Here is a 60948-nt window from a genome sequence, read left to right as displayed (position 1 = left end):
CAGTAGTTTACACGGTAGAACGAAAAACCTGTTTGAAATGTTAGCAACTGTAAGCACGCTGGAATCCCGAAAATTATAGGTATTTTTTTTATTGAGCTTTACACTGAAATTGAAATTTAACTGAATGAAACAATTGTCTGAATGTTTTGACGGAATACGAATGTCTTTTCGTTTCAGTTTTTGAGTAAGCACTGAGCAAAAAATTCCTTTTTGGTAATCACTAAATTACTGCTGACGCTATACACAGCCGACATTTAGGTTTAAAAATTACAAAATTTAGCCTACATTTAGGCGTTATAGCTTAATATGAAACGAAATTATGTTATGATCATTATTTTAAAGTCGATAAAGTTTTATTATACAATTTTATGATAAAAGTAGTAGCAATATATAAGCAAGGCGTTGCCAGACCGCTTTGTTTTACAATGCAAAGAGTTTTTAATATACATTTTAATTTAACAATTTTCTTTTGCATTATTTATATTATTTGTGAATTTTTCAAGTCATTTTCCATACATTTTCCATTTCTCCTCCAGGTTCCATAGATCCTTCATTGGCTCCTTAAAGGGTTCCTCAGAAAGGGCAGCAGATCGCACCTAAATTTGGTGCGTCATAACAAATACCATCCTCGGTGCACAATAGAAACCCTCCAGAGCGAGTATTTAAAAGTGAGTATAAGTTATCCTCAGTCACCTCGAGAGTATCGCGCAGCCAATAGAATACATCTTCGCCGAATTCCGGATAGGTGGGAATGTTCTACGAATAAAAATAAAATTCTTTATTCAGAAGAAATTTTTTTAAATAAAGCTAAAGCTAAAACAATGAATTGGAAAGCCGTTGATGATTATAAAATTTTGCTGAGCCGACAAATAACAACTATATATTTGATTCACGTACACATACACTTTAGCACAGTCATGAAAAATTTTTGATGTTTTTGTCGCCAAATTACAAAGTAAGAAACTAACTTAAATTTTGCAGACATAATAAGACAACAAAAGCATTTCTTAATTTAATCATACATACATATGTGTTATAAATATACTCAAATGGTATATGAAGAACAGAGAAATCTAATATGCATATAAAAAGTGTGTAGAATTGAAGTTAGAAAATCAAGTTGCCTAATTTGCATTTGTCACACGCGTCAATGAATAAGTGTTTCTCAGCCAGCTAGATATAGCTCGCTTCTGAAGTTGATTTAATTAAACAAACGTGATAAATCACAGACTTAAATTGCTCTATGAAATGCTGCAGGCGTAGATTAGTTAAGGAATGAGCAAGTGATTAATTCGAAAATGGCGTATAGACATTCTAAGCACCAACCCACCTGCATACCTGTAAATATTCCACATACACGTACATAAATACAAATATATTTTATGTGTGTCTTCCTAGGTTTGGATTATTGAAGTCGTGTTGCTGAAATGCGCATCCATATTACATACTTATATCTACATATACAAATACATCCACCCTTTCACAGGCATCCATTGGCCGGAGAAGGCTTCGCTCACGCATGGTTATGAATATTTATGAGATCATATGTTGTTGGAGGCGACAAGTACAACAAATCAACTGCTAAAGGTAATGCCTACTTATTGGGTGCGGAAGTGGCGCAAATCACGTTAGTTAAACGCATAAATCGTCTACGCACCATCTACTCGAACCCTATAGTTAATTGCGTTTAGTTACGTATACGGCATGGCGCACCAAAGTTTCAGTGTAATAGATGTTAGGCATGTAGTGCTAATAAATATATGAGTACATGTTTATACGCAATCGTAGTGTCCTTTATTTGCAGTTTCATATTCATTAGAGACACTGCGGCCGAATGTTGTGGAAAGTTATTTTTACTAATTTATTTTCATTGTACAGAGTTTAAATATCTAGATTTTTCCGGTTACATTTCGACTAAATGTGAAGAGCTACATTATGAAAAATTGAGAACATTTTTATTAAAATAAATAAATTTGATAAATGAAATGGAAAAAGGTTGACCATGCCGTCCCCTAGTCCACAAATACTGAATAAAAGGAACTCTTCCTTTAAGGTTTATTGTGTCTGTTTCGAGTATTGTCTCAGCTGTCGGCTAGTATCGGGGCTTATTAACTAGGTATCGAATATGAGGAAATCAGCTTTAATATTCACTTTTTCCAAAACATTCTTCACTAATCCCCGAAGAAGGCTATTTATTTTAGGCGGTTGGCACTTATATAGACAAATATAAATTGTTAAAATTTGAACTAGTAATAGTATCCGGTTCATAAAATAATACTGAACACCTCTTTTTAACGGGGTATTCTAATCTACTATTTTGAAAAATTCGATTTTTTTCATATATTTAAAGTTTAGACCCTTAAGAACATATCCTGAAAAGGATTTTTAAAAATTAAAATTAAAACTATTCTAAGAGCTACAGTTACTTTAGTGACGCAGTACCTAGCCCGGTTCGGCCGTATCGAATTTTTTAAACGCGTTTTTCTCGAAACTACCTTTTTTCCACACGGTACCGGCATTATCTCAAGTTCTATAGAACCGATTTACTTGAAATTTTGTTTGAACCTTCTTTATATAATGATTTATCGTTCTTATAAGCATCGTGTCAAAATTTTGTTTTTAATATTTTAAAAAAATTCAGGAATTTCAAAAAAAAGCGTAAAAAATGATTTTTATTTTCAGGCAGTCGCCATTTTTCAAACAAATTTTTTCGTATTCCCTGAGGTAGGGACTATAACAGCATCCTTACTGATTAAGAATTTCTTTTGATTTTTTTTCAGACCACCAGGAGAGTCAGATGTCAGATGGGCCATTTTTTTTACACTCATCTCTCTATTAATATTGAATCACTTCTTTTATTGACACTTTAAAAATTGTCACCATATATGAGGATGCGCCAGGTTTCAAAGATGAATTTTTTACACCTGGTTCCATCTCCTTATGTTTTATACATATTATATATATTCTATATATGAGGCAATTTGATGTCAGTTTTCATCATTGGTTCTCAATTTTCTCAACTAAATCTTCCGTAATGAGTTACTCAAACATGTCTTCGAATATTATCCGTGCATGTCCCCATTGGTAGCACTTTAAAAAGGTATGGTTTACCGCTTCATCTCTTTAAATATATGCAGAATTTTCTGTTTTCCCTATGGGGTACAGATATTTTCGGAAATACCCCTCGCCGGAGAGCATCTGTATTAAAGAGTAGTCTACCTCGTCGTGTTTACTACTGTGCCAGAGCAAAAAATTGTTATCTATGTTTCAAAATTTTCTAAATGTTAATTTATTCTTCAAAATCTACATCGTCTCCCTCCCCCTTCTTGTTGACAGTTTGTCCGGCCGGAAGGATGTCGGAGTGTACCACACCTCGATAATCGAAGAAAACTGTCATTATAATCTTGATTTTTGAACTACTTTGACGTGGTTTTTTCGGCTTCGGCTCACCTTTGCCCTGCTATTTGGCCGATTGTTCGTCTGTTTCCAAGACTCATCGCCTGTAATAATACATTTCAAGATATGCTGTTAGTCAGAAAGCATAGTGATTTTACAACCAATCGTGCTCTCACTTTTATTAGGCCCAAATAATCTTTCAAAATGGTTTTCACTGGTCCTTCCGATATTCCGACGATACCAGCGAGATCTCTGACTTTTAACCGTCGATTTTTAAGCACAAATTCACGTGTTGATCACCACTTGATGTTGATGGCCGTCCTGGACGTGGTTTCTTGTCAACGCGTTCTCGATCCTCTTTTAATGACTTACCCTTTATATAATTCAAAATAATGATTATTTTAATATGACATTTGGCATAGATGTCACTGAAAGTCATACAGAAATAGAAACAATATTTCGACTAATGAGTTCTCGTACAAAATTGAAATTAAAAAGCCTTAGTATTGTCTTTTGGTCAAATATAAATTTCGTCCTCTTCCATAATCCTTTGCAATTAGATCTATTGGAATGAAGACATTTATCTCTAGGACTGCTGATTCGGAAAAAAACGATACGCCAAGGCGACTCTCAGAGCTGCTTTTCTTAGTGCTTTAGCGTGTAATTTCCGTTTATGTTTCTTGTTTAATGAGTCGATCCACATTCGCTGCCATATAACATTACTGAATGTGGTGTGTCCATAAACAGTTTTCTTCTATTTGCAAGCAGTACGTTATTTTCCATAAGTCTTGATAGCGACATGGTTATATTCGCTGACACTTTAGCAGCATGCCCACTACGTTCATTTGTTATCCATTCTTACACCGAGATATTTTAGGGTTTTCGTTCTTTTGAACTGAATATGTAATTTGTTTCCAAAAAAAATATCTCGATATATTTCATACGATTTATGTGAGCCTTTGAATTAATTCTTCCGAAATTAATAGGTCACCACATGCTTTGAATATAATTGATTTTCCTGTGAACCTAAATCCATAAAATGTACAGTAAGTCAAAACAAACAACACTCATCTCCGTGTCCTTAATATTTATTCGCTGTGCACGTGTTCTTAAGTGTTGTCACTGAGAACAAAAGTGAAGAATAACAAATCATTAATACAAAATTCGCGCTCATTTAACAGTCAAAGGCGCACAAACAAACGAGGCAGGTAAGTGGCTGCTGAACGGTAGCTGGGGATTGCAGAGAATTAAATTCAATTAAGAGTAACTATGAGATGAGCACTGCCGCACAAAGGCAGCGAAGCAGCGCAGACAGGAAAGCGAAGAGGATGTAAACGAGGCAGACGTTGCCATGCCACACACACAAACATACCCATACTCACACACAGGCACAGTTGCATAGGTAGCGAGGAGCGCTGAATAATTTCTCAATTTAATGGCAACCTGCTATGCGACGCTTGACGGCAAGCAATAAAACAGTAAGCCTTGCTAAAGCAGAGAGTGGTCGCGTAGGAAGAAGGAGGCAGTGTGCGGGATGGCTGAAGCTTGCATTTTCGCCTTCAAATGTACGACGAAGCGGAGGCAGCACTGAAGCTGGCGTATCATTAACTACGGAAGCGCGATGACAATAGTAACAATAACAACAGCATCAAAATCACAGGGCCATACTTACACACATATATGTGTGTACGTGTTGCGTGTGCATGTAGATATCGAGCGGAAGCGGAATTTCTCAATGTCTGCGTAATTTGATACATTTCCGGCGCTGTAGCAATGGAGAAGCTGCCGATGACGTCGAGATGACAATAATGACGGTGAGCAAAATGAAAAGATATCAAGTGCCGAAATGAGCTTTTGCGGCGCGGTGAAGGGCCTTCCGCAACTACCGAAGGCGCCAATGTGCTGCAGCATGAAGCCATCACCAGGAGGATGATGATGTTGCCACAAATGAAGCAGATACGCAGAGAATGTGGAGTAACTGCTGATGCCATGAAAAACACGAAAACGCCGATGTCACCGAGTGCTGGTGCCGCAGGAATGCTGGAATTCAAGAAAGCAACTGCTGACACATTGCGCGCGCGAACTCATCAAAGTGTGAATATACACATCTATAGTATATCTAGTTATAAGTATGTGTGCGTGGATGCATGATTGCTCGAGCAGCAAATGATTGCCGGTAAATGGTTTGCCTAGACACGGCGGGTACTGGGGCAGCACCACTCAAGTGGCCCGGTGTGTAAGTGTGTAAAGCGTCGCAAACAACTCACGGCAAATAACTCAAGTAGTAAGTAAAGCTGATTATATGAAATTCTTAAATGAACAGGTTGCGAGTAATACCTCGGTAGCTATGTAGGTACATATATATGTAAGTACGCTGTGGTCTCTTTAACTGCTTGACGACGCTGAGTTGACATTTAATTTCAACGCTTGTCCATTTGCGAAAGCTTAACGACGACGGCAAGTGCACAAAGGTCATCAGCAAGGCAAGCATTACAATGAAACTCGCAATCATACATACATACCTACACACATACGTACATATCTGAAGAGCAGGAGGTCATGCTGATTATAATGACAATTTACCGACACGACTTCATTCATAAAGTTAACAGTTCAATATAACTGGAGTGTAATGTAATGAGCGAAAACGATATGTGTTGCAAGTAAATTTGATGGCGCTCTTGGGAAATAGCTCACGACTGTTCAATCTCGATCATGAAATGTGTCGCACAACAAATCGCTTGCCTTCCTTCAGTTTATTTATACATACATATATATATCTTTAATGTTATAACAGACATATGTATGTGCATGGAGCATATACTACGAGTGTCACTGATGGCGTTCAATCAAAATGCGGAAATTATTCGCTACAGTTAATCGTGACACGTAGCCACTCAGCTGAACTCATTTCGAATGCGGAAATTAGCCGACGACATTTGAGCTTGTCATACACATACATACATACATATATACACATAGGTATTTAAAATATTTTTTTTTTTTATAATACGAGTATTAGAGTAATCCGTACTTGTAGAATTAATCCACTTTTTGCAACAAAATCTCATTAACATGTGCACCGACCTCCAGAGTTTGGCCGTAAATTCGTGGAAAGCTGATACACAGTTCAAAGTTTTTTAAAAATCAAGAAAGCATCAAAAAAACATCTGTCGATTGCTACGAATCATACGTACGCAGTGAACTTCAGGCAAGCTATGAACATTTTCACTGACTCGTTCCCCATGAATGACGTCCTTGGAGGCAAACCACCACCGGTAGCAGAAGAAGAGCTCGAGTTGCCTCTAGAGTGACTCTTGTACCACTTCATTCTTCATTCTCTACAAGAAAAAACTTCTACCTATTCAGAATCCACCCGACATACAGAATTTATGTCCTGGGTACAACGAGTGACCGAGTATGTGTGTTTCGTCATCTAAAATGCAAAAACCGAATCATTAAAAAAATCAAAAATCGCTGTCAGATATAATAACCAATATATAACCACTTTATAATCAAAACTCTAATTTTGTTTAAATTTGAGTGGTTTCTATTTTATTGTTTTTCCTTAGCCCGTAAGCTTAAGAAAAGTGATGTAACGTTATTTTGCATTTTGACTTTCTTATTTTAACTTTCTCTAATTTTGGTCCCTGTTAAATGATGGGTTGCGGAATCTGAAGAACAATCCTGAAAATCTGCGGCTTTTTCGGAACATATAGTGAAAATAAATGTCAGCAGAGGAGAGAACGGCATTGTTCAGGGCTATCTCTAGTCCAAACCACACCTAGAAGTCTTCTTAAAAAGTTAGTTTGAAATTGGTCAAGTGGCTTAAGAGGTCCAATATTCGACATAAAATAAGAGGGTGCTCTTTTCTTCAATATTACTCGTAATAGTATAGTAATGTAGTACTTCAATGACGAATCTTCACCCTAACTTACTTATCGCTCTTTCTATCATAGAATTCAAATACAAAGCCCTTTCGTCACATCGGGCTTGGAGACTTTTACAATATTTGGGATTAACAGTATTAACGACGACCCTCGTTCAAGTAAGATTTATTATTTTATACAAAGGACTCTCTATTCACTTGATATATTCCACTTGGCTTCTGTTTACCTAATGTATAAGCAAGCATAACTTTTCTCTTCATCAAGTTGCACAGTTTTTGCTCATAAACACAACGTTACCGGGAATCATTTTGGCCAAAGAAATTTTTTTGTTATTTTTGTACATTTTTTTAGCCATTATTGCCAACGATAAACACTTTATTGCATTTTAATTAAGTTCATTTCTGCTTGAGTGTGAAATTTACGTGCAAAGTGGAGAAATTTATGAGAACGTGAGCACACATACACAAACACTTACATTGTTGTGCCGCAAATTTGCTTGCGTGTTTGCAAAAGCTCAAGTACAGAGGTACATAGCTTTCAAAATATTTAAGTATGTTAATGGAAGCTTGCATTATGGTTTTCCAACTGATAACGTCCAATTTGCTTTTTTTAAAGTCTGACACTTTTTAAGTGTTAATTAGATCGCTGTTATCATTTCATTCTGCTAAAGGTACATTTAAAAGCAGCACATGGGCAAATAAGCAATTAATTTATCAAGAGAGAATTCTTTAATAATTTCATTAAATGTCACAAAAACTTAAACACTGCAAGAAATATTTTTCAAGAAATATGGGTAATTCCGAGAAATAAAAAAAATATGGAACCTACATTTCGACATTTGCCATCGATTTTAATTTAGTTTGTATTTGAAACGTTTAATATTTTTAAGAGATTTGTTTTTGATAGTTGGTAACTGTGTAACAGAATTTTCCAAATTGAAGACATTCCAAAAAAAAATTTTGAAAATTTCTTCCACTTTAAATTTGTATTTCATCGAATCACCAATATAAATTGGCTTTCTTGTGAATTTCAAAGAATCGATTTTTTGATTTGCATATATATGTATATATATACAATTTGGGAATATTATACGAAGTTAAAAGCAAGCTTCAAATGTATTAGCAGACAACTGCAACCAAGCAGCAATCAAGGCACGTATCGCATATCGGCCAGGAGCGTCTTGGAAATCAGGGCATGAAGGGAGAGTGTCGCTAGAAGTAAGTGATTTCACTTCCTCTGGGTCACCAAAGATTCGATAGCAACAAGATGGTGGATGAGATTGCCAAAAATGGTCATCGGACAACATGACCGACATAGCTAAGCCCAGGCGCTGTCTTTACTGGAACAGGTGTCGATAGTGAGGCCGCAGAACCTATTGAAATTCAATCTTGAAGGTTGACTACTTCTTATGAACTACGTAACGGCACTCCATTTGGCATCGCTAAGGACGAAAACTGATCTCTGCGTGGCTAAGGAGCCTCTATTTTTGAGTGTATATTTTTTTCCAAAAGAATTTTTTTCTTAGAAGCCACCATTTTAGCAAAACTTAAAATTTATTCAGTGCATTTTGATCCAGGCACACCTACAGTAACAACAAAACTGTTTCGTTTTTAGTTTTGAGAAAAAATTACGGAGCAAAATCTATATTTTTTCAGAGGTTCTACTGGAATGTACCTTACATTCTGTAAGCGTACATTATACTTGTATATTAATTTTCTTATATTTTTTATGTAATATTTTTTTCTGTTTCCTACTTGTCTACCAAACTCACCAATTTTATTTGTTTCATTTCATGCCAACTTTATTCGAATAATTTCCAAGCAATCACATGCAATCAAACAATTAAACAAGCAGCAATAATAACAAAAAGGCAGCGTACTTTATCAAATATTATTGACACAGTCAACAAAGCAGCAAAAGAGAACTCATAAAAACTCTTTTCAAATAATTCCTACACACAGACACACACCCCCACCTATAGTACGAAGCACATTTATGCATTTTTATTTTCCTCCACCAGCTCCCGGCTGCATTTTTGCAGTCATGAAATAACCAACAACTACTCACTTCCGCTTGTCAATCAAGTAACTTCTCTATTTGCGATTTTATGCCATTTGCCAACTTTCAAATTAGACTTTCGCTCTGTTTTGTTTGACATTTCTGGCATTTCATTTCGTTTTTTCTCTCGCTTTTTCGTTGTGTGCCGCTGCTGCATAAAAGTTTCAATTAAGTTGAGTCATTTTCATAATTAGTTGGTAAACTGCGCTTCGGCACAAAGGTCATTTGGCACGGCGGCGTGCAGCCGGGCTTTGTTCTGCTTCCTCTTCCCCGACTCTTTTATGGACTGGCTTGAGTGGCAAGTGACCAACGGTGCTATGTGACATGTCTGCTGCAATTGCAGGTCGGCCAAAGTCGCCGGATATATACAAGTATGTATGTATGTATGCGAGTATTTGCCTATTAGATATATGAATGTGCGAATAGTTTTTTACCTTTTCGAGAGCAAAATTCGTTAATATTTTAATTACGACTGCGAAAGTAAACGCTCAGGACAATTTTGTGTGCAAACTTTAGCTTGGAGTACCCTCGAAAAGTATATTCGAGTGTTAGACAACAATTTTGGTGAATAAAGCAGCAAATGCTTACTGCGTTTTGATTTGAAAATCTCTTAAAAATGCATTTAAAAAAAATATAAGTAGAAAAAAAATATTTTTGAAGAGATTTTAATTTTTTTTCAAGCTTAAGTGATGATTTTTGCTCTAGCACTAGCGAATAATCAAAACTAGTTTACTGGCATAAGGCTGAGTGCATTGTGGTGAGAGGAGTAGGAATGTAATAAAAGTGGGGAGTTTAAGTAAAGCAATTGTGGGTATTTAAGGGGTGTTATTGGCTCACGAATAAGGAATATAAAAATCATCCGCATCCGGTAATATAGTCACTTAGAGCTTCTGTTGAGTACATGCTCAGATAAATTTCAATTCGAATAATGAACACAAAATAAAAGTTTAAATGTAAGTTTTATGCTCTTACACTCTAAGCAAATATAAGCCATCGTCTTCATATTTACATTTTGTTTAAATTAAAATAAGGACACCCCTAGTAGACCAATTAAGCTTAGCTTTGAATTTACGAAAATGAAAACAATAAAAATAATACAAGAACAAGCAAGGAAGGGCTAAGTTCGGGTGTCACCGAACATTTTATACTCTCGCACGATAAAGTGATAATCGAGATTTCATTATCAGTCATTTACATATTTTTCAAATACCGTATTTGTGTAAAGTTTTAAGCCGCTATCATCATTGGTTCCTAATGTATATAGTATTATACAGAGAAGGCATCAGATGGAATTCAAAATAGCTGAAATTTCTCAAGCGTTTTTGAGAATACAATTTTTTTTTGGGATGCGTGTTTGTCTAATTATTTTAAATATCTCACTTCTCAGAAATAAAACCGATTGCCTGTACGGACACTTGACTTGCGGAAAATTGCGACGGCGAAATAGCGAAAAAAAAGGAAACGCGTGCGATCTCGATTGCGGTCAAATAACAATTCATTTCTTTATTTCAGCAACTAGATGACTTAGCCTAAATCTTAAAGCTAACGGGAAAAAACAGTTGGAATGTTAGTATGTATGTATGTACAAAAAGGAGGTAAGTATAATTCATTTCGTTAACTTAAAGTAATAGATTAAGGTAAGTATATTTAATATTATTAGGGTAAGTACAATGAAAGTATAATTCGAATATAACATGCATTTCAAAAAAAGTAATTAATTCTAATTTCATATTTTATTTTCATTTTAAATTGAACATATATTCGTATAAGTCGCTTGACGCAACACCGGCCACCTTGACAGGATCAGGATCGTTCAACATCCATGGGCAGTAGTGCAAGTTTATGAATTGGGCGCTTAATGGTGCCCGCCTTGGTTGCCACGTCTGCCACTCGTACCTTACCGTCTTGGCCTTCGACGGTTGCGCCGACGCGGCCGATTACCCACTGCTGCGGCGGCACGTTGTCTTCGTGAACGAGGACGAGATCGCCTGGCTGCAGGTTGCGTTTGGGGTGGAGCCATTTGTTGCGCTCCTGAAGGCTCGTTAGATATATTTTGGACCACTGTTGCCAAAACTGTTGCTTGAGACAGCAAACAAGTTGCCATCTCTCGCAGCAACGAATTGGGTCCGTTGGTACTTGTGCTGGGGGCAGTGCTCGCAGGGGACAACCGATTAAAAGGTGTGCTGGAGTTAGTGCTTCTCCGTCGTTGGGGTCCTGGCTCAACGGTGTTAGGGGACGCGAGTTCAAAATGGCCTCCACTTCGGCCAGTAGCGTTGAGAGCTCTTCCGTCGTTAGCAGGGCGTTGCCGAGTGCGCGAACGATTAGATGCTTGGCGGACTTCACGGCCGCCTCCCATAATCCGCCGAAGTGCGGCGCCAGCGGTGGTATAAAGCCGAAGCTGAATCCTTCTTCGGCTGCGAACCCCATTAGTTCTGGCGCTTGCGCTAGGAACGCCTCCTTCAGCTCGCGCAGCTTGCGGTCGGCGCCGACAAAGTTGGTCGCGTTGTCGCTGAATATTTTCTGTGGCATCCCTCGGCGACCAATGAACCTTTTGAGGGCGAAAATAAAAGAATTAGTAGATAGGTCCGAGACGAGTTCCAAATGTACTGCTTTTGAAGTGAAGCAAACGAAAACTGCTATATAAGTCTTTACGGGTGGTCGACCACGTATTTTTAACGTTGTATATATGGGACCACAAAAATCTACGCCACATATCAGAAAGGGTCGTAACGCTCGAAGTCGTTCAACTGGCAAATTTCCCATTATTTGGGTTTGCAACTTCGGCTTGTAATGAAAACAGTGTGTACAATTTCTTACGGTTCTACTGCAAGCTTCTCTGGCATTAATTAGCCATATGCGTTCTCGAAGAAGGGCAACCAGCGCTTTTGCCCCAGCGTGGTGATTTCGAAAGTGCAGGAACCGTAAGTAAGTGATAACGAAATGCGAATTTTTATTCAGTAATAATGGGAATTTGGCATCGTATCGGAGAGGTGCATTTAATAGGCGACCTCCTACTCGGATTAATTTAAAAGAAAGCGACGTATCCGAGTACTCATGCAAGAACGTGTTTAGTTTTTGCAAGTTGGCGGGTAGCGTCATGCCTTTAGTTAGTTTTTGGATTTCGCTCGCAAACTCAGAATGTTGAATCACCTGGACAATTTTCAAAAAACTGAAGTTTAATTCGTCTGCCGTCAGAGCTCTTCCCACAGTAGGCGTTTTTGGTCGTCTGATCCATCATAATAAATATGCGACCACACGAAACAACTTTTGATGAGAAGAGAATTTTTCAATCAGCTCCATTATAGTGTTATCGTTCACATTTGCAGACAATGCGAAAGCGTTTTTCTTCTTCTCTAAGGCTTCGTTTTCTGGGGAGAGCTGGAAGTGAGCGTTAATTGGCCATAAAGCGGGGTCTTCTAGGAGGAACTGTGGACCGCCAAACCATATCGAATTATTCAATTCGTCCACGTTACAACCCCGAGACACTTGATCCGCAGGATTTTGTTTCGTTGGCACATGTCGCCAATGTACTTTGTCAGTCAATTCTTGGATTTCGGACACTCTATTTGCGACAAAGGTTTGTAATGAAGATGGATGTGTTTTTACCCAGTGCAATACAATTTCAGAGTCTGTCCAAAATGTAATTTTCTCAAATCGTCGACTCAACATTGGTGCAACTCGTGACCATAATTTGGCAAGAAGATGTGCTGCCGAGAGCTCAAGACGCGGAAGAGACTTGGTCTTCAGCGGAGCCACTCTAGGCTTTGCAGTAAGCAGCATACATTTGACACCACTAGCAGATTGGCTTCGTATGTATATGCAGCATCCATACGCTCTTATTGAAGCGTCGGAGAAGCCATGGATTTGGCATATAGCAGTCGACTCTAGGTTAACATACCGATGAATGCTAATTGACGAGAGCTGCAGTAGGTTGGCTTTGAAATTCTGCCAGCTAGTGACGAGTCGAATCCAAAGCTCTTGCAATAAGATTTTTGCTTTGGTAACTAGTGGGGCTAATAATCCAAGAGGATCGAAAAGGCGAGCAGAGATTGACAATATGTTCCGTTTAGTGGCTCGCAGATCATTAAAGTTGGCATCCAAAACAAATCGAAACAAATCCTCTTTCGGCAACCAATGGATTCCTAGTGTTTTAGTTGAATTTTTGTCATTGAAGCTTAATGACTTTTCAGTGCAATCACTGTCGAAAAATTTAGAGTGGTTCGAAAACTACTTCGTTAAGGTGAATCCTGCCGAGTTTAATATTTTAATTACTTCACTTCTTATAAGATCTAGACACTCAAAATTTTCAGATCCTGTTAATAAGTCATCAACATAAAAGTCTCTTTTAATGGCCAATGAACCGAGTGGGTATTTAGTTGTATTAGCATCGCTGAGCATTTGTAAACACCGTGTTGCGAGAAATGGTGCAGGCGCAGTGCCATAAGTAACGGTGTTAAGTCGAAAAATTTGAATATGCTCTGAGAGGATGCTTTCTCCACACAATAAGCTGACAATTTCTGTCTTTTTCGTGCACCATTATTTGGCGGTACATTTTAGTAATGTCTGCCGTTAAAGCGTACTTGTGTAGACGAAAGCGAAGAAGAGTTGAGTACAATTCTTTTTGGATGGTTGGGCCTACCATCAAAAGTTCATTTAATGAAATTTGAGATGAAGTACGACTCGAAGCGTCAAAAACAACACGTAATTTGGTTGTTGTGCTTTCGGGTCTTAAAACGCATTGATGCGGAATGAAGTAGTGTAGCTCACTCGGGATCTTATTGTTCGTTGATCTCATGTGACCCAATGCTCTATATTCATTCATAAAGTCCAGATACATTTTGCGAAGTTCTGGATCTTTTAATGTCCTTCTCTCCAGGGCCTGAAATCGCCGAACTGCGGTTTCATATGAGTGACCGAGTAACTTACGGTCAGCTTTAAAGGGCATTCTAACTTGAAGCCGTCCTGAAGGCAATACTTGAGTTGTTTTCACGAAAAATTTTTCACACTCTTTTTGCTCTTGTGTGAATTTGATGCCAGTTTCTGAAGGTAATTCTTCTAAAGCCCAAAACTTTTGGACCACCGAATTAATTGACGTTAAGTCATCTTCAGATTGGCATAATGTGCTAGTTGCAGAAGGAGGAGGACTTAGATTGCTGGCATATTTGCCAGACACAACCCACCCTAAAAGGGTTTTCTGTAGCGTTGGTTGATTAGGACCACTTTTAATTTGGCCAACCGCTAACAAATCGAAAAAGGTTTCTGCACCCAATAATATATCAATCTTTTTTGATTTATGGAATTCTGGATCCGCCAATTTAATATTGTGCGGAATTTTCCAGCCATTAACATTTATGTTATGGTCTGGATGATTAGCCGAAATGCAACGCATTATCCAGAATTCCGCCGAAAACTCGTAATTATTTACCCGCGACTTAACAAACGCGCTTAATTTTGTCCCCACTTTCGTATTGGAATTTCCAATTCCTATTATGTTTAACGTTTTGTGTTGGCGACGAATCCGCAACTTTTGTGCCAAGTCCTCCGTCATAAAGTTGACTTGGGAGCCTGAGTCCAGTAACGCTCTCGCAGGCAGGTATTCACCATAACTGGTCCTCACTTGAATAGCAGCTGTCGCCAACATTACCCGATCCGGCATACTCGCTGTATGCATGGCATGTGTGGTTGATGGTTGCGGATGAGATGCAGCGGGGAAGGAAACCGGGTACAATGTGTGATGCGATCGGTTGCATACACGACATCGATCCGCTCTGCGCTTGGATACAGTATGCCCCTTACGCAAGCAATTTATGCATAAGGGCAACGATTTCACAAACTCGAACCTCTGTTGTACCGGAAGCGCCTTGAAAGTGGGGCAGGCAGTTAAAGGATGTTCCTTTGACTTGCATTTTTGACAAGTTGGCTGCTTTGCCTCTGCAGAAACTAAAGCTGATTTTGTCCTGTCCATGTGTGGCTGTTTCATGTGGCTCATGCTGGTTGTGGCTCCGGATTTCGTCCTCGAACAAGATGCTCCTTCCGCTGCTAACTGCTGAAATCTTCTATTTAAAGTTGCTTCGCAATCCTTCCATAATGGTAAGTGATCGTAGTCAAGTTGCTCTTCCCACTTGGATCGGGTGGCAGAGTCAACCTTTGTCATAACTATATGTATTATAATGGCGTTTGTTATTTGCTTCTCATCGCCCAGAGATAGCAAAGAGTCATAAACAGCAGACACTTCATCAATCATTGATCGCAATGAAGGCGCGGATGGCTTTGGGATGGTTGGCAGCTCAAAAAGTTTAGATATTGTATTGAAAAATATCAAGCACTTATTATCGTAAACTTTTTTGAGACTTGCCAACGCTTTCGGATAATTTTCATCCGACATCTGAAACGCTTTAACTGTCCCCAGAGCCTCTCCAGATAGACAATTTACCAAATGGTTAAATTTTTCTATATCTGGGATATTTGGGTCATTATGAACCAAGCCCTCAAACAAACTCATAAAATTTTTAAATTCTAAATATTCCTCCTTGAATTTCGGCAAATTAATTTTATTGAACCTTGAGCTGTGAGAAGCCACGAAAGATGTTTCGAAAATTGACGTTCTATTTTTGGCTAAAATATTTTTAATTATTGATTTCGTTTCAACAATTATGTCCTCTAACTCCCCTCGGGCCATGTCGTCTTCATCAATCTCTTCAATTTTAGATTGGCATTTCATTAGCTTTTCGCTATGTGAATTTAATATGTCGAGCCGACATTCCAATTCAATTGGATCTAACGACATGGTTTTTTCTAAAAGGCCCGTCTTTATTCGCAAAATACTATTTTTGCCACCGTCCTTTGACGCTTTAATGACTTTAAGTCGATTAACTCCTTACTTGGAGAGGTTGGCGATAGTTGGCTTTGGCTTGCTCATTTTGCGTGTTTAAATTGAATTTCCGAAAAAAAAACTACAAAGGTTGGCAACAGATATATTAAAAATCGATAACGAAAACGAAAAAATATATATATATCGATTCCCAAATATACGAAAGCCAAACCAATAGCAATAGAGGTTGGCAACAAATATATTTGGAATCGGTTACGAAAACGAGAAAGAATAACATCGATTCCCAAGTATACGAAAGCCAAACCGATGAGTTATGCAAAATGAGCACTAGCACAGTCGAAAATTTAACGCGAAAAAATATTGTCCAATAATTAAATTTGCGAAAACCCGAGGTAATATGCGAAAAAACTGACCGAATTAAAATTTTAAAATTATGCGATTTAAAAAAGGTCGTACCTTAATGTAGGCAAATCCGCAATCCCAAAATCCCTTCACATTCACTTCAATATATGTATATAATATGTATATGTATATGTATAATATATAATATATGTAGAAAATGATATATGTATATATATGTATAAATATGCGTGTAATGTGAAAAGGGAGAGCCAAAAACTGAAAGTGTGCGTTTGCAGTTTTATTATTATTGTTTTTTGTTTGCACCACTTTCAATAATTCGCACTCGTTACCTGGTGCGTCGGCTGTTTGCCGGCGCTTACGTCCCTTTGGCACAGGATGCAGCGGCAGCTCATTCCCACGACGACTTAAGCAGCAGCGGATGGACGAGGAATTATAGGAACAGCGGAGCGATGACAGCAGCAGCGACGTGATGGCAACGATGTAGTTATAGCAGCAACGACGGGATAGCAGCAGCGGAACGACGACAGCAGCAGCGACGGGATGACAGCAGCGGAGTTATAACAGCAGCGACGTGATGACAGCAGCGGCGGAATGGCAGCAGCGGATTGACGGCAGCAGCGACGTGATGGCAGCAGCAGATTGTCGGCAGCAGCGACGTGATGGCAGCAACGGAGCTATAAGAGCAGCGGCTTGGCACCAGCAGCAACGGGATGGCAGCAACGGTGATGACGATGGCAGCGGCTTAATACCAGCAGCAACGGGATGGCAGCAACGGGATGGCAGCAACGGTTTCAAGAACAACGGTTTTAGAAAGTGTTTTTTTTTTTTTTTAATTATAACGGTTTCTTCACCATGCGGCACTTTAAACAGTTTTTTTTTTTTTTTTAAACTGTAAAACAATTTTTTTTTTTTTTTAAACTGTAATGCAATTATTATTTTACTTTTTTAGGGCAAAAACGTTTCGAGCTTTTATTTGCGCCCACCACTGTACCGCATGAAAAATTCACCTTGCACTGTTCCACCTTTTCTTCTTAATTTTTCACTGGTTTGGGTATTAGGTGAAATTGTCACACGAACTTTTAGCAACTCACACGATGTATTTATATTACTGTATGTATATATGTATGTGCACGCACTCCACAATAACTCCTTCTTTCTCTATTTTTTTTTTGTTTTTTGCTCTTTTAGGCTGAGGTAAGTTATATGGGTAAGTTGTTATATAGCACTCCACTTTACGTATGTACGAGTATGTATATTTTTGTTACACGTTTTCACTGCACTATCTTTCTATTTCTTTTCCAGATTTCACTGAATTTAGTTCATTACTGTACGAAATAATTTAACATTTTTTTATTGTTCATTGCAACGTTTTGCTTTTTTGTAATTGGTTGTTTTTGGCACTTTCACTAAACCGTGAACACCGAAGATCCGAAAACCGAAAAGGGTACCTTTGGCAATTGGTTACGACAAATATTTTGTGCACTTATTTATTCATTATGTATGTATGTTTTTAAATTAAATTTTTGACTCACGCACTTAGTCCCTGCTCGGGCGCCATGAAATTTCTCAAGCGTTTTTGAGAATACAATTTTTTTTTGGGATGCGTGTTTGTCTAATTATATTAAATATCTCACTTCTCAGAAATAAAACCGATTGCCTGTACCTACATACATGGAATATTTAAGTGTTCCGAAAATTGCGACGACGAGAAAATAGAAACGCGTGCGAGTTCGAAAGCGGTCTAATTACAATTCATTTCTTTATTTCAGCAACTAGATGACTTAGCCTAAATCTTAAATCTAACGGGAAAAAACAGTTGGAATGTTAGTATGTATGTATGTACAAAAAGGAGGTAAGTATAATTCATTTCGTTAACTTAAAGTAATAGATTAAGGTAAGTATATTTAATATTATTAGGGTAAGTACAATGAAAGTATAATTCGAATATAACATGCATTTCAAAAAAAGTAATTAATTCTAATTTCATATTTTATTTTCATTTTAAATTGAACATATATTCGTATAAGTCGCTTGACGCAACAATAGCGATATATTGGAAGAAGGCGTGGTTGTGAACTGATTTCACCCATATTTTGTACATATCATCAGGGTGTTAAGAAAATATTACATACCGAATTTCATTGAAATCGGTTAAGTAGTTCCCGAGATATGGTTTTTGGTCCATAAGTGGGCGACGCCACGCCCATTTTAAATTAAAAAAAAAAGCCTGGGTGCAGCTTCCTTCTGCCATTTCTTCCGTAAAATTTAGTGTTTCTGACGTTTTTTGTTAGTCGATTAACGCACTTTTAGTGATTTTCGACATAACCTTTGTATGGGAGGTGGGCGAGGTTATTATCCGATTTCTACCATTTTTGAACAGTATAAGGAAATGCCTGAAGGGAACGACTCTATAGAATTTGGTTGACATAGCTATAATAGTTTCCGAGATAAGTACAAAAAACTTAGTAGGGGGCGGGGCCACGCCCACTTTTCCAAAAAAATTACGTCCAAATATGCCCCTCCCTAATGCGATCCTTTGTGCCAAATTTCACTTTAATATCTTTATTTATGGCTTAGTTATGACACTTTATAGGTTTTCGGTTTCCGCCATTTTGTGGGCGTGGCAGGGTGCCGATTTTGCCCTTCTTCGAACTTAACCTTCTTATGGAGCCGAGAAATACGTGCACCAAGTTTCATCATGATATCTCAATTTTTACTCAAGTTACAGCTTGCACGGACGGACAGACAGACATCCGGATTTCAACTCTACTCGTCACCCTGATCACTTTGGTATATATAACCCTATATCTGACTCTTTTAGTTTTAGGACTTACAAACAACCGTTATGTGAACAAAACTATAATACTCTCCTTAGCAACTTTGTTGCGAGAGTATAAAAATAGTGTTCTTAAGCTTGCTTATACTCCAACCACAACATCGGCGAAGTGGAAATTTATCAACTTGACATATTAATTACCAGAAGTGTCACAAAAAATCGCTGACTAAAGACAATTAAAAATTTTCACAAGCTCTATCATACCAAAAAAGGAAGAAGCAGCGTTTACAGTCAAAGCAACAATATCAACAGACTTTACTTAATATTTTATTTGTATTTTGCTATTTATTTATATGTAGGTTGTATGAGCGCTCACTGCATTCAACTTGGCAACAGTTATAAAGGCAACAACCACAGCAAGCACTTCTTATGAGAATTTATCGCACAGCATAAATGACGCAAGAGCATCAGAAAACGTTATCAACATCAGGAAATAATAAAAATTGCTGCAGTTGCTCGCTGGCATCCATAAATTCACAAAGGACGAGTAGCTGCGAGTGTTCGTGCACTTGCTGTGTTGTAATCATTGTTGGCAACAGTTAGGTAATGATAAATACCAGCGCTATAAGGCACAAATGCCGACATATCACAGTGAGAGAAGCAACAAGAACCGTTGCTTGAGTAGCTGAGAAGAATATCTGCCCTCTCTTTGATTTCTGAGTAATGGTTGCAGCAGAAATGACTAAGAGTTTATGCTTTGAATGCTGAATTCGGTAATATATTTTATATTTCAAAAATATATACTAGTTGCCTTGGCACACTTTCTCAATGTATACTATGTACATATGTGGAAATATTTTTGTGACGGTATTCTCCAGTATTAGATTTTTTTTTGATTTTTTGGAGTTGATTTAATCATTTAATTAATTTTGTGCTGCTGTCGTATTTGCTTATTGTTTGAGATGTAAAACAACGAAAAAATAGACGATCTCACAGAGATTCCAGCAAAAAGCCTCAGTATCTCAGCAGTGGAAGCAAATGTCAGAAAACAAAAATTCCTTCAAGATGTGGCAAGTATCGATCCGAAGAATTAAATGAATTTTAAAATTTTGTTTTATGGGATATAGGCGATGCTGCAGGCCGATTTCGTCCATATTCACTATATAATATAATAAGAATATTAGAGGAATGCCACATACCCAATTTGGTTGAAATAGGTCTGAAGGGTCTCGAAATATGTGTTTTCATTGAAAAGTGGGCGGTGCCACACCCATCGTGAAGTTTGGACCATTGAAGCCTTGTCAACCATTATTTGTCGCGCTTTTACTATATGGGGAGTGAGAGGGGTTACCATCCGATTTCATTTATTTTGGCATTGTCGGTAGGAATTCTTATAATATTTGTGCTGAGCAAATTTGGTGGTTTTAGCTTTAGTGATTTAGGAGATAGAACCATTAAACCTATTTTAGGGTGGAGCCACAACCACTTTTCAAAATTTTTTGCCCCCAGGTGCCCTTGCTACAGTGATAGCATGTACCAAATCAGAGTTTTATATCTTAATTACAGCTTGAGCGGACGGAGAGACAAACAGTCACCCGTATCTCAAACCATCTTGATCACATATATATGTACTTATATCTATCTTGCTTGGTTCTGGATAGTACATACAACCGTTAGGTGAACAAAACTACAAAATATTGCAAGAATATAAAAAAAATATATTATGAACATATTAAATGTTCTCTGATTTTTCTTGTTTCTCAAGTCTAACATTTATGCGACATTTATTACCAACAACAACAAAAGTCGTGAGCAAATAATATGCGTCAACAATTTATTTACAGTTTCACACTTCCTGAAGCCACAAGCAAAAAACCGCGCGAAGGAAAACACAAACAAACACATATAAATGCGTATGTATTTAGAAGAAACCCTAGGCGATGTTTAGATCAGACCCAGCCACAAAAGTAGAGAGTGTTTCCAATAAAAGTGGTTCCAAACATAACTATTTAATTAAATTATGTTTTTAATATAACTGCTTGAACTGAAAAATCAGCCATACATATTAAATACAGTGTACTATAGTATCGTGCCCCAATAACTAATAATTTCCGAATCCCGAATAAAATTTCTAAACTCCGAAATTTCAAAATTTATAAATTCGAACTTACCGTGATCTTGAAATTTAGAAAGGCTTGTTGTTTTGTGATAGGGAATTCCACATTACTTGACATTTTTGACTTCCAAAATTTTCAAAGTCTTACTATCCACTGGTATCAGTTGTAAAACCTTATTTTTTCCTTGGCTAATGTAACCTAAACAAACAATATCTGCGGCCATATAACAACAACAAAAATATCACCGAAAAAACAATACCACAAGATGATTAAGTAATTTAATCTAATACAAGCTGCTTACCAGTCAAGTGTACAAAGCACATATATGTACACACCACATACACATATACCCATAGACCTACTGCACCCCATTGAAGTTCGCAGCAAGGCCTTCAAACACTTAACAATTGTACGCCTTGCAAATTAGTTTTTAAACCTTTTCTCCCTGCCATGTCGCTTGGTTGCAGTGCAACAGCGCAAGCGGCGAAAGTGTAGCATGTGCTACATGCCTCAAATTCCTGGCATATTTCCCACTTAATGTGTTCATTCGCTCAACTAACGCGGACGCATTGCTACGAGCAGCGTCGGCCCTCAAACCATTGCTCCTCTGCCACTCACTGCTCTGTTTGTTGCTGTTGTTATTGGTGTTGCTATGTTGTTATTGCTATTTGCTCAGCCAGCTTAGCTCGAATGTTGCAAGTACGTAACGAGAATTTCAAGCAATTCGCATTTTTCTTCAACAGTTTCATATTTGTCTTGCTAAGTGTGTTGGTGTTGTTTTACTGTTCCTGTTTAATTTTTCCGCATTTTTTCTTGGTTACTGGCCTGGTAAGAACACTCTACGCCGTTCTATGTGCATTTTTCTTGTTAACCGCTTCAGCAAATATTTTTTTTCTGCTAGGGAATTATGGTAAACAAAACAGTGGGGTCAGAGCAAAACTTTTTTTATGTTAGATGTTGTAGATATAAATACTCAAGCTGTTTATATTTTTTTAATTTAACACATAGAATTCGTTCACTGATTTGAAGTTCAAGGATTTCTTGAATTCTTGTTAAGGTTTTCGAGGAGGGGTACAACATCCTCAGTGTTACAAGTCATGGATGAAATCGAATTACAACTTAACTCAACTCTACTGCACTTTCCTTATGTTTTCTGTACTCTACTCATAAGGCCTTACACTAAGACAAAGGTCTAACGTTTCGAGTAAAAATATAAAATTGTTAAAGAAACTCGACAATATAGTTCTACTTAATATTACACTCTCAACCAAATTCGCCATGGACCCTTATATGCATATATATCACCCGCTCAAGTGATCAGCCCATATGCTTGTTAACTCTCTCCATGGTAAAAATTTTCTTCGCATTCGAGCTTCGCACTAACTAAGTCAAACAATTAAGGGAAAATAACAATTTTCAAACTGTTCCTTTCAAAATCTTCAGTCGGCTCTTGAGTTCACTGTCAATTTGAGCGAAATGAAAAATGTGTCTCGTTAAGGCGCAATTTTTCATTCACACGCGTAAAAAATCACAAAAACGGTAATGGCGGCACGTATGTACCAAAAATATCAAAAGCAACCGTTCACACCTTAACCTGAGAAAAAAAAGCAGAACCAGCAAAAAAGAGCTAAAAATGTGTGAGTGAAGCCATCGACGGGTGAGTGAGGTGGGGAGCAGAGGAAATAAAATTATTTCAGGCATTACAAATATACACATATACATTCGTATGCACGCGCCAGCACGCAGCAGCAAAAATCAAATCCCAAATATCCTAAATGAAAAGCACCGAAATGGGTTGCATGGGAAAATTTATAAAGATTAAAAATGCAGAAGAGCAACAAATACTCGACAGCTTACGAAGACAGCCGGCTAAAGGGATGAATGCCTCGCCGACTAAGCGTTAAATGGAGTAAAGATGTAGAAGACGCACTTAAGTGCCACACACTCTAATACATATTTTGAAAGCGAACTCTGCTGGGAACCGGAACCACCGAAGGTGTAAATGCATGCAGACACACGACGCTGGGCGGTGTGTGTGTTGGCGCGTCAGTCTACCAATCTGACGGTGTGCCAATGCTTTTTAGCGAAATTGAAAAGCTATTGCCAGACATTGAAGTGTGCGCCACGGTGAAAGAGCCCGTGGCTGGCGGTACGAGTAATCAGTTATGCAACATTGATTTTCGCCAACATTGGTCGCTTCGCTACACAAGCTTTACTCAACCGAGTCGTTGGCTATAATGTGCACTTACTTTTGCTGCATTGAGCGAATTTGCATGTGCCTGAGTGAAAAATATGGTTTTGAGGTTATGTTGATGCCTGATAAGGTAATTCGGAGATGTGAGCACTTTTTTAATAATTTATTAACAAATAGAACGATAGATAAATAGAGCACCGTTCCAAACAACGGTAAATTGTTCACTTGCAACATCCACAGTTATTTTTAAAACTCTGAATCTATGATTCTTAAGTATTTTTATATAAAATATGTAAAGTTAAGCTATGTTTTTTCGAAATATAGCACATTGTCGTATAATTTTCCAAAAAGAGGCAAAAGTAAGATAATATAACACACGGCAAGCGCTTTTATAATCTTGAACAAAACAGAACCAAAAAAGTTAACAAGATTACCATCATTCAAAAAAATTACCATCTTTCAAAATTTTCGTGCCAAACAAAATTGAAACTCCATATCAGCATTTTTAAGCGATTCCGATTTTTTTCACCAGCTTTTTCGACGAAGTACTGTTTCAGCAGGCTCGAAGCGCCTATATGAATGTTCTTGAGAAACTCCTCGATTGCACAAAAATGTATTTTGTTTTTGTTCTCTTTCTTCAAAGTAGACATACATACTGATACTATACATACATATGTATATAGAGTCTTTTCTTTTTTGAAATTATTATTCTTACCGTTGGCTGTCTTGTGCAATTCATTTGGGGATTTTTTCGAAGACTACCAACGCCGCAAGTACATTGTTGGAGCACACCGGCAAACCTACTTATATTAGACACGCACACAACCACATCGTAGCGTTCGCACACCGAGTGTGAGACGATAGTGGGCGATGTGGCAAAACAATCTTACGCAAGAGTAGCCAAGAACAAAAAGAAACGAAGGCAAGTAGTCCACACACAGGCTTGGAGGAGGAAATATCGAGAATAAAGCAGATGAAGAGAAATCAGAGCAGAAGTCGATTTAGTACGAAGGTGAGAAAGAGGCACAAAGAGGCAACACCTAAGCGCGACAATGCCTAACGCCCAGCGTGTTGATACTAAGAATTGACGCCTTAAAGTTCGCTTCATGCTGCCGCCGACAGACTATTGCGCTGCGCTGACGGCATTTTTCCTATAGCTTCCATGCACATACACACATACCCATACATTCCTGCCTCTTATTTTAAATGATAGCACTTTCATTGACTGAGCGCTCTGCTCACATCACTTCTATTGTTAATGAAGCATAACGTCTCCAGTGCTCAGTTGCCTTCGGTGAGTGATGAAGCGTGGCGATAAGGATTGACGGCGGAAAACAACACCGCTGCCGTGGCTTAAGCAAATGCAACTGGTAATCAGCCTAATGCAGTCGCGTCGCCTCTTAAAAGATTTCAATAGGATGTTGTATATATATACACATATGTATGTGTGTTTGACGGAATAGCTAAGTAAGCGCTTTTTTAAGAAAGTATATTATACATTAAAGGCTGATACTTCTAGGCTACATTTTCTATTTTTAGCAGCAGCTTCAGAATTTTTTTCGAAAAGTGTCGAGGGGGATGCGGTGCAAATAATACGTGAAGGTACTATATGGAAGTATCTATTTTTAGCATCAAACTGCTTTGTGGCATTAATAATATGAGTTTATAATTTTTTTAAGCTTTGCTTAGGAGAAAGTATGAACTAATAGCCTTCAATAATATTAGGTATAGTATGTACTGTTAGCTTTTCATAAACTACTTTGGAGGCTTGAGCTATCTATTTCTAATGAAACACAGATTTTGCCCTTCAAATTGTCGTCGTATAGAAATAATGTTGATATGTGACGTCATACGTAAATTACATTTTATACTAGTTTCACATTTTTTTTATTATACATACTCAGCACGTTTGGGCTCACGAGTGACATTTGTTGTTTACAGTAGCTTAAAACATTCATCTTAGCTAAAAAATGTAATTAAATCGTGAACATGTTCGCGAAATTATTTTTTACAACATTTTGACTCGAATTGACTGAGCAACATTGCAACTTCTCTCATTTTTTGGCGATGAAGCCACAACCAGAACCAGTGTTTATCTTGCGCAACTGATATTGCAGGCTCCTCATGTGATCTATGAATGATCATTTGATTATACAAAAAAGTTGTTCACGTTGGATCCCACGAAATTTGTTAATCGTTCAAAAAAGGTGCGTGTAGATTTGGTGGAGATAAATGTTAAGGAATGTGATAGCGGTGCTTCGAGACACGTCTTTGACATTGTGATAGGTGATGATTCGTGATAAAACGCGAGAACAGCAGTCGATTGTATTGGTGTTTCCAGATGAGCCGAATCCAACAAAAGTTGTTCACGCACGAAGCAGACAGATCAATCTTCAACACTACAAAGCGAACTCTCACACATCGACTCAAACAATTGCATTTCAGAGCAAAAGTCTATTCTATGACTCATCACCCACCACGTAGTCTTGACATGGCCCCAAATGACTTCTTTTTATTCGCGTACGTAGCAAATAAACTAAAAGGTTAGCGTTTTTGGGTAGGGAGCACTTCAATCAGTATCAAAACAACTGCGACAATTAGTTCAACCTCATTCAAAAATGTATTGATCTAAATGGAGAATATTTTGAAAAATAATAAAGCGAGTTTCGATGATAAATAACTCTTAAAGTTGAGGCCACTGACTCCGAATTTCTGTTGTAAATTTTAATCATTTCGACTCGTTGTTGGATTGTATATCTTTCCATGATAAAATGGCAAATCTTACTGAAGAGAATGTCAAAAGAGTGAGAGAAATATAGGGTTGTTGTTGTCCTTATCGGCCTACTTTTATAGCGTCCCTATTGAAAGCCCCTTTATTTGTTTTTGTTCTCTAATCCCGAAATATAAAAGACAAACACCATAAAAGACAGTTTTTCAAATAAAGAAATGTTCCGTTCACGACTATATGCGATGTCGACAATTCTAATTAAATGTTTCTCTTTCACTTTAATGAACATAAAAGAACTATACTTCCACAAAGTATTGATTACTTGAAGCTCATTTTAACTTAGAACACAACTGAGAGTAATAATCAGCTCTTTTAGCAGACTTTCCTGTAAACTTTAATTAAACTTTAATAACAGAGTACCTTCTGTTTGTTTTCTTACAATATTTCCCTGAAAGCAACATCTCCTGTGAAAAAAATAAACAAATAAATTTTGTTTCTTTGCTAAATTCATATGCAAACTTTCGCCCATATTTCTTAATTAACTTTATTGAACGAAATCACAAGGCTCCTTTCAATAAAGCACACGCTACATTCAGCCCTACGGCATTCTAAATTAAATTTATTTCCTCCCTTATCTGCTCTTTATCCAATAAGTTTTGCTTTTCTTTTCGAATCTTTCATTGTGTGAATTTTTATTTAAATTATTTGTTGCAACTTTCTTCAGAAGAGCAATTATTTTGCGAATATTTGCTACAATTACAAAGCAAACTGATTGCTATCTAAGTGAATTATTTATTTGCAGCTTTGCAGCAGCGCTAACTACATCCCACTCCCTACTGCTGTGATAATAACGGCATTTTATTGTTTCTGCTATTTTCCTCGTTTGCTACAACAAATTTTCGAGAGCTTAAGTGGTGGCGCTGGTAAAAATTCATTGTAAGAAGTCATTGTGGATTGTCGTTTATTATATTTTACACCAAACAGATTACAGTGACTTTAAATGTGCAACCGTGCTCTACCCTGGAAGGCCAGCAAATCAACCGAAACTCTGCAATCAAGAGCTTTAAAACTCCACTTTACAACACTGACCACTGCGAAGTCTGACACTTTCGTTATGAGCGCTCTCTTTCGCCGTTTAAGCGTGTATGCGTATGTATATGAGGCCTATGGGAGTTTCGCCCGCTAAATGTAAAAAATATTTAAATTTTAGGTCAAGTGTGAATTTTATGAAAGCAACGGGAAATTAAAGTGCTCCCACACCAGCGTGTTGCTTTGGCAAATTCACGCACATTTTTTATGACATTTTGGTTGCACTTTTTCTCTTGCTTTCGTACTGCGCTTGACCACGCTCGCCGTACAATATTTTATGTGTCTAGCCTTTTATGACTCTACCCAAGCGCTCGCTGCCCAATAACTTTATGATGGCCGAAGGATGTGGAGATATCCTTTTTGCTAATTCTGTCCTCACTTCCCGCCCCTTGCCTGGTTTAGTTTGCCACCGATTCCTGTCTGCACCCTTGGGCGGCCGCTCCTTCGGCGATGTTGTCATACAACTTGTATAACTTGTAGCTACATCATGTAAATTTTGTGCGTCAATGCTTTAGGCTTGTGTGCTTGTGTGTGTGTGTGAGTGTGTTTTGCGTCAGGCGCCTTTGCTTATCTGCACGTGTCTCCGGGAGACAGAGCCGCATGCCAGCCGCTGAGTGAAATTGTATCCTTACGTTAAGCGTCTTGCTCGTGGCGACATTTCTGGGGCGAACTCACTGTATGTACGTAGGTGTATGTGTGTGTGTGTGTCAGCCTGGTTGATTTGGTATTCTGTGTGTAATCCAAGGCGCATACGCCCACGACAATGTTTGACACAACACAGCCAGCAACAAATGTACATAAGTATGTTAACGCAACAACTACACAAATAGTACGTACAAATACGTGCACATGTGTGTGTGTTAGTGTGTTATTCGAGAATTGGTCAAAGATTAGTTTTGAAGAAAGCATTTTATTTTAGAAAACTGTCGTAGAAAGTGTCAACACACATGCATGCATATATACTAACAGAAGAAAGTAAATTGCTTTTTCGTGCATATCACTCTCACACACATACACGTGCAGAGAAGCATGCGTGTGAAGCAGTTGAAAAGGTGTTGCATAAATTTCGTTTTTTGCGCACAACATTTAGGCGCATAATGGTCAATTTTCTAAATTGACAAGCAAATTGCCTCCGTTTTATGGTCAGCGGCAGTGTTGAAAACCAATATACATTTCTTAGAAGGAATACAAATTTCATGGAGGAATATTTTGCATTTTAAGAGGGATTTCTTCATACACTTCTGCTTAAATTTTAAATTATTTGTATCTTATGTTTCGTTAACCAAGAAAAAATTTAGTTCAGGAAAGTTGAAAAAAAGTCACAGCTTTTACAAAAATGAGTGAAAATAATGAAGAAATTCGCTATATTTTGAATTTTTTTTATAAAAAAGGGCTTGGGTGGCATAGCCACAAAATCAAAATTGTGGAGTTTACGGAGACGATGCTGTATCAGCTCGAGTAGCACAACAATATCGTTGAAAAAGTCGATGAAATTATGGAAAAGATTGACCAGGACCGTCCCAGCAGTCATGACATCGCTAAGGGACTTAACATTCATCATCAAACGGTTTTGAACCATTTAAAATAACTTGGCTACAAAAAGAAGCTCGACGTTTGGGTACCAAATGAATTGTCTGGGAAAAATTTAATGGGCCGAATTCTGAAGCAAATGGTAACAGGAGACGAAAATCGGATCCAATACGACAATAAGTTGCGAAAAAGATCATGGTCCAAGCGTGATGAAGCTTAACAAATGGTCGCAAAGCCAGGATTGACGTCTCGAAAGGTTATGCTGAGTGTTTGGTAGGATTGGAAAGTAATCACCCGCTATGAGCTGCTCCAGCTGTCAACAACTGATGAGATGGAAGCAAGTAATCGACTGAAGAAAGGGCTTCGTCCTCAATCGGGACAACGCTAGACCACACACATCTTTGATGACTCGCCAAAGACTGGGAGAGCTTGGCTGCGAAGCTTAGCCCCGACCTTGCACCATTGGACTACCATTTGTTTCGGTCAATGCAGAACTCCCGCCGAGAAACCAGAAAAGTTTTACACTGATGGAATAATGTCTCTAGCGACAATATGGCAATAAGTAGTCGACCAAAATGGTATATATTTAGTTCATTAAAGTTCAATATAAATATACCAACATTTTTTTCGACTTCCAATATTAATATATAAATATATCCAACGTATTCAAAAAAATATAAAAGCCAAACCTATAATAGGAAAACAAGAAATATCCATTTACTACTTTCCCAATTATTTTCGTAAATATTTTTGACTGTGAATTTTCGTTACCCTTCACTTACTAGTGGCGCCTAAAGCCAAAGCGGGCTGCTGTCACATTATGCCTTTGTGAGCGAAAAACTTCGTAGACTTAGTAAAGTTTCGGCACTATTTTCGCAGACAGTTTGAAATGTGTCAGTGATTTATTAACTTCAACTGATTACACTTATAGTTAGTACTTTTTAGTAAAATTTTCCAACTGTGCGCAATTGAATAATATACAAAACTTTGCTGCTTTTCAAACTATTCAAGTCATTCAATAATCCCTACCTCTGTCTACGATAAAAGCCTTTAGCAGTGTGTGTTATTGAAATCAACCATTTTGTTACTTCATGCAAATTTTAATATTTGTTTCCTGCCTCTCAGGTCTGCCTCTTATACAAAAGCGACCGTGGATGCTTATTTGCGAGTGCTTTAGTGCATTCAATTGGCACAATAAATTACGTATACGCCAGGGGGCACCAAAGTAACCATCTTTCTTGTACAAATTTGTAGTGGAACAGAATGACTTACATAAGTACGACTGTCAAAGGTATTAATGTACATATATGCAAAGTGGTGAAGCTGGACAATGAATTTTATGCGTAATATTTTATATCAGGCAAGAAACTTGTTCTACTTACCTCGAATTCCAGCAATTGTGTCGGACTCAGCAAAGCACTGGGTTGCAAAAATAGACGTGGTTCGACACTGCGGCCGGTGGCATTGTTATCTGTGGAGTTAAAACGACTCACTGCCTTAGCCAGATTGTAGCGAATGAATGCGGCGCGTTCTACAAAAAATAAATATAGATTTGATTTAATCAACAGAAAATATATATGTTAACTGAATTACAAATCAATGTTTTTAGGAAAATCGTTTCAGTTTTTAGTTACGGAGATATTCCTCAATTTTATCACGATAATTCACATATTTGCCAATAGAAGCGCTATAAAGTCAACAGTAAGTTCAAAGATCATTCATTAGTTATATGGTGCCAATGGAATTATTGATCCGATTCAACCCATATTTGACATACAGACATACTATTATCGGAAAGTGACTTTCACCGAATTGCAATAGTATATCTCACAGAGTAAATTAGCAACAAGCAGTGGGGTGGTCATATTAGATTTATGGGACCTTGAACACATATGATCCGATTTTGACAAATTTTAGATATAAACTCTTTGTACAAAAGTGGGAGAATTATTCGTATGGGAAGTAGGCGTGGCTGTAGTCCTATTGGGCCTGTTTGCACAATGTAACATAAGATCGTCAAGATAATGGCATGTACCGAAATTGGTTGAAATTGTACAAGTAGGTCAGTGCATTTTGACCTAGGCTTCTATAAAGCCCTTTTGTGTCACATTTTAAATAGTTTTTACAAATTTTTTATTATTATAGCTTGAATAGTTTTGTAGTACATTAAACATTAACTTACAAGAGTACAAAAGGGCACAGGGGAGCAAGACGATCCCTCTCAAAATTTTAATGAAATTCTTTGAATTGGCTTAAATCGTGGTTTAAACGAAACGTTTTTTCTGAAAAGGTATCATTTTAAACTTTATTATGGTTTTCTTATAATAACTAGGAATAGCAAAAAATCTTCTTCCATTCTTGAGGCACGCCGTCAAACTACTAACAACTTTTATTTTTGGACACTCAAAGTCTCTCAAGCATATTTTGACCTAAAAACTGCCAAGAAAGTACGAATCTTTGCTACAAATCACTTTCTTCTCTTGACTGCGCACCCCAATAGGGCGTGTGTGCGAACTCAGAAGCAAAGCTATGAAGATGTATATAAATATTTTAATGACTGCACAAAACGTGTTGAAATATGTGGCAATTTGCTCGTGTAATGATGCCAAGAGTGAACTTGAGTAAAAATATAAATTCTCTTCGTGCTTGAAAATGAAAAAGAAGAAGAAGAAGCACACAAGAGAAAGAAGAAACCATCAACTTGTTGAGTTGCGGTTGTTGTTGCTGCTGTTGTTGACGCTGACAAAACATGTGCAACATGAGCAATAAACATGCGTGGCAAAAATAATAGTTGCACTTTGCCACACTTGCCACACATGCTGACAACAACGTGACGACCGCAACGACACACGACTGACAGGCGACAGATGACATTGTAACTGTAGCTACACTCTACCAACAACACTTGCATATGAATACATATGGCACACTAAACAAAAGTTGTTCATCGACAGTGCTTGTGTTTGTGGTTGTTGTTGGAGTGTTTGCGCCATAACCACGAAGAGTTGACATACGCGCTTCACATCTAGCTATGTGTGCGCGAAAGCAAGTCAAATGTGTGGGGCGTGTCATTTTGCTGACGGCAGTGACATAAAATCTGAAGATGTGATGCCGGTGCCGCTGCCACCGCACGAAGCGGGATTGCACTTGAATGTTGCAAAAGTGAGACATCAAGAAGCGCCGTGCGACGGGAGGGTTTTGGGTGAAAAGAAGCACGCGCTTCCTGCCGTTATAATTTTGTTAGCATGAACAAGCACGTATGTGTGTGTGTGTGCGACCCGCCATCAAACAGCCGTAAAAGCAGCGGCGCGAGCGAAAGTGTTGGCAAGCATGAAACTTGTTGTTGTTGCCGAAGTGATTGAGTTGAAATGTGCACGAGCGCAGGGAAGGCGCTGCAAGATCGCGCATCGTTAGCATCTTCGCTTGTCTACTGCCCGCGCTGCTGTAGTGGCTGCGATACGCACAATGGCATCTCAAGTGTGACAGCTCGCATAACGGTTTGATGTGACAATTCAGTTTTCACTAATGACTTTAACATTAACGGTACATTTTCAGCAGCAAAGCGGCGCGCATAATTTTCGCCGCTCAAGTTGATTTTATTACGCGCTGAAATTGTTGAGAAACCGTTATACAACTTAACTGATTTAAAAGCTTGCTACAAGTGGTGAGGAAACTGCTCGCCGTGCACGCTGAAGTGTCGACACTCGAAATTTATGCAAAAACAGTTGCTATTCAAGCGAAAATAAAATATTTGTATTTCAGCGAAGAATCTTTTAAATTACTAAGTACATTGAAGAGCGTGTCATATTCTTTTTTGGAGACTGGAAAATGCAATTCCTCAATTGTGTTGGTAGTTGCTGTTTTTGACTGTAGGCAGAGTGAAGTCCGCTATAAAACACAAGGGGACATAACGGCAAGCCAAGAGTTGCGTACTTCTCCAGCGTCAGAGAGCTGCGCCTCCGTAGAAACTTTTAGCATTTTTGATAGATAAACCTTCTGCTTCGACGTCAACTACGACGTTGATAGACATCTAAAGCTCCATTTATTTTATTATTTTAGTTTCGTATTCTGCTTAGCTGAAACAATTTTAATTATTTTTTGGGTATTTGTTGAAGTAAAGAAAGAGCGACGAAGTGAGAGGATGTATAGAATCCTTACTTCTACCATCGGCCACATTGGAATTGCACGAAACTGTAAGGCTGGTGAGCTTGCTAGGACAAATGCTTAGTCTTAATAACTGCGAAATGTAAACGTGTAGGAGTTCGTTGGCGTCTTGTGGTTCACTACTGGACTGTGGGGCCTCAGATCAGCTCTGCAAGCATTGGTCAGATACCAACAGTTCTGCATTTGCAATGTGTTTCTGACCCAGAGTAAATCGTAGGAGGTCTAGTGAACTCTTCGCTTTTTGGCCACATTTAAATTGTTGTAGGAATTCTAACTGAAAGCTCTCCGATCAGGATGGTAACCGTCCAAAAATATAGCGAAAGGCTTCCCAATAATACAAATTAGTGAGCAGTTTCCAATAAAAGACCGTCTTCTTCGTTCATTAGATCCATAAAAACCGGCAAAATTCCTTCAGGTGCTGGCAAAACTTTACAGAAAAATGAAAGCCTGTTACTGTTAGACATCCACTACCCTATGAAATCGTGAAAAATACCATCAAATTTGGTATCTTCTTGACTTATATTTAAATCCATAAACATAGACTTAGTTTTATTGCTATATTTTAGTTCGCGACAGCTTAAATTATATTAAAAACGTCTTTAAGTGAAATATGTGATATTAACCCGACCGAAGAGGCTAAATTTAACTTATTGAATTGATGTGGAAAACGTCAACCAGGGGGTCGTAATTCATTACAATAGGTTTATGAGGCTTAGGCCAATTTCGTTCTAATTCAGCGCTAAGCCACATAAAAGGTTTATATATATTTTTTTAACCCAGACAAGATACAATTGATATGGCAAAATGTTCTCAAGGCTTCATCAAGGTGACTCACTTAAAGGGTGATCCATTTTGAGGTTCCCTACTAATTTAAAGAAAAAACATGCCGCGGCTACATCTCTGATGGCCCATTCCTTGAATCAAAATTTCGATGGCTCGTTCGAGCATTTTGACTGGCAACTGGAGATTGGCACGGAACAAAACCGTATAGACTTTACACTTTACACATTCCCACAGGAAAAAGTCTGTCAGTGTGATATCATACGACCTTGGTGACTAATCGACTTTCCCAAAACGTTAAATTATCTGCTCACTGAAGAGTTCTCTCAATAAATCCATTCATTGATGCCATGTGTGGCAAGTGGTGCCGTCTTGTTGAAACCAAATGTCGCCGAGATAACGAGCTACAATTTCAGGCATCAAATAGTCGGCTATCAACATGTTACAAGAGTAGAAAAATCTTAACATTGTTACTATAAGACGAATAGTCATCACGAGAATGCTTTTTCACGACACAATCGGCTTCCCAAATTTATGTAGAAACTAAGAACATTGTTAACAACCATTTTCAAATAATTAGTTTTTAAAGAAATGCTCCACATTTGAGCGATTACACGCTTCACTGATACCACAGCACAAATGTAATGAAAAGCCTTTTCTTCTGCTTCTCGTTGGGTGGCAATACAAATACTTTCTGCTCAATGAAATCAATTATTGCAGATTTTTTTTATTTCTAATGACATAATTTTTTCATTACAAGAGAAAGGAAAATAATTAGAGCAAACCAGAAATTGATGATATAAATGCAAATATTTAATTAATTTAAACCGTAATCTGCGAAATATTTCATTAATTCCTCACGCATTTTTTCTCAACACACACTAACGCTTTCTCGAAATTTGTCCATCACCTACTCTCACCATGCAATCGTTGACTCAACGCAAAACAAATTCCATAAATATTTAATCGCAATAAATCATTTCAAAATCACTTCTAAATCACTTAATTGGATTAACTGAATGCCATCGAATCAGCGGCGCTTACCTGCCAGGGGCACCGCATCAATGACGGCTTGACCTCGCAGCCCAGCCCCGTCATTCTCTGCTATCGGTATTTTAGCTGGTGTAGCTGGCGACGCGACGAATACGAGTAGAGCGAATGGAAAGAAATACCGCAAGGGTAATGCAGATGGTATGGCAACCTTGGTGAACATTTCGGTTGTTGTTAGCTGCATAAAAGAAAAAAAACACAAAATGTGAGCAATTTTTTGTTTTATTTAAGTCGATCGTTTAGAATTAAGCGGATTTAAGCATTTTATAATGAAATCGTAATGCTAAAACAATTGCCTTATAATTAAGAAATTTCATATAGAAATCTAGTGCATGTTTATAAGTATGTGTTTCTGCAATCAAATACTGATTGAATTTAATTGCGTAAAAGCTGCTGAGCTTTGCTGGCATTTTTCAATTAATTTTTTATAATAATTGAAAAACATTTCTACCAATATTAGTATTATTATTAAAAAAAATGGAGCTGCGCAACAACGCTTCCGGGTGTCAAGCACTGAGCTCCTTGACGTTCGCATTATCCTCGACAGTTAAAGTGGCGTCTACAAGTGCTACTCTTCAGAAATTACAGCTAATCGAACGAGCAGACTGGCATTGTTATGCCAACAACAATCACTGCCTGCCAACAACGGTGTTCGCAACGTGGAAATTGCCTGCAAACGTAGCCGTTCCACGTAAACTCAGTCAATCTTCGAGCTGCGCATTTGTTCCCGTGCAATGAAAGCGTTCGTTTCTCAAGTAATCAGCAACGTCGAAACGTCAATGCAACTTGATTTGCTTTCACTAAGTGATTGTAAGGATTAAACGCTTTTTGCTACCTTGCAGTCGTTGTTGTTGTTCGTTTGCATGCGTTTCGTGGATGCAATGCAACATTGTACGCAATTTGAAACTGTGAAATCGTCAATGTACGTGAGCTCGGTTTGAATTAAAGGGTTTGAAAATTGAGAGGAGTTGAAGTTTGAATGTGAGAGGTAGAGGTAGAGGTACAGAGAACAAAAGCCAGTGCGTACAGCAGGACTACGTGTGACACAATATGGGAGCGCATGTTGTTATGTAAATAACATTGTAGTCCGTGAATTATATTAAATTAAATTAAATTGTAATAAATTATAAAAATAATTAAATTATATTAAAAGAGTGCATACACATATAAATCATATGATTAAAGAAGGGACTCTCACAATGAAATCAATCCATGGAGAACTCTGTTCCTGAAAACTCTGCTCTAGACTATTTTCCTTGTTCTGTCCCTAAAATTAGCTATTAGTTATTTTCAGAAATTCCATAAATGTAAGAGACAATTGCATAGCTGTTTATAATTAAATGAATACCGAAGCAGTTCACTAGCAAAACAACATATTTATGTTATATATATGTAAATATATTTATACGCACTGAGGTATTTGGGTAAATCTACGAAGTAGAAAAGTAGCAGGAAATTGTAAATAAAAACTTAAATAGTTAATTATGCATAACTATTTATTTTGTCGCCTCCAAAGTAATCTCCTCCAGATGTAATACCCTTATGCCAACGATATTTCCAGTCCTCAAAACATTTTCCATGAGCGCTATCTGGGATGGCCTTCAGCTCCTTCAGCGATTTTTGCTCTATATGTATCTTCGATCGACTGAAAACGGGTTTCACGGAGCGCCAATTTCAGTTTGGGAAACAAGAATAAATCACATGGAGCCAAATCTGGAGAATACGGTGGTTGAGCGATGATATTCATTGCATTTTTGGCTTTTGGTAATTACGGTATTCTTTTTGAACAGTTCAGCTTTTCGGTACGAGTCACCAACATCAATCGAATGAACTCGCTTTGAGATGTCGAGCTCACTTGCCATCTCTTTAATATTTGCCTGAGCCCTGAGTTTGGGCTTGCCCTCCAGCACCATATCCTTAACTTTTTTAATATTTTCATTAGTTGAAGAGGTCGAAGATCATCCTGAAAAATGCTTGTCTTCAATGATCGTTCGACCTTAGGACGGTTTTTGATAAAAGTGAATCATGGTAAGCCTTTTCCAACATTTACAAGAAATACAAAATTTGAGACAGACTCTTTGTTCGATATTTTTATCCACTGTTAAAATCGCAACGCACTACTGAGGTGTACCGACCTTAACAGCTGCTGTAAACAAACTGGTTGACAGATCGCCTCCCATTTGACATAGTAATTAAGAATAGTCCTACCTTAACAAAATACATATTTTTGAAATTTCATTCACCCGGGAAGTTTAGTTAAAATTTCCGGGTACTTCAAAGCCACAGCCGTCTGATTGTGGCGGTTCCAACAAATGAGCAGCTTCTTAGAGAGAAAAAGACTTGAGCAATTTTCAGATCAATGTTGCATAAATTGTGGGACTACATTGTTAGCATGGACGCATGGACGGGCTGACAAATGTACATGGCTAAACCGACTCAGCTCATCATGCCAATTATTTCTATTTACATATTATAAGGTCTCCTACGTTTCCTTCTGTCTGTTGCAAATTTAGTGGCAAACTTGATGTTAAAATCAAAACTCCAAAATGGGTATTACGAAAAAAAAACCAAATTTTTTTTTTTCCAAAATTTTTCAAAAATTATTTTAGACGTTTTTACAAATAAAATGAACACATAATTTTCATTCAAGACCTTTTAAGCTATATCTTGCGGTAAAAATGTTAAATCTTACAAAATTTTGTTCGGTTTGGCTTGCTAAAGCTCGATTTTGATCAGGTTAAGAAGTGGTAAGATATTGCATTGAGAACTATATAAAACCTGAAAATAAATCGAATAGTGATCGGATCATCTGCTTCCGAGTAAATACTCCTGCAAGTTTGAAAAATGTAGTTTCGAAAGAAGCACCTTTAAAAAGAAACTGATAGAGCTGATTGAAATGCCAAACCACACTTTATAAGCTGTAACTCAACAACTATTTGAGATATTGGTTTAAAATTTTAGTATGTTCTTTTTTAAGGTATAATCATGGTTGTATCATGGTCTACATTTCTCAAGGTTTTAATACACATTGAAGCTTCTTAATTTAAAGATTTATTTAATAATTGTTCGAATAAAGTCCTGCTGAGGGAACCTTCGACTTTATAGCACAAAAAAACACAGTGCTACTTGATTGACCTTAAAGAAAATTAGAATTAAAACAAAAAACGCCTATTTATGAGCGTGTATCAAATTTGTTAACAACGCAATCAACTGATTTTTCTTATCACAAAACTCAGACATTTCTTGGACAACATTTTTTACAAAGCAATTACATATTTTTCATTACCTTTTATATTACTTGTGAAACTGTAAATTACTTAATTAGATTCAGCACTTTTTAAAAATCTCACGCGACTTTTGGTGGCAACATCAACTTACTTCAACTTCACTTAACAGACTGAGTGGCCGATTCGCTTCGCTATACAAGAAAAGTAATTGTTTTTCTACAACAAAAATAACAAATTTAAGTATATCACAGGGACAACATAGCAATCAAAGTCACACAACGGACGCTGATAACAATTAGGCGGTAATAATGATATGATTTCATGCTTCTTCATTGCACGAAAACAGAAAAAAGATCAATACTTCTTATGGCCCTGGGCGCGTGTTGTTGTTGACAATATGTTAAATGGAATGCCAAAAATTGCATAGAGCTAGTATAAAGAAATTAAGTTTGCAGAAAGTATAAAGCAATTAGACAGAGTGTATCCGCGCGTGTCTCCCTATGATATATACATTTGTTGATAATAACGGGTGTGTCTATAAATTATATAAATACCTTACTAAAATTCCCTGTTTGATCTTATTATCTGATTTTGTTCTAATAACACTTTATTTTATTAAATTTTTTTCACATCTTTACATTTATTTATGGGAGAATACTGATTTTGTTAAGGAATACATTAAATTTACAAATAAAATTTAAAAAAGAGAGGTCCTAGCTATCACACATATTGTGATAAAAAAGCGAGATCTGAGCGGATTTCGCATGATGGTTTTGATTTCGGCACATTTTTTTCCCTCCATTCTGATAATTGGTGACTTGTTTGCATACCAAATTCGTAAGACCATGACCTATCGGCAATTATAATGTTCTTCGTGAATGTGGTATCGGAACTCGCACGATGAACCTTCTGCAGAGATATCTGTTTACGAAAAATGCAGCTTTATCGGGTCAAGCAAGAGCGCGTTCTATAAACAAAACATTATGTATATCTACCAAAATTAATCGAACGGACTCGCGAGAGATCTTAAGTAGCTGCTGCTTAACTGGTTGACAGATCTCAATCTCATTTTGCATAGTAATTAAGGACAGTGCCAACATGGCAAATTTTGTTTTTGAAATATCATTTACCCGGGGATTTTAATTATAATTTTTGGGTGCTTTTTGGTCACACTTTATTTGAAAGTGGATCTGTGACATATTGTATTACGACCATCCAAAAATACAAAATTTTAGAAAACAAGGCAATTGCTAAGAAAATTTTTAAAATATATTTTTAATAAGCGGATTATTTCGTTTATATACAGGTATGACATAATCGAGAAACAATTATTTTCAATTTCAATAAATTTTGCATAATAATAACTTCTTAAAAATACTAGTGCTAGACTCTCATATGAAAAATTTGGGCTGTGAGTGACAAACAAGACGAAAGCTTAATGAAGAAACGCTGTCAATGAAATGGAAATGAGGTGCAGGAATATTAACAGATTATTGTTGAGAACTTAAAAAGGACCTTCCAGAAGACAAAAAATAAATATAAAATCATTCACAATTTGTTAGGAGTTTTCATGTGGTAAAAAAAGTTAAAATTTTATTAATCAGTGTAATTAGTTATCTAAAATATTTTACAATAAAATTCAATAAGTAAAAATGTTATCAAATACACAACATTTCGGATAAAAAAAAACTTTTATTGTTTCCAGGAACTAAAGTGAAGCAGGGCGTATGAGTGACCAGTAAAGTCCTTAGCATGCAACGAAATATTACGTATTCGGTCACTAATTGACCGAAGTAAAAATTGAAATTGAAAAAATTAAAATTTCAAATAAAATGTAATAAAATATAAACTAATTTTTAAGTTTTTCTTAAAATGAAATAATGTATATTTATTTTTACGTATAAATTTTGTATAATTTAATGTTTTTCTTATTGTTCAATAAATACTTTCTTGGTAAATTATACTCTTTTAATTCTCTAGTGATAAAAATATATCCCATTAAGTACGCTGTGGAGTAAATTACAGTTATTAAACACTTCCACCAAGAGTCATATCGATTAATACTTCATGCTGACATTAATTGAGAAAAGTAATAAATGACAGGCGGCAGAAGGGAACACAATCAATATATATTCATATATATGGTTTCTGTGGTCAGCCCATTCGTGGTAAAAAACAGCGAACATATTTCATTACAACCACAATATATCATTTGCATTGAGCTACACATGTATATATACAAATATATTTGCATGGACATGTGTATATAGGCATACAATTTGGTTGACCGCATAGATCATAGGCAATAGAGACTAATTTAAGGACTTAAGCGGCATCGGTGAACAGCTTTCTGATGTTTGGGCTTGTATATATAGTATGTGAATTTAGTAAGTACAATGTATAAGTTATAGTTATACCAAAAGCACCGGAAATAGCTAACTGCACATTAACGTTTAGTTCAAATTATACGTATCGTATATGTACATAGGTATATTGGAGTGAGTCGATTTACAGGAAGCCAAGAAACGAAAAAATCTCGCCTGCGGGCGGTAAATGTTCATTCTGAGCACTTCTACTTTAGGGGCTATGGTCTAAAACCATTTTCCACCGCTTTTTATGGCAAAGTTTTTAGGGTTTACAAAAATGTATTCGTCCGTTGTTTAGATATCCCAACGAAATGTAACATCGCACAACTTTATCACATATCTCTTATAGAACCGATTATTCAGATTTTTTAAACTTCGCCTTAAAATTCGCTGGCTCGCAACCGATTTAGACCCTTGGTCTCTTAGGCAAAACTGGATAACTCGTAGAACATTTCCTGCATATGCGATTTTAATTGTTATAAATTTATTATTAAAGACATTTAAATGAATAATAAAATCAATATTATATACAAATCCAAAATATTAATTTAAATTAATTATGATTTCATATTGTTGCACAAAAAAGTAAGAAAACTAGCGGAAAAATTAAATATGTATATTTTGAAATTTTACGCATTTGATGAGCAAAAATATGAATAAAGCAATAAGGCGCCTTTAGTTATCTCTACCAATATTCTAATATAAAATCTGTAAGACTAGCTTGAAATTAAAGGGAAAAAATTGTCTATGTACCCTGCCAAATAATATTTAATACATTTCATTCTCAGAAAGTGTTATCTTACCCCAACCACTTTCGAAATTATATACACAAATGCTAATTATAAAAAATGTCAAAAAAAATATCCAATAATTTAGCAAATCACACAACCGCTAAATTGGATTTCACAGGTCAATTAGCCGCGACAACAACCGTTTACATGTACAGCCAACTTCAGCGCACACACAGTTCAATGGCCGAACGGAAGCGCATAACGGATTCCCCACTGACAGCGCCATAACAGTTGGAGCAAAAGCCATAAAGCCAATGATAAAGCAAATAATGTCGACTAAGCAGTGCGCGGTCGGCAATGGCGCCAGCACTGAGCTGTCACTTTGACGCAGTGCTAGTTCAGTACCCCATCGAAAAACGAAGTGTTCTGTGAATTCCAAAGCATAAGACACACAAAAATACATAAGAAATCAAGAAAATACGACATAAGTGACGAGAGAAGAGGAAAAATGAAACGATGGAAAATAACGCAACAGCAGTTAGTTAAGAAATTCTAAAGAATTTCCACCACGATCCGCAGTGCATGTGAAGATTTGTGAATTATAGAAAATAGAGTTCTGGCCAGCGAGCATTTAGAAGTGCCTCTATTGGTAATTCGGTGAAAACGAAGTCGACCAAATAAGTAGCAGTAGCACAGGAAGAAGAACAAGACCAACCAGAACAAGAGACTAAGTGAAGTGAAGTGAAACAAAGTGAGAGCAAGAAAAAATAGTAAAAGAAAATAAATATCTGAAATTTCTAAAATATGAAAACGCAAGTGAAACTAGTTTCCTAAGTTTCCAACTCAACTATTAACAGTTAAATGCGTTATAATCGACGGCAAGGCGAACGTTGCCAAACGCGTTTGGGGCAAATATGTTTTGGGGGCTCGCAACACAATAACAACAACAGCAACAACAGCGAATAACTGCAGTGGTCGTAAAGTTATCACATTGAACGGCAGAAGGGCAAAGGGGGGCGGGGTGCAAGTGTGGGTATAGGTAGATGAATAGGCGATAGAAGAAGCACAGCCGCAGTGCCAGCAGCACAAAACGTCGACAACAGTTTCTGCTCGAGAAAAGTGCCGTATGCCTGCATATGGGGATGTGCATTCATAGCTTTCTGTGGCTGCGCATATGTTTGGCATGGCTGTACGTGTGAGGAATGCAAGAACAATTACATTCACAGTCAACTACAATAAAAACAATTTAGGCAGCAAGTAGCTGCAACCAAATCAAGCATGAATTGTTGGCACAGGCCATAGCCATCCGCAGCAATAGCCGCGGGCTAAAAACAAAAACTCAAACTCGACGGGCGAAAGCAGTCAACAGCGCTAAGCAAGCTGTCGTTGTATGTGTGCGCGTCTATATGTGCTGCTGTTAGGCTGTGTCGTGTGAACGGCAAAAACGGGGTCGCCACACCGTTTAGCATTTAGACGCACTGTTGCTCAAACGCGCGACCAAAAACGCTCGCCCGGCCGTGTGGTAGGCGGGTCGGGCCGACCGTGTGGAGTGATCGGCCGGTCGCGCAGTGGCTGCCCGTGTCGCTCCGATGGTCTGCGCCACTGCCCACTGTTATTTTTATAAATAACGCAACTGCAAGAACAGCAACAACAACAGCAACGCTAATAAAAGCGAACGCATTACACTGGCGATTGCTGTATTTGTTGCGTCTTTCGCCTTCATTCTTCTCGTTTTTGTTATTATTATTATCGTTGCTGTCTTTGCTGTTGTTGTTGTCATTACGCCGCCACTGTTGCTGCCAATAAGTTGTTATGTTGTTGTTGTTGCTGTTATACATTTTTAAATATGAAAGTGCAGTCTTCTGGCGCAACGCAATAAACAGCGACCCACTGGCGAGCGAGCACACGAACGCACAGACGAACAAGTGGCGTTAACGTCACGTCAGCGTCGACGCCGCCAACCACAATTGCATTTATGAAGGCGACTGCGTGTGCGTTAACGTCGCTTACGTCGCCACGAAAATTCGGTATAAGAGCAAGAAGATGCATTGTCTTCTGCTTCTCCTGCGCCGCCTCTCCTTCCTCCTTCGCTGCATTGCAGTGTGTGCGAAGCAACGCATTGCTATAGGTATTTCGTTGCGTGGCGGGCTGAGAGCTTCGTCAACGGCGGCGTCGTCATCGTCGGCACTGCGGCAGAAGGAGGTCACAGGAGCTTTCGGACACGAAAGTGTTCATGAGGCTCGGCGAAAGAAGACAATTTCAAAATCATAAAAAATTTTGAAGTGTGCTGTAAAGACTACACATACACGCACACACATACACTCGCTTAATGTATGAGTGCGGATTAGTTATTGTAATGGCTCGGGCAGGTGCAAAGTACCAAATAGAGTGCAAAGAAGAATTCGAAAATGTACAATTGTTGCTATTACAGGTAAACTGGTAAACAAAGCAGTGATTGTAGCGAAACAAAAGCAATGGAGAAACACAAAAGTGCGCAAAAGCAAAATAAATAAATAACACAGAAGAGTGTAAAAGGCAAAGCGCAAAACATTTTAAGCTACACAAATGAGCATATGTAAATAAAAATCACGAAAGAACAATTAAATTGAACACAAAAGGGTGAACAATTTTCATAAAAATGAGCGATAATTAAATTTCAATAAGTACGCTGTACAAATAAAAAAATAAATAAATGAAAAAATTAAAATAAAAATTAAAAAAATGTTAAAATAAATATTAAAATGTTAATAAGTAATAAAGTTAAAAAAATATATAAGAAAGTGAATAAATTTCGATTAGTTGTTGAAGAGGGCTTCTGTAAATTCGATTATGTGTATACAAATCCTACAGTTATCAGAAAAATACCACAGCAACACCTAGCAATATCAAAAACAAATTTTAAAAAAATTATTTATGTTTGTATTTTGTGTTTTTATGAATATTTCCATCTAAAAGTGTTATAGGGTTTAATTTTTCATCAAAAAATCAGCGCGAAAGTGAGTTTAAAACGAAATCGAAATTAATTTATTTTATTTAATTATAAAAAGCAGGTTTGACAACAAAAGCGCAGGCATCATCAGCGACCAATGCGCATGAGAATTCAAGTGAAAAATGTCTTTGCGGTTGCTGTAAACGAAATGATTAAAGCAAACACTTATTTTCAGCTAAAAATACTTGGAAGATTATGAATAAACGATTTAAAACTAAACAACAAATTACCGCTAAGTACAACAATTGCTATTATAAGCCATTATAAGTGAAAAATCACGAATCAAATCAAACAACTACTTATACACATACATACATACATACATACCAACAAATAACCGCATACAACAAACAAGTGAACACGTAACCGTGAAGCGCAGAAAAATACAGCAACTTACGAATAACAACAATAGCGCAGCAGCAGCATAAATATTACCAACTAAAACAATAATAATAATCAACAAGCAAGTGATCGGACAAGCAGTTCGAATGTAAAGTAATATATAAAAAATACAAAAACAATACCAAGAAAAAAGTAGCAGAAAACAATCTTGTTTTATCAGTCACCACACACCGCACCGCGACACCTTCGCGTCCACCTACCGCGTGCCGCGCGTAAACGCCAAATACCGCATTGAAACACACCAGTACCTAACAGCGCAACACACACACATACGCGCGCATACAAAGCGCCATACCTAACACCAACACCAACACCAACCCTAGAGCACAGCGCGCTCCAGCGCGTCGCATATCAACGCCTCGACGCCTCGCGCCGCGCCGCGTTCCGTGTCACCCAGTCGGCGTCGTGTCGTGTTGTCGCTTAACATTTGATTCTTATATTTAATAAATACATTATTGCTTGCGCTTAGGTTTGTTTTTACTTCTTAACTGCGTACGTGTGTTTTCGCACACACACACACACATACGCACGGCGCATTTTTTGCACGTTTTGCCTTTTGACGCCGTTCGTGTCGCCAAGCGTTGGTGTGGAAAAAGCGCGCGCGCCAATTTGTGGAAAAAACAAACTTTTTGAAAATTAAAGACGGAAAAGAAGGAGAGCACACAACGGAATTTCAATATTTAACTACCAGCATAAAACAAACTTATCGTATCAACAGTTGTCATCGCCGTAAAAGTAACACTTCTAAGAATATTCATATTTAAAGTGTACCAGTGCTTTTGAAGTCGAAGGCTTCCATGTGAGTATTATTGTGTGACTACATATTCGTTAGCGTATTAACAGCTTTGGCAGTCATCACCCCGCTTTTGCTTTTTCACCCACGCATCATTAATTTCAATAGCCGTACGTCTAATTTGTTAGTTGTTCTTAGTAAAATGTGTTTTCCTAATTGCTCAGTAAAGCATTCAATCGCTTTATGACTCAGTCACCCTGCTTCAGATATTATTTCAGAAAACGTGATCTACAATTTCAGCCTTATTCCAAAGATCCATTTCTTTACATTTTTTCAAGTTTTGCCTTGAAAAGTGCTAATAGTCAAAGTCAACATACAGGCAAAAATAGGAGATAATAAAAATCGATGAGAAGATATAAAAGTTAGATAATTCGGAAAAAACTGATAATAATGGTGGTGAAGTTCTGCAGCTGGTTGAGAGCCACGCCCATGAGATGCTGTAGCAGAATGTTGAAGCTTGTGTGACAAAAGAATGCTCAGCTGGGGAACTGCACAGTTCATTCTGTAACTGTACCGTACACACCACTCAAATCATTCCAACTCAGAAGCCTCTCAGAGTAAAACTTAGTACCCAGCTCTAAAGTGTTGTAAAAGCTTCATATAAAAAAACGTTTAAGAAATGGTCAAGAAAATTCCCTGCGGTAAATTTTCTGGTTCTAGTGTGCAGTTTTCAAGATATCTAGTGCTAATTTTTAATACATTTTTTCAAGAAAATGCGAATTTGGCAATGCTGGTTTTGCGAAGAAACATGAAATCAACAATTGTTTCTTGAAAGAAATTCAAAGTTATCATTAAATTCATCCTAAAATTACTTAAAATCATTAGTAAGAAATATAGTTCATTTCGAAAATTTTGTATAAAACTTACCAATCTTTATATACTTACACATATAAGTTTATTTTCTTTGTTTATTTCCTCTTGCTCTTCTAATGTGAATCCTTCACAATGCGTAACCAGGTACTTGACTACAGCTCAAGAAATAAGGATTTTTTTTTCTGGAGCAATTACTTAAGAGCTGGATACGGACCTTAAGAAGCAAAGCAGGGTGAAACAGTAATCTTCTTAGAAATACAAGTAGCGCTCTTGGTATTAACATATCTAATATACTACGGCCAAAAAACCCGAAAATAGACAACAAAGTGGCGTTCGCTGAAAGATCTGTCGAGTTGTTTTACTTAGTTTCAACTTTTTTTGCATGGGTTCTTTATTCATACTCTGCCATAGGTCTTATAGAGATTTTTTTAAGACATCTCTACAGGTCTTCTTGCATTCTTTTTAATACCAATGTAGAAATTTTCGTAGCCTTTGACAGAGCAGCCGGAGAGGGCTGAATTGTGTTTTGTTCTTGATCTGTAACTTTTTATAAAACGAAGATATCAAAGAATTCAAGATGGTTCTTTTATAAGCTGAATATAACATGCAACATTTTTATTTGAATACATTTGTATATTGATCATTCGGTAAATTTCTACGGCCACTTTTCGAAAGTCGTACTTTTTGACTGCTTTAAAAGAGCCCAGTCCTCTACCCTATAGTTCACATGTGACTGAAAATAATGTTGAAACATACAATAATCTCACCGTCTCCATCTCAATTTTGCAAAATATATTTATAGATTCATGATAGTTTCAGTAGATTCTGAAACAACATCGGTTTTTGACTAGCCCTAACAAAAATTGTTCAAACACAACGTGTATGGTTGCACTAATCACGATCTAGAATCAAGGCATGTGTCTAACAATGTCATACAATTCATAATTGGGATAAAATATCTATTGAAAGTGGTTGGTTGATATTTTTTTTAACAACAAACATATTAGTAACGCGAAAAAATATTTGGGGATTACTGTTGCTAACATTTAGGTTCATACTGTAATGAACTCGTGGTTTTGTGTCAAATCTTATCAAGTTTTAATGGCGCACGCAGTAGAATATTAGTGCGGGAATTCTGTACCTTTAAAACCTCTGATGCAAGCTTACTCATGAAAGTCCCCCATTTTTACAACGATCGTACTTTTGTTTAGAATTTATAATTTAATGCTTTTGAAACGCAATAATAAATGAAATAATCACACGGAGTGCAAATTGTGGAGAGGAGTTTTACAAATTGAAATTCGAAAACGGATTAACAAATATATCCGTCATAGATTGTATGTATCGGTTGGGTGAAAAATATCGTATATGTTGTTTCAAAGCGACTCATCATCATCCTCGCGGAATGAAATTAATCGCTTTATGTTTCAACAGCTTTTGAAGAGAAAGATTTTTCGAAAACTAAACTTGTCAAACGAAGTAGATTTTCACTTTGGACTATGTTAGCAAACGAAGATACAAGGGTGAGCATCGGAAAGCTATTACGGGATCAGGAGAGTAATTATTAGTGTGGATTTCCAAACGGTGGCATTATTTCAGTCCATATTTCTGCTGTAACTAATAATTTGGTGTGAATGGGAAATTTCTGAAAATTGTTTAGCTGAAAATAAAAGAAATTTATTTGTGTTGTTGGTCCGATGTCACGTTGCACAATAATAGATACATATATTCCAGCACAATTTAAAGCTATTTGAGTGGCTTTATGTGAGCCGCAGTTATACGAATTAGCCATTAACTTTTACGATCTTTGAGTTTAAGTAAATCTGATTCTATTGCGAAGCCAGCTGGGGATCCCCCACAAAAATAGCCCTCTTAACGTTTCTCTTCATTAAATAAAGGCGAAACAACCTTATGAAACACCCTGTTTGCATTGATGTACTTAACACATTTTTATTTGTGCAATCAGCAAAAGCCATTTTACAACAACAAAATTAGAAGAATTTTTATGATTTCTTACACACCGTTCACCATGCACAGACCGCTTACCGCCTTCACCCTTTCTCTTTTCGTTATCAAGTCGGCACGAGTGAGCGAGTTCGCTAAAAGTAATGCGCTTATTTTTACCCAAATCCATCTATCAAATAGCAAGCCTATCTAAATTTAGCTAACTCGCTTGTGGCAAAAACTAAAATTGGCTTCTCGCCGATTTGTTTATCGCGCCCAGCCGAGGGCCTTAACTCCGCGCATACATACGTACATATACACGCTGGCATGCAGGTACAGGGCAACAGCATTGGCAAAAGCGGAATGTAAACGTTGCGCTGCTCCGCTCGGCTCGACGCCCGCCGTTGATCTTTCGGCACAGTGTTGAATCGCGTTCGCGCGCCATTTCGTGTTTATTTAAATGAAATTACTTTGACACTGATAATATTGCTCTTGTTGTTGTTGCCATTGTTCTTTTTAACTGTTTTTTTTTTTCGAAGTATGCTGTTGTTGTTATTGCAGTTGTTTCATATTTGCTATTATATTTGCTGCTAATAAAAATGAATGAATTAAAAACTGAAGAGCTAGGCGCCACAAGTAGGCAGTTATAGTAAGGAGGGTCATATGTGGTTTCAAAAGTTTTGGAAGGTGAGTGTGGTCACGACCTCCAATTACAATTTTGAGAATCAAACTTGGTTAGAGAGGGTAAAGTGCCTTACGTTTAAACAATACCTTTAAATTGGACTGCACATACAGTAGGTTCTAATGTCGATCTATCTCAAGTTGTATAATGGCCGTAGTACCTCCCTCTCTTAAAAGAGATCTCATATCTCAGATTTCAATGCCTAATACGATTTTCTCTGGTTATTTTTCACCATATATGTTAATTAATGCGAATACGCTTTGATACTGAAAATTGATCATAAGTATACGTCTATATAGTCCTCTCCTCCAGCACCCATATACAGTATACTGATATCCATCAATATACCATATATGTTGATTAAAATGGAACATATTTCACTATGATATTTTTTTTAGCACATTTCGATTGTAAGATATCGGTCTATATCTTCCTTCTGCCGTGTAATCGGTTCAAAATACCAACAAATTTTAGATTGCGGCAGTATATGTATAGTGCTCGACAGTACCCGCGCTTGATTCTGCCTTATTTGTCTCGTTTGTGTTCGATTTTTTCTTTGCTGTCTGCACATTGGAATAGTAGTTCAAACAAGTGTGCCGCAAAGTATTTGAATTTCTTAACAGCTTATTTCCATGACGTCAAGCGTCTTCTTCTACTTATACTTCTTGAATGGTATTCGATATTTGGTGCTGCTGTAGGTGGCGGAGTGTGTCTACTAATATTTTGGCTTCAGTAACTTTTGTTTAGCAACCGAAGTTTAGTAATTCAGTAGAAACTTATTTCTAAACCAGTTTCTAAAAATGTAAATCTAGCGCAAATGGCGCGCTGTAGACTGAAAACACATATTTCATTCCAATTCCAGGAATTTAAATATTGGCGAGTCTGTTTTGATACAATTAATGCAAAAATGTTGGAAAGAAAGAGAAGTGGGCAGAAATTATATCATAATGAAAAAGTTTGAAGTCGGAAAAGAAATTTTTTAAGAATCAAATATAGAAAATACATTTAATGCATGAAAATAATTATGAATAACATACCGCTCACCGCATAAAAAACTGGACTTGTAATTCTCTTCAAGCTTGTATTTTTTTTTAAGCTAAAAAGGGCAGTCGTTACAAACGAAGATCTCAGATTTGCTTCCAGAAACTATAGTGATCCACCAATGAAACTTGTGAAGTTTAGGTAGACAATGCTGTATCAGTTCGTGTAGTGCAACAATGGTTCGCTCAATTCCGTTCTGAAAATTTCGAAATTTTTGACTTACACTGATAAAAGTCTCTGATGGAATAATGTTTCTAGCGGAAAAATGGCAAAAAGTGGTCGACCAAAATTGTAAATATTGTTTATTAAAAAAAGAAGTTGAAGTTTGATTAGAAATACGAAAAGACTTTTTCGACTACCCAATATTAACCACCTCTTTGCATGTCGCTTAATCCAGCTTATCTGAAATTCTTTTGTATGCTCCCATTCCGTGTAAACAGCTCATTTTCTAGATCCAACGGTAGATTACTTCAAGGAACCCCGAAATTGGCAAAAAGTGTTTTCTTTCAGATGATTCAACTTTTGATATTCAGTAAAAGCCTTTGATTCTGGCTTAGAGCTTCTAATGTCTTTGGAAACTATAAAAAACAGATTTTCCAAAACTAAATCTTGAAATAGACTGATGCACACATTATTTAGAGTAGCCACAGCCCTTAAATTATACTAACATGTACATATTCGAATATAATACGCCTCATATGTAAGCGTTGCCCATATGAATACTCCAGTAGGCGAATGATAAGATCGAGTTTAGACAACAAAGCCAGGAAATAATTTCATTGCCCACACATAGTATTCGTATCTGTATAGATATTCGTACGTTTCCCTCCAAAAATACGCATTTGCTTTAATTAATTGTTCCATTTGACTCATCTGCTTATCTGTGTTACGGTTTATCAAAGTGAGTCGACATTATAACAGTAAAATGAAATACATATACTAAGTATTTATGTATACAAAGCACACTCGTTTATAGAGATATAGCGATATCAGTATGTTTGTTGCACATCTGAGGTGAAAAGTAGTGTATCTGAAATTACATTGTCGAATGATTAGATTAAGAGAACCCTCCAACGGTTATGATTTTATGTATTGAACAAAATATTTAAGTTTTAGACCCGCTGCGGAAAGTTTAGGTAAAAGTATAGATAATTGTTTAATTAAATATTATTGTAAGTAGATGGAAAAGCTTCAAATTACTAAGACCGTAGACTTTTTATATAAAGGTAAGACGAAATTCACACTTTTCAAAGCAACTATTCCAGAAGGTATGGATCCATTACTGAAGCATTTGGTATGATGAATCAAATCCATTTGCGGGTCCCATTCTTGACATGCAGTCGATCAATGTGCAAGTCGGTATCATGACCTTAAATATTATCGGCTGATACTTATCACCAAAAATCAAGAGATATATATTAAGTTATATTGATGCTAGGCAATCGGACTTTCAGTAAAACTTATTAATAAGCCATCACACCCGATCTTTCACAAAAGGTAGCTAGGAACTGGAAGCACACGTTGGATTCCTATAACGACTCCATTAAAATTGGTTTGGATTAATGAAATAATTCCTTAGTACTCTTTGAGTGCAGCAAATTAAGAGACAGTGCTTAGTTAGGAACACTTTAACCGCACAAAAAATATGCAGGCACATGAGTACCCGTTCTTAGCAAACCAAATTTTCAGTATATTTCGCATTTGACTGCCACAGCTTTTCAAACACTTTTAATTAGGAATACAGCCTCAGCGTAAAATCTTATCAATTCAATGATAAAAGCTGCGAAAAGATTAACCTTGTAGCTAATCCTTGCACAAACACGGCGCACATTTGTCAAATGTTTGAGCTTCACGTATGTATATACCACCACATGCATAAACATAAACATGAATGTGTGAATGTCTGTTCAGCAAGCAAATGTTCCGCTCTCAAGCGGCAGCCGACTTGTCTGCCACACAGCAAACAAAGAAATTATATACAGTAAAATAAAATCCAAAAAATCAATCAGCTGAAATTCTAACCAATTCTTCAATATACGTTACACATATACATATATATATATATATAATATATTATATAAGATTGTATGTAAATATTGTGGCAGCAGGAATGTGAAGACAACACTTGCGCTGTCTGAATTTCTCAGCAACGCGAAATATTTGTGGCTTTTATGCGCCGCGCTGCCAGTTGGATCGCTCGATGGCGGCCAGAGTGCCGCAGTGACATAGTCAACGCACACAATCCCATGACCACGACCATTTCCGCAGCCGTTGGCATAGTCAGAGCCCCAGGCAGCGCAAAGCTTTTGGCCTCGCGTGCGTAGAGCGAATGCATTGGCGTTGTGGGAGTTGTGCCTCGCACGGCAAATGTGTGCCAAATCTGTGCAGGCGAAAATTCCATTCAAGAGATCGAGAAATGCGCTTATGTGTGTATGTTTATTTTCCTTACTTTGAATTTGGGTGTGTGTGTGTGTGTGTACCGCTTCTTAGAATTTTGAAGATGTGCACAAATCTAAATATAGTTTACACAGGGTTGACTAACCTTTTGTGTGTAAATTCTATGTGCTCACCAACGCATACATGCATGCATGCATGCATAGATTTGTATAGTTCTTTACAATTTGAAGTTGAGAAATAGGGAATCGATTGGTTTGTATTTTGGCTTTTTCCTTTTTCAAGTTTGTATCTAAAAGCATTTGCTTTGTGGCGGAGTTTCGAGGCTATATTTTCATTCTTTACAATCTGATGTCAGCCCATTTCTTTCATTGATTATTTTTACTCACTGAAATCTATGGGAGAAAGTGAATGGCGAAGAACTCGGAAGTTGGACAACGAGGTGAGATTGTTTGGGCCCTTCCGGGGAGAAAGGATCATTTCGAATGGAGATATTTCGGACTTCTCTTACTATATTTAATACTATTAAGGGGTCACACGTAGGTTACCTCCAACAAAAACAATCAACAAAAAAAAATCAAAATTAAAGAAACCGAAACGCTTTAAATTTTTAAACATTGACCAATTGTAAATAAGACGCAAAATATTTAATTATTCTTCAATTCTTATTTCGATGCTTTCAAAGTCATCCCCACTTGATGTAATACTGTTATGCCAACAATTTTTCCAATTCTCGAAACACTTTTCATAAGCACTTTTTGGGATGGCCTTCAGCTCCCTTACTTTTACGAATTTTGTTTTATCTCTTCGATCGACTGAAAACGGGTTCCACTTCTATGATTATTGACTTGATTGCATGTGAACCTCATAAACCCATGTCTCACCGGCAGTTATACTGCTCTCCATGAATGTGGGATCAGAATTCTAACGAACAAGCATGTCCAACGAAACTTGTTTATCGTACTCTTTTTGAAAAAAATTCAGCGCTATCGGGACGAGTAGAACAAGAACGCGTCTCATACTCAAAATATTCACCAAAATCTTATGAACGGAGTCGCGAGATATCGAGCTCTGTCTGTACGTGTTTTTGAAATATCATTTATCCGAGGTATTTATTTACAATTTCCGTGTACTTTTTTGTCACAACTTATGTGTGTATACAACCACGCAGTCAAATAACGTAGATACCAGTTTCAAACTATGTTGGCTTGTGAAAAAACTCGCGACTTCAATAAATATTTTTCATTAAAACATCATTTAATGAAAACACGAATATATTCTTTGCCGTTTTTATCACAAAATAGTCATATATATTTACATATATTATCCAAAAATAGTCACAATTATGTCATTACGCCACCATTCTCCCCCGCAAGCCTTTTACAGACACAGAAAATTAATTATATGTATTGTAACCTATTAAAAATTTAAGATTCCCGACACGGCCTCAACCATATTGGGTTTAATTGACGCTGCGCTTCCACATTTTATTCATCGCTTGCATTACTCATATCACTCTTGCCTCCATCCCTTCATCACCATATTCACGAAAAGCTTTTGCATTCCTTGTCTAATATTATTAATATTATTTGTTTTCGTTTTCTCTCTTTCATCTTTATCAACACTCTTCGCAATATTAACGACGAATATAAAAAATTTATTAAACAATGGAAATGCAAATCAAACCACAACAACACCAATGAAAACAATAATCATATTCATATGGATGTTTGGTGAAAATTTATGCCGCCGCCAACGCCGCATACATTTGGCGACGCCCCCGCACACAACTCCCGCTAACACACCAATACAACGTCGATATTCGTGGATTCTCCGCTTTGCGTGCTTCGCAAATTTTCATTGACTCTTCGCGCATACCGAACCGTTTGGTCGTTTTTGTTATCAATGCGTCGGTTGTTGTCGCTCGGTACGGATGTGTTTTCGCGGCGTCGTCGTTCGGTCATTGTTCGCCTGCTGCCTGCTGCCACCGTAACAAAACAACTTCGGCGAATGTTATGCCGGCTTCCGCACGTCTGGTATTGACGTTTTCACAAGCAGTACAACAGCGCAGACAAGTAGACGCAATCCAATAGAGGGACGCGGCACACGACACACGCACGAGTTTGTCCCATAGCGGTAACGAAACAACAGCAACAGCAACAGCAGCTGCAGTAACAAAATCCGCCGAGCTAACACCGGCAGAAGAGACAACGACGACGAATCAGCAGCGAGCGAAGAACTGAAATCATGGCAAATCCGCGCAAATTTAGTGAGAAAATCGCATTACAGAAGCAGCGCCAGCAAGAGGGCACCGCTGAGTTCGAGCGTATTATGAAAGAGGTTTACGCAACTAAAATGGATGAGACTCAAGCGAATCAGAAGATATTGGAATGCTGTTTGGTAAATACTGACGTCGGCAGCAATCACGCCACAAATGCCAGTTTGGTAAGTGGCGCTGGTATAGGAGGAGGCGGCAGTGGCGGCGGAGGTGGAGGAGGCGTTGTGGGTAACACTGCGGACGGCGGTGGTGCCGGCAATAGCGGCGGCGCAACAAATACCACCAACAGCGGCAGTGGTGGAGCCTCTCCGGACGGCACACATAATAGCAATTCGCGTGAGTCACGGGGTCGCAGCGTCGGCGTCGGACCGATGCGACGTCCCTCCGAGCGCAAACAAGATCGTTCGCCATATGGCAGCAGTGCTGCCGTCGCAACCGGCATGAATGCGGGCATGAGCAACAACGCATATCTTAGTCCGCCGATGGATAGCAGTTGGCGGCGCTCCAACTCTGACTCGGCACTTCATCAAACGCTGAATATGGCAGTAGCGGCAGAGGGCGGTTTCGGGCCGGGTGGTGGCATGGGCGGTATGGGGGATATGAATGCGCTGCACGCCAATTACCAGCACCACAATCAACGATCTCATTCGCCAAATATTGGCCGCAGCTTCAGTCCACAAGCACAAAGACGGAAAGGTCAGATGCTACATCAGCAGCAACAGCAGCAGCAGCAGCAACAACACCTGCACCACAGTCAACAGCATCTGCACTTGCAGCAGCAACATCAACAGTTGCAGCAACACTTTCAGCAGCAGCAGCAACAACAGCATATGCATCAACAACAAGCACAACAGCAACATGTCCAGCAGCACCATGCACAACAGCCAGCGAGTAGCGTTAGCCAACAGCAACATCCGCAACAATTCAATGCCAAATATACTAACTGCAATATGCCAATAAATAGTCTATTCAAATCGCTGCAAGAGCAAACACTGGCGCTCGCCAATACCGGTTCGTTGCCGGACCTAACGTCATTGCATTACTCGCCCGCACAACAACAACTAATGCACCAGCAGCAGCAACAACAGCAAACGCTCTCGCCCATCCTGTCACCGCACAACAATGGCCGCGAGCGCGATCAGTCCTCAAGTCCCTTCAGTCCGGCTGGTGGCAATGGCAATGGCATAGGCGGTGGTCCACCGTCGCCTTATCAGCAGCAACAGCACTCGCCCACGTCAGCCGCCAACACACCTACAGCAGCGCAAACATCGCCGCATTTATCATTCACAAATCTCGCCGTTCAGTCACCAACCGGCAACGGCTCCAATACACAAAATACCGCACAAACCGGTACATTCACCAACCTGCCTACCCTGGGCGCCGCCAGTTCGACGGGCAATCTTACCGAATATCGGCAGCCATTGAATCCACCCAGTCCAGGCTCCTCACCCGGTCTGCTAACGTCCGTCTCGAGCAATGATGTGGTACACATCAGCGCGCCAGCCAGTCCAATTCGGCATCCGCAGGCCGGCATGATCGGATCCAGTATGCAGGCCTATAATGAAAAGAACATGCAGGCCTTCGATCGCTACTCACCTGCAATAGCTGGAGCTGCGCCAGAAAATACTGGCTTCAACAGTCTCAACTCCTCGTTCCATAATCACTTTGAGCAGTTCACGCTAGGCGACAGCAATTCCTCTCCTGAGCAGCAGCAGCAGTTGCAGCAACACTTTCAGCAGCAGCGCCAGCAACAGCAGCAACAGAATAGCTTTACCACATTAGATTTCGATGTCTTCGGCAATGGATCGCCTTATTCACAGCCCCTAACACAGAGCAAACAATTGGACTTTAGCGATCTGACGGGCGAGTCCGGCTCTGCGGTGACGGCAACGACGCAAAGTAGTAGAGGTGGCACGTGTAACACCAACAACAGCGGCAACACCAGCAATAACAACAACACACACCAAGGTACACGCATACTCTCACATCAAATGCTGAATAACAATGGTGCCGGGGCTGGCAGCAACGCGAATAGTAACGCCACAACAAACGGTCCCTGTCGCATCAGCAACAACAATGTGAATCTGACGCAAGCGAATGAAGTGAACTCTTCACCCATACCCTCACCGTTGGGCTGCCTGCCGTCACCGTCTTCACCCTTACCGATTCCTATAAATGCGCAATCGCCGCATCATCAGCACCAACAATTGTCGCTGTCGCTGCACTCGCATTCAGCACAACCATCACCGCACCATTCGCCCCTGCATTCGCCGCACCACGCCTCCCCACTGTCATCCTCCTCGCCGGGCATAACAACGCTGACGGGTGGAGTCTCGACTGCGCCACATGTTGGTGGCAACGGCACAAATAATGCATCCACGCTTCACAACCAACATCAGCAGACGACGCAACACCACCAGCAACAACATCATCAACACCACCACCATCAACAGCATCATCATCACCATGCACAGAACCACGCTAATACGCCAACCAACACCAATATACCGGCAATCATCTTCTCCGACTATTCGTCGCGTGAGATCTTCGACTCGCTCGATCTGGATTTGAGTCAAATGGACGAGACTGCGCTAGATCTGCTAGCGGATCAGAACTCGATCATGATTGCCGATCCAAGCATTGAGGATAGTTTTCGCAAAGACCTTAACTGATACTATGAGGAAGCTGTTGCGGCTATTGAGAGCGGCGTACTGCTCGACGACTCCTTCGATCCGCTGGGGCCCATAGTCGACGTCACTGAGGTACTGGGCAATCCGCTGGCGGATACAACAAAGTGCAAAACAGAGGACGACACAACCGACACAGCCACAAATACAGCAACTGCTACGACAGCAACGGCAACAGCGACCACCGACGAGGACGCAAGCAACACTCTACCCATCACACTCAACATAAGCGGCCAAGAGAATGTCGAAGACGACCTGAACAATGTCGACGACAACATAAGTATCGGTCTCGGTATCGGTATTGGCTTGGGCATAGACGGCGACAGCGTTGAGAACAATGGTGATGTGGAGGATTTCTTCTTCTAAATTACGCTAGTTTGAGCGACGGTGGCTCGTCACGAAGGTGGGCAGGGGCGCCGACTAACACAACTGTTTTCAGCGTCTTTCGCATGAAATGACGCCGTCAGCGGTTGGCTGGAATGACGCACACAGTTAAACACAAAACACGCTCAAGCCTACATACAAGCAGCCATACATAGAAATATTTATGTAGCCAGCAGTATGTTTGTACGAGTTGGATCTGAAGTACACGCGCAAGCAACAGTGGTAGCAACAGCTTTTAAATCTCTAACCAGTAGTTAGGACTCTTAAATGAAATATACAAACGTAAATACCTAAAAAATATATACATATATATACATATACATACAAACAAAGAATGTTTACATACATATGTAAAGTAACAGTTATATTGGTTGCGGAGCATTTGTTGAAGACAAAGCAAGTCCAAATTGAGTTGTAGACAAAATTGAGTTACATAATTCTATTTGCTTAGCTGGAGTGGTTGCTTTTTAAAGTTGAAAGTTAAAGTGGCTTAAGAAGTAGCGCAGACGGTCTACGTTTGGTTGCGTGTTACACATTTATCGCTCCTAATGGGCTTTTATGCTCACTTAACGGTTTTATTAAATTATAACTTTCTTATTATCTCTTTAAAAATTTAGACATAAAGATAGCAGCAGTTGGCATTTTGGCGTTTTCGAATCAAAAGTGTTTTCTTTTCTTTCTCACCTATTAAAAGGGCTTAAATCGAGTTCAACGAAAACTGTGAGATCGCTGTTGGTTTGTGACTACTTCGGACTAACTGGAAAATAACTGCTGAATCGTTCAGATCATTTCAGGTCACCAACAAGCCTAATGTTTTTTGGATACTGCAGTCCAGATCACCGTTCAAAGTTGATTTCAAAGTAGTTAGGGGCCTGCAGCAACATTTCATAATATATTTTTCAAAAATTTTGTGAGAGTTCTTAGTTTTAATTGCCGCTCAAATCCAATTTACATAAAAGTCAACATATTCCAAAGCTTTCACAACTGTCACTTAGCTAGTCAAAGCTAACAACTGTTATAATTTATAGACTAAATTAGTTGCATTCGAATTCTCTTTAGCGTTGACGCTTGACATGTGACACGTCAGTTGTGTTTGCTGTCAACTTGAAGCTTTTACTAGCAAATGGGTATGAGGTTGAGGTGATAGAAAATTAAACAAGTTCGTGAATTCTAATAAGTGCTTTGAAGGGTTGCGCGCATAGAAACAAACATTTTTCGTTTACTTCATCTCTCAATATTTCGCGGCAATTTTCCAAATAGAGGTATGGATAACATAATGGCACGCGTATTGGCGTAAATATCTGCAATAAAAGAGTTTATTACATCTTTCGTCACTAAGTAATAAAAACGTACAGATTGGGTCTAAACTTCTCATTAAATTAGTCAAAGTCTAAAACACAGAGAACTGCGGGACAGTTTGCATGATTGCAACAATAAAAACACAAGAGTAAAGCCAGCGTATTGAAAAAAACAATATTTTGAAGCTAATTCTCAAAAATATTTTTATAGTGTATTCAAAGAATGCGCCCAATATACGCTCAGATTCGAAGAGAGAACAAAAAATCTATATTTATAAATCTCTAGAGCCAGCGACATCAACGAAAATATTTTGAAGTCAGCTCTTAAAGATCGCTCTAAATTATCTTAATACAAAGCACCCAATTGACGCTCAACACCAAGCACTCGGTTTTACCACAATTATTATAATTTTTGTTGTTTTGTTGTAAGTAAACGTCAATCAAAGCGGAAATTGTCCAGCGCACACGCATCCTTGCAGGCTCGCCAAGCAGCCGCACATAACCACCAAAACAAATTTACATGAATTAACAGTACTTACATGGCTAGTATGCATATAGTGTTCTCATGTGCAAGTGTATGTGTGTGCTCCGGCTGCAGGATGTTGCAAATGCGTTCGAGCACAACAATTGGCTGTCATACGCGCGCGCCGTGACAGCTGACAGCGGGCGATGGGGAAGTAAGGAAGCATAGGCCCATGAAAGAAACCGGAAACTCAATTAGTCGTGCAACTCAATTCGACCGCTCACTCGTCCGGATGCTCCCGACAAGCTCCCTTAAGTGTAGTTTATGTAATAAATAATAATATTTTGTTCTGTGCCGATTTACGTTTCCATTTTACTTTTACGACTGCAGACGCCTGCTGAGGGCAATACAAACACACGACGCTTATGGTGTACACTTCTTTTCACACACACACACAATACAATAAAATATATCGTTGTACACTTACGATTACAAATAATTGTCATTTATCTTCTAGATTTAATTTCGTTTTTCTACTTTTCATTTTCGTGTGTGTAAGCAATGCAAGCGTAGTGCGTAAGTGTTTTTGTTTGACTAGAAATTCACTTAAAGTGTCAAAGTTTAAGTATTTCCGAATATGCAACAACAAAAAGCATTAAACGCAAGAGAGTTTAAGTAAATATTGCACAATATTTTTGAATGAATCAATTGCTTACAAGTGTAATTGCTAAATAACGGTGAATTGTGGCATGAATGAATGTGTGAAATTAACTGTACTGGAGCAATAAGTGAAAAGCGGAAAATGCGAAAGTAAATATCAATAAGTCTAACCTCAAAAGCGGTTAAAACAAAATAAAATCTGTATCTGACAGACAACAACAATTCATATACAGCATACCCAAGTATCAAAAAGTGTACATATAAATATATATATAGCGTAAAAATCAGATCAGAACTTACAATATTTACCAAATATCACGAAAAAATCAATTTAAGACTCTCGCCGTTGAGCAAATAACCCAAAAAAAGAAATCCAGCACTTACAAAAACAATAATTACTAGTAAATATGTAAAAATATGCCCTCTACTATACACACACACATATTGATGAGTATAAATTTCGAATCGGTGCACAATTCTAATTGCATAATTACAATAATTGAAGTCATTTAATTAAAGCATGTTTATTGTGCCTATCTACTCCTCTGCTCCCCGCTTCTCCGCGCTCAATTATACATATGTATGTATTTCAACTAAAAATGCAGCAACAAAAAGTAATTACCAACAAGTAATAGGAAATAACTGTGAGTTGGCTTTTAGCGCCAAAGCTTTTCGTTTTAACTACACTTAATTAAGAAGAGGAAGAAGAAGAAGAAGAAAAAATAAAAATAAAATGAAACTTACGGAGTTTATATTTAAAGCAAAAGACGTTAAACTTCGTACCCAAATCGCGCAAATACACACATACTTGCATAGATGTATACACTCA

General features: G+C 38.0%; 2 protein-coding genes across 2 annotated transcripts; one reads left to right on the top strand and one right to left on the bottom strand.

Moving 5' to 3' along the window:
* Nucleotides 1-342: 342 nt before the first annotated feature.
* On the bottom strand, nt 343-38355 carry LOC120778892. Its single transcript, XM_040110940.1, has 4 exons — nt 38254-38355; nt 34962-35145; nt 30356-30504; nt 343-756 (listed from the first exon to the last, which is right to left on the bottom strand). Exons 2-4 carry the CDS (start codon nt 35128-35130, stop codon nt 574-576), a joined length of 501 nt encoding a protein of 166 aa, XP_039966874.1. The 5' UTR covers nt 35131-35145; nt 38254-38355; the 3' UTR covers nt 343-573.
* A 3335-nt stretch (nt 38356-41690) lies between these two features.
* LOC120776703 (myb-like protein I) lies at nt 41691-59958 on the top strand. Its single transcript, XM_040107593.1, has 3 exons — nt 41691-41940; nt 44339-45481; nt 54408-59958. The coding sequence occupies exon 3, from the start codon at nt 54597-54599 to the stop codon at nt 57297-57299; it is 2703 nt and encodes a 900-aa protein (XP_039963527.1). The 5' UTR covers nt 41691-41940; nt 44339-45481; nt 54408-54596; the 3' UTR covers nt 57300-59958.
* Nucleotides 59959-60948: the final 990 nt, after the last annotated feature.

The sequence above is a fragment of the Bactrocera tryoni genome, chromosome 5 (assembly GCF_016617805.1).
Source record: "Bactrocera tryoni isolate S06 chromosome 5, CSIRO_BtryS06_freeze2, whole genome shotgun sequence".
Classification (NCBI taxonomy): domain Eukaryota; kingdom Metazoa; phylum Arthropoda; class Insecta; order Diptera; family Tephritidae; genus Bactrocera; species Bactrocera tryoni.
Note: the sequence above shows the minus strand (reverse complement) of the source record. Positions and strands in the feature narration are given on the sequence as shown.

Bases quoted from the DNA above. Each gene is read 5' to 3' on its own strand.
- LOC120778892 (XM_040110940.1), bottom strand. From the start codon at position 35,130: ATGTTCACCAAGGTTGCCATACCATCTGCATTACCCTTGCGGTATTTC. The intron at 30,505-34,961 runs GTAAGCGCCGCT...TATTTTTTGTAG, and splicing joins TGATGCGGTGCCCCTGGCAG to AACGCGCCGCATTCATTCGC. The intron at 757-30,355 runs GTAAGTAGAACA...TTTTATTCGTAG, and splicing joins CACAATTGCTGGAATTCGAG to AACATTCCCACCTATCCGGA.
- LOC120776703 (XM_040107593.1), top strand. From the start codon at position 54,597: ATGGCAAATCCGCGCAAATTTAGTGAGAAAATCGCATTACAGAAGCAG.